General features: G+C 36.1%; 1 protein-coding gene and 1 long non-coding RNA gene across 4 annotated transcripts; one reads left to right on the forward strand and one right to left on the reverse strand.

Moving 5' to 3' along the window:
* Positions 1-2111: 2111 nt before the first annotated feature.
* On the forward strand, positions 2112-33007 carry CLDN34 (claudin 34). Of its 2 annotated transcripts, XM_016424794.2 has the most exons (5): positions 2112-2769; positions 5570-5605; positions 15194-15361; positions 30352-30417; positions 31829-33007. In XM_016424794.2, the coding sequence occupies exon 5, from the start codon at positions 31873-31875 to the stop codon at positions 32548-32550; it is 678 nt and encodes a 225-aa protein (XP_016280280.1). In that variant the 5' UTR covers positions 2112-2769; positions 5570-5605; positions 15194-15361; positions 30352-30417; positions 31829-31872; the 3' UTR covers positions 32551-33007. The 2 variants fall into 2 exon arrangements, with proteins under 2 accessions (XP_016280280.1, XP_016280279.1); XM_016424793.2 differs by lacking the exon at positions 30352-30417 and having other exon boundaries at positions 2115-2769.
* LOC103096704 (uncharacterized) lies at positions 4489-48193 on the reverse strand. Of its 2 annotated transcripts, none has more exons than XR_471146.3 (3): positions 47931-48193; positions 5960-6180; positions 4489-5001 (listed from the first exon to the last, which is right to left on the reverse strand). It is a non-coding gene; the product is annotated as an uncharacterized LOC103096704 (long non-coding RNA). The 2 variants fall into 2 exon arrangements; XR_471147.3 differs by having other exon boundaries at positions 47897-48193.
* Positions 48194-72089: the final 23896 nt, after the last annotated feature.

Below are 72089 nucleotides of genomic sequence, written 5' to 3' on the forward strand. Positions count from 1 at the left end.
TCTTTAATAAAATGCTTGTTCCCTTCCTCTCTCTTTCATCTCTTTTCCCCTTTTATTCGCCAGATTCCCCAATCCCCATCCATTGCAATTTGAAGAATTATTCTTCCTCCATTTACTCTCCTGAACCGATATTTGGGTCACACTGCTCTCTGGAGACCATATGACTTGAGTCCAGACCCCTATTCTTACAAGTCCTCGGATCAGCAAGATTTAGAAAATACCGACTACGTGCCAGGCACTAGGCTAAAGAGCTGGGACTACAGAAAGGCAAAAACTCTCTTTGCCATCCATGAGCTCAGAATCGAATGGGGGAAACAATGAATAAATAACTATGTACAGATAAGACATATACAGGATAAATTTGGAGATCATCTCAGAAGGATATTCTTCCCAGAGTCTGATTCTATCCATTTTATTTTTAGGAAGAGGTCTTCTGCCAAATTGACTTTATCTTCTTCTGACCCTGTGTCCCTTTAGCATCAATAAGAGAGCTGAGATGACTAGAATTTGGGGCTTGTAGAGCCAACTATCAACACCTGGACACTTGCCCCTGCTCACATATAAAATTTCTACCTAACCCTTAGCACACATGTCCCCCCACCCTGCCCCATGTCTCCATGGCCAAAGGAATAGGTGGTTTTCTTATATATAATATTAATATTACTAAATGCAAATACTAATATATACATATATACATACATACATACACACACACACACACACATATATATATATATATATATATATATATATATATATAGAGAGAGAGAGAGAGAGAGAGAGAGAGAGAGAGAGAGAGAGAGAATCATTTACAAAATGCCTTTCCATACACATACTTTTTAAAAAACTCTTACATTTCATCTTGGAGGCAATACTGTGTATTGGTTCCAAGGCAGAAGAGTGGTCAGGGCTAGGCAATGGGGGTCAAGTGACTTGCCCAGGGTCACACAGCTGGGAAGGGTCTGAGGCCAGATTTGAACCCAGGACTTCCCATCTCTAGGCGACTCTCAATCCACTGAGCTTCCCAGCTGCCCCCCATACATATATTAAAGGACATTTCTGTCCACCCATAATTCTGTTCACCCATACCCTCTGTCCTGGGAGCTTTTGCTGATTCCCTCTAACTTGAGATAATCTCTTCCTCATTGGTCTACTTGTCTTAGAGGACCTTCTACTTAGATTGCAAGCTCCATGAGGGCAAGATGAGACTGGTTTCCTTTATCTTCTTTGCAATGCACACCATCTTGAATGCTATATGCATTCAATAACTATGTGTTCAAAGAATAAATGAACGTGGAAAATCTTATATTGATGTTTGTAAGAAAGGTAGTTCCCATCATCCATGGGTTCATAACATACAGAAGGGGTAGCTAGATGGCAAAGTGGATGGCACACCAGACCTGAAGTCAGGAAGACCAGAGTTCAAATACAAGCCTCATATACTTACAAGCTGCATGATCCTCACTGTAAGCCAATTAAACCTGTTTCCCAAGTTTCCTCATCTGTGAAATAAGTTGGGGAAGGAAATCACAAACCACTCTGGTATCTTTGCTAAGAAAACCATGAGTGAGTCCACAAAAAATCTGACAGAACTGAACAACAACAAAATAAATCATCAAAAATTAGGATTTAAGCTATCATTTATTGATAGGGTCTCTCTCCTTACTCGTGTAGCAAAATTACCTCCAGTAGAGACAATCACAAGTGTTAGCAGTAGAGACAATCACAAGTGTTAGAAACTTACACTAAGCTTAGAAGAATTTCCTGGAGCAGAACAGGTAGGTGAGGACAATTTGTTCCAACAACCATGAAAATGGCAGAAGCAGGCACTATGAAGTGCTTAGGGTTTGGTCAGTCATCAAAGACACACTGCATCCCAGACCATCTAAGTTGTCTTGACTTTTATCTTGCCACTGGACTTCAGTGACTCTGGAAGAGAGAGTGAGGCTGATGACTGTGTAACTGCCTCACTTAAATCCAATTTATGAGCGAGTCAAAAGATATCACCTTGTGATGTCATTATGGTCCTCTTCAAGTCCACCAACCATTTGAGAGCTCTTGAAATATCTTTGTCTCATTAAACAAAAACTCAGTTTGTTTACTATTCTATCAATTTATTGTACACTGCCACTCCCATATCCTAGCTACCTTTTTGGCTACAGCAGCATTCAGTTCAGCAAATATGAGATGAGAGGAGACAGGCCTAGAAGATGACTTTTTGATTTGTGAAAGATATAAATTATTGTGTAAATTGTTCCTCTGTTCCTCTGTGTATCTATATCAAGAGGGGAGACACACAGAGGAAGAGAGAGAGGAGAAGGAGGAGGAGGAGGAAGAGGAGAGAGAGAGAGAGAGAGAGAGAGAGAGAGAGAGAGAGAGAGAGAGGGTGGGAGAGGAAAATAGAGAGAAAAAAATTGACGAAAGACCATCATAGAGAAGGAATTTGTTTAGAGAAGAACACACTGACAAAACTATTTGATGATAGAACATGTTGTGGGAGTTTAGGGCATAGCAACAAAGAATACAGAATGTGAGGACAGTGGAGTAGAATGTAAACACATTAAAATGGAAACCTAGAAAGGAAAGACTTGGGATTGAAATAGTCCCTTGGTCTTGAATCATAATTTGCAACTATTTACATTGGGGATCCAATGATGGAGAACGGGTGAAGATTTGAAAGAGAAGATTCTACTTTGGTCAAGCAAGGTCTCATGTACTAGCCTCATGCGCCCCTTCTACATCTATTATCTTGGAACACACCCTTCAATGGTTAGTGAAGAATCATTCCTAACATTTGATTTGAATCTTTTGCCTTTGTAGTCTTTGTTTCAAAAAATGATTTTTGGTTTTTTGACTGTGCTTTGTTTAGATATTTTAATACAGATTCCCCATTTTTCTCAAAGACTTAGGATTGTATGATACTTTGAGAACAGATTTTTAAGCTCCTGGAGGGCAGGAACTATCTTTGGCCAATTTTTGTATCCCTAAGCGCTTAGCATGATGCTTGGCACATAATGGACCATAATATTGGGTCATAATGTTTATTAATTGATTGGTTCTGCAAAGCCCCTCTTCTATGATGCTTGCAGGGTAGAATGTGATTTTTTCAGACAATTACAGATATGTTACAATGGAGGTATTGCATTTTCACAAATTTGTCCCATCTGAAACTTTTTAATCTCACCTCTTTTTGTTTGGTTGCAATTTTCCTTGGGATACCATTGTTAGGGTTGTCCTAAAGAAATCTTGTCTTCTAAAACTATGTGGTATGGTGCATTGCTCTGTTTTCCCTTGGGATCCTATCACAGAGGTTGGGTGATGGATTGAGACAACCTTTCCCATGATGCCTTCTTTGTGTAAGATTCCTTTATCATTTTTACATATCATGATTCTCCTAACATAAACTCCTTTCATTGTTTTTTTTTTCTCTTAAATTTTGTTTCCTGGTCTGGTGACAAAAAGAAAGGTTGAGTCCAGAACCTAGAAATCAGAGTGCACTGTCCAGATTCTATCTCCCTCCCCTCTTAAAGAGAATTTGGTGATTTTCTGTTACCATGAAAATCTTCATCTCAGTTGTCCTGACATACAACTATTATACATTAACAATGTATAACTTCTTGGCTACAAGTGTAAGGCAGAAAGCATTATAAGATGCTTCATTGCCTATATTTCACCTAAAATTCATGGATTTGTGATGCTATTAAAAGTATATTTCTCACCTACATCATTAATCACATTAACAAACAGAATCAAGAGCCTGGTGAGTACATCATTGTACCATTTATTTCATTCACTACAGCAGTTTCGGGAATTTCTTAGGTGACATGGGGTGGGATAACTTTCTAGAATCTGAGATAAATGACCAGGGCATTTCTCAACTGGATCAAATTGCTTTTTATACTTATGAGGTCCTGACCAGTGAGAGTGAATCATTTTATGTCCATGTAAGAGAGCAACTGTCTGAAACACTCCAGTCTTTCTCAGACCATTAGCAGGACATAGGAAATACTTATTCCACGAATATATCAGTTCACATCCAGCAACAAAAAGTAAATAAATACTCTGCTTGCAGATTCAAGAATGCTTCTATAAGAAAAAGAGCCACCTTCAAAAAGCATATTGTTCACATTTCCTTTGAATAAGACCCTAAACTGACACGGGAGTTGATCAATGTCTGTTGTTGGGTGATCTTAACTATTTATATGAGAAAGTGCAAGAATTTGTTCATATTCAACAAGTCATTGACTGGAGGCTTCAGGCTTCCATGGTATGTTGCTGCATTGTCCAGTAGAATATAAGCTGCTTGAAGGCAGGGACTATTTTTTTCCTGTCTTTGTGTCTCCAATGTCTATTGCATATAAAATACTTAATCAATGTTAGTTGAACTGAACTAAAATGAGATTAAATTGATTTATTCACAAATGCTAGCAAAGGGCAAGCCTGAGTTCATTTTTGACTGTGGTGCATCAATCTGGAAAAATCAAATAGTTAACTATGAAACAAGAATTTTATTCAGTTACTCCATAACCATCTACAAAAGGGGATTCTGTGGTACAGAAGGTATGATTGTCACAGTCGTAGATTTTAAAAGTGGAAGAAGGCACCGCCATGCAGTCAAACTCCTTTATGAGACTTAATAAAGTCAAGATTATTTGCCAGTGAAGGTACCAAGCTAGTACTTGGACATCAGAGTCTCCATTAAATAGTATGAGAAAGGCAGGCACACACATACACACATATACATTTTCAGATATGGCTAAGGTGTGGATTTGCTTAATTAATTAGCCTTATTTGTTACAACAGCGCTTTCCTTTTTTTTCAGTTTAGAGACAGGGAGGCATCTCTGTAACTAGCTCTGTCTCAGAGTAATGAGATCAGATCAAAGAATCCAGTTGATGACTTTTTGGTTTCTTACATAAACACTATTTTAATGTTGAGCCAAAGAATTAAAACTAGGAGAACATTCACTTTTCCACAAGGTGACAGAAGAAGATGATTCTCCTAGGAATAAAAAGCAGAAAAAAACCCACAGTTAATAGGAATTTCTTCAACATACATTTATTTTCCAAAACACTTCCATTCTTCAAAAAAAATCAGTAAGTATTGAACACTGAAATTTACTGATCAATCAATTACTGATCAGGTATTTATTAAGTTCTCACTATGTGCTAGGTACTGTGCTAGGCATTAGTGATACAAAATACTAATAAAATTACAATATACTGTAAGAATATAGCATTTTGGAGTTGGTCTGACTGATGAAAAGGAACAATTTATCTCTAAGCTTTATATCTTTTTTTTTTTAACCTTTGCTTTCTGTCTTAGAATTGATACTAAATTTTGATTCTGAGGCAGAAGATTGGTAAGGGCTATGCACCTGGGGTTAAGTGATTTATCCATCTAAGATCACATTTGAATCCAGAACCTCCCATGTCCAGGCCTGGCCCTCTGTCCACTGAGCCACCTAGCTGCCCCCTAAGCACTTTATATTTAAACATATAGAATTATATCCATAAGTGATTATCTTACAGTTATATAATCTTATTATATAATCAACCTTGCTTTCTAGGACTGGATTTCCATTCATTAGGGACTTAATATTTTGGTGAGTATGGTCCTTTTGTTCATTGTTAAAAATTCTTCTTCATAATAATTAAGAGCCTCTGGTTTGCTATGTATAATATTTGTCTGCAATATAGTGAGTTACGTAACAACAGTACACAAAGCTCTTCTGACTTAGTCATAACCCTGAGTTAGTCATAAACATTTTATAGAGGGGTAAAGTGATTTCTCCATGGTCCAAGAGCTATTACATTACATAGTAGGTCTGGGACTTGAAGTTAGCACTTGTAATTCCAAGTCCAGGATTCTTGTCCGTTACACTACGTAGTGTCTGAAGAAAGGAGCCAAAGCTTCACATTGAAGACCTGACTTTTGGGGACAGTGATTCGTTTCTTACCCTTTGGTTTGGTTTGACCATGAAGGCTATATATAGTTTAGGGCTATTTAATGCTGAAATGCAAAGTTAGGGAGATGACATATCTTGTTTTTGTGGTTTGACATTTGTCGAATTGCCTCTCTTGGAAGATGTGATAAATACATCGATGTAGGCACATTGCTTATGAGATGCATTCCTCATGTACGATAACAAAGCATATGAGTCTTGGAAGGATTCAGAATCTGAGTGTAGAAAATGCAGAAAACATGGAGTTGCAATTGAGATCAAAGTAGAAATAAAATTCCTAACAATTTTAAACCAAAAAGAGCTTAAAAAGACAAGATCAGAATCCAACTTAGGCACTTAAAATCATCAAATATTGTGAATAACACATGCCAGAATTTACAGTTTAGGATAAAAAAGAGAAAATTTCTTTGATATGTGGTTCAATTAAACAAATACTTATATTCCAATTGAATGCAAAGCGTTAGGAATACAAAGTAAACAATATATTCCTTGTCCTCTAGGAGTTCAAATCTCTTGGTGGCAGGGATTTAAATTAAATTGAATTAAATTGAAAAATGAATTAAAAATTCATTTTTAAATATTGAGTTTCAAATTCTTTCCTATACTTCCTGTCCCTACCACCTAAGCTGGGAAGCAATTTGATATAGGTTATATGTGTATAGTAATGCAAAACATATTTCCATATTAACCATTGTTATAAAAGAAAATACAAATAAAAACATTAAAAAAATGAGAATAAACTACAAATAATTACTTTTCACCCTTAAACCTTCACCACCCCTGTTTCCAGTTGCCACTCCCAGTTTCCTCATCTCCCCATATACTTCATATCCTTTGACCATTTGTCAATGGAGCATGACTTGATTTCTTGTACATTTGACTTAGTTCCTTATACATTTGGGAAGTTAGACCTTTGTCAGAGAGTTTTGTTATAAATTTTTTTCCCGGTTTGTTGCTTCCCTTCTAATTTTAGTTGCATTGGTTTTATTTGTACAAACCCTTTAAAATATAATATAATCAAAATTATTCATTTTACATTTTGTAATGTTCTCTTTCTCTTGGTTGGTCTTAATCCCCATCCATTTCAGCTACTCTCTCCCCAAGTCCAGATTTAGTTCTGTCTGCCTCTGGAACTATCCTTATCATACTTCCCTTCATCTTAGACATTTTCTTCTTATGGTCTTTCTATCTAGCATTTATGAAAACCTGATTCCCCCTCAGGAGACAATGTATCATTGGGCATCTTCAAGCTGCATTTGGAGTTTTCTTGACAAAGATCTTGCCATTTCTTTTTCCAACTCACTTTCCAACTACTAATTAATATGATTTTTAAAAAGACTAAAACAAAATTACCAGTATCAAAAATGAAAAGAGTGAATACATCATTCATGAAGATAAAATTAAAACAATTATTAGAAGCAATTTTGTCCAATTATGTGCCAATAAATCTCACAATCAAAGTGAAATGGAGGAATATTTCCAAAAATATGTTGCTCAGATTAACAGAAGAGGATATAGAATACTTAAATAATCTCATTTTAGAAAAAGAAATTGAACAAGCTATCAATGAGCTCCCTAAGAAAAAAATCCCCAGGACCAGATGGATTTATAAGCGAATTCAATCAAACATTTAAAAAACAATGTAAACTTTCAAAAAATAGGCAAAAGAGGAGTCCTGTCAAATTTTATGACATAAATATGGTGCACATAACTTATCTAGAAAGAGGAAAAGCAAAGAAATCTACAGGATTATTTCCGTAATGAATATTTTCAATTTAGTATCTTATTTTCCCCAATTATATGTTAAAACAATTTCTAAAATTCATTTTTAAATATTGAGTTTCAAATTCTTTCCTATACTTCCTGTCCCTACCACCTAAGCTGGGAAGCAATTTGATATAGGTTATATGTGTATAGTAATGGAAAACATATTTCCATATTAACCATTGTTATAAAAGAAAATACAAATAAAATCCAACACCACCAAAAAAAAGTTAAAAAATTGTGCATTGATCTGCATTTCTATCCTGCAACTTTGCTCAACTTATTATTTAAACTGTTTTTTTAAGTTGATTCTCTATGATTTTCTAAGTTTCATCTGCAGAGTGATGGATTTCTTTCCTCATAGCCTACTTTAATTCTTTACATTTCTTTTTTCTTTTCTTATTGCTAAAACTAGGGGTTTCTAGTATAATATTAAATAATAGTGATAATAACGGACATTCTTGCTTTACCTTATTCCGGATGATAGTTGCTGATGGTTTTAGACAGATACTATTTATCATTTTAAGGAAAGGCTGATTTATTCTTATGCTTTCTAGTGTTTTTTAATAGGAATGGAATTTGTATTTTATCAAGGTCTTTTCCTGTATCTCTTGAGATAATTATGTGATTTCTGCTAGTTTTGTTATTGATGTGATCAGTTATACTGAGAGTTTTCCTAACAGTTTGATAACTTTGATAACAGTTTGAAACTTGATAGTTTCTTTTTTTATTATTTTATTTAGTCAATTTAGAACATTATTCCTTGGTTACAACAATCATATTTCTTTCCCTCCCTACCCTTCCCCACCCCTTATCATAGCCAAGCACAATTACACTGGGCTTTACCTGTGTCCTTGATCAGAACCTATTTCCATATTGTTGAACTAGGATGTTCATTTAGAGTCTACATCCCCAGCTATATCCTCTCCACCCATGTAATCAAGCAGTTGTTTTTCTTCAGTGTTTCTGCTCCCACAATTTTTCCTCTGGATGTGGATAGTGTTTTTTCTTGTAGGTACCTCCAAGTTGTTCAGGATCACTGCTTTGCCACTAATGGAGAAGTCCATTACATTTGATTGTACCAGAGTCTCTGATTATAATGTTCTCCTGGTTCTGTTCCTTTCCTGTATCACTTCCTGGAGATCATTCCAGTTCACATGGAATTCCTCCAGTTTATTATTCCTTTGAGTAGAATAGTATTCCATCACCAACATATACCACAATTTGTTCAGCCATTCCCCAATTGAAGGGCATCCCCTCATTTTCCCATTTTTTGCCACTACAAAGAGCGCAGCTATGAATATTCTTGTACATGTCTTTTTCCTTATTATCTCTTTGGGAAGGATCAAAGGGCAGACAGTCTCTTATCACCCTTTGGGCATAGTTCCAAATTGCCTTCCAGAATGCTTGGATTAATTCACAACTCTACCAGCAGTGCATTAATGTCCCGACTTTGCCACATCCCCTCCAACATTCGTTATTTTCCTTTGCTCTCATGTTAGACAATCTGCTAGGTGTGAGGCAATACCTCAGAGTTGTTTTGATTTGTATCTCTCTTATTATAAGAGATTTAAAACAATTTTTCATGTGCTTATTAATAATTTTTATTTCTTTATCTGAAAATTGCCTACTCATGTCCCTTGCCCATTTATCAATTGAAGAATGGCTTGATTTTTTTGTACAATTGATTTAACTCTTTATAAATTTGAGTAATTAGACCTTTGTCAGAGGTTTTTGTTATGAACATTTCCCCCCAGTTTGTTGCTTCCCTTCTAATTTTGGATGCATTGGTTTTGTTTGTACAAAACCTTTTTAATTTGATGTAATCAAAATTATTTATTTTACATTCAGGAATTTTTTTTCTAACTCTTGCTTAGTCTTAAAGTCATACCTTTCCCAAAGATCTGACATGTATACTATTCTGTGTTCACCGAATTTACTTATAGTTTCCTTCTTTATATTCAAGTCATTCACCCATTCTGAGTTCATCTTGGTGTAGAGTGTGAGATGTTGATCCAAACCTAATCTCTCTCATACTGTCTTTCAATTTTCCCAGCATTTTTTAATCAAATAGTGAATTTTGGTCCCAAAAGCTGGGATCTTTGGGCTTATCATAGACAGTCTTGCTGAGGTAACTTACTGTTACAAGTAACTTACTGAGGTAACTGAGGTCTATTTCACTGATCCTCCCTTCTGTCTCTTAACCAGTAATAACTGTTTTGATGACCACTGCTTTATAGTACAGTTTGAGATCTGGGACTGCAAGGCCACCTTCCTTCACATTTTTTTTTATTATTTCCTTGGATATCCTTGATCTTTTGTTCTTTCAAATGAACTTTGTTAAGGTTTTTTCTAATTCAGTAAAAAAGTTTTTTTGGTAGTTCAATGGGTATAGCACTAAATAAGTAAATTAATTTGGGTAGGATTGTCATTTTTATTATGTTAGCTTGTCCTACCCATGAGCAGTTGATGTTTATCCAATTGTTTAGATCTAGTTTTAATTGTGTGGAGAGTGTTTTGTAGTTGTGTTCATATAGTTCCTGTGTTTGTCTCAGCAGATAGATTCCTAAGTATTTCATATCGTCTACAGTGATTTTAAATGGAATTTCTCTTTCTAATTCTTGCTGCTGAGATGGGTTGGAAATATATAGAAATGCTGATGACTTGTGTGGATTTATTTTGTATCCTGCAACTTTGCTAAAGTTGTTGATTATTTCAATTAGCTTTTTGGTTGATTCTCTAGGATTCTTTAAGTAGACCATCATGTCATCCGCAAAGAGTGATAACTTGGTCTCCTACTTGCCTATTTTGATACCTTCAATTTCTTTTTCTTCTCTAATTGCTACTGCTAGTGTTTCTAGTACAATGTTAAATAATAGAGGTGATAATGGGCATCCTTGTTTCACTCCTGGTCTTATTGGGAATACTTCTAGTTTATCCCCATTGCAGATGGTGTTTGCTGATGGTTTTAGCTATATACTGTTTATTATTTTTAGGAAAGGCCCTCCTATTCCTATGCTCTCTAATCTTTTCAATAGGAATGAGTGTTGTATTTTGTCAAAGGCCTTTTCTGCTTCTATTGAGATAACCATGTGATTTTTTCAGTTTGCTTGTTAATATGGTCAATTATGTGGATGGTTTTCCTAATATTGAACCATCCTTGCATTCCTGGTATAAATCCCACCTGATCATAATGAATAAACCTCGTGATCACTTGCTGGAGTCTTTTTGTTAGTATTCTATTTAAGATCTTTGCATCTATGTTCTTTAGGGAGGTTGGCCTATAGTTTTCTTTCTCTGTTTTTGACCTGCCTGGCTTTGGAATCAGTACCATATTTGTGTTGTAAAAGGAATTTGTAGAACTCCTTCTTTGCTTATTCTGTCAAATAATTTGTATAATACTGGGATTAGTTGTTCTTTGAATGTTTGATAGAATTCATTTCTGAATTCATCTGGTCCTGGGAATTTTTTCTTATGAAGTGCTTTTAAAGATTTTTCTACAGTGAAATTTGTATATCTTTTTCTATTTGGCAAATTTTATTTTTTAAGAAGTTCTTCTCATAATGAGGGGGTGTCCATCAATTGGGAAATGGCTAAACAAATTGTGGCAACTGATGGTGATGGAATACTATTGTGTTGAAAGGAATAATGAACTGGAGGAATTCCATGTGAACTGGAAAGACCTCCAGGAATTGATGGCAGAGTAAAAGGAGCAGAACCAGGAGAACATTGTACACTGTGGTACAATCAAATGTAATGGACTTCTCTACTAGCAGCAGTGCAATGATCCAGGACAATTCTGAGGGACTTATGAGAAAGAATGCTATACACATCCCAGAGAAAGAACTGTGGGAGCATAAACACAGAAGAAAAACACAACTGCTTGATCACGTGGTTCAATGGGGAAGTGATTGGGGAATATAGACTTTAATTTATCACTCTAATGCAAATATTAATAACATGGAAATAGGTTTTGAACAGTGATACATATATAACCCAGTGAAATTGTTCATCAGCTCTGGAAGGGGAAATGGGGGGGGGGGGGGAGGGAAAGAATGTGAATAATATAACCATGGAAAAATATTCTAAATTAATTAATTAAATGTATTAAATTTAAAATAAATTTTAAAAAAAGAAAAATTCTTTTCTTCAGCAGATTTTTGTACCTCTTTTGCTATTTGACCTTTTTTATTGTTTAAGGAGATATTTTGTTTGGTATTTTTGTGCCTTTTTTACTAACTTGTTCACTCTTTTCATTTTTTTCCTTTGCATCACAAATTTTTTTACTTCCCTTTTTTTTTAATATAGCATTTTTCGCTTTATTCTTCTGCATCTGTTTTGATTTTCCCTGTAACCATAGTAACATTTTGTGATCAGGCTCATTTTGTTATTTGTTTATTTTTCCAATCTATTCCTGGAATTTTAACTTTATCATAAAGTTGGGCTCTACTCTTGTGGTGAAAGAGAGCATTGTCCCAAGCTTCAAGTTTTTTGTGCAGTTATTTTCAGAGCCAGTTCTGGAAGTCTGGAAGTTTTCATTTTTTTTCCAAGGTGCTATGGTCTAAGGGAAATTGTTTTTAGTACTCTTTTAGGCTGTGCTATGGTCTGTTAGTGACTGCAAGTAGTCTCCCCCCCCCCCCCCCCCTCCCGGAACTATAACCAGGGATTCCACTTACTTGTGATTGCAACCTCTTTTGTACTAGTGCTCCTTTTTGTACTGGGACTGCAACCCAGTACTGAGACCCCAGATCTATTTTGTGGGTAATGCAATAAAGATTCACACCCAATGGTAGTAGAAGAATACCTGTAATATTCTAACCAGTTGCATTATCCCCTTACTGTCTGTAGGCTGAGAGCTCCAAAAGATGTTGCTGCCAATTCAGTTGCTCCCAAGGCCTTGTGTTGTTCTGCATAGGGTTTCATCTCTGGTTTACTAAGGTGTGGTCTGCTGCTATCTTGCCAGGGCATTGCTTGTTCTAGATTGAACTCCAGTCTCACCCGCTGTCCACAGACCTTTTGTGCTGACCTTCTAAGTTGTCTTGGGCAAGAAAATGGTTTTGCCCTATATTTTTCTGGGTTCTGTTGCTTCAGAATTCATTTTGAAGCACTTTTAAAAAGTTTTTTTTGGAGGGGAATTTGGTAGAGCTTAACTGAGTCCCTGAATTTTCTGTACCTTTATAAAATATTTGGAAGTCTCCCTGCCAAGTATATGAATTATATGAACACAATTGCAATATACTTTTTCCACAAATTAAGTATTGAAAAAATAGTAATTGCTTATGAGTAGGCCAAGTCAATATAATGACAATTATACCTAAATTAATTTATGTATTCAATACCACACCAATCAAACTACCAAAAAGTTATTTTATAGATCTAATGATAAAATTTATCTAAAAGAATAAAAGGGCAAGAATATCAAGGGAATAAAAAAAATTGTGAAGAAAGGTGACCTAGTCATACCAGGTCTCAAACTGTATGACAAATTAGTAATCATCATAATAATCTGGTACCAACTAAGAAATAGAATGGTGGACCAGTGAACTAGATTAGATATACAATGCATAGTTGGTAATGACCATAGTAATCTCATCTTTGATAAACCTAAATATCTCAGCTTTTGAGAGATAAGAACTTAAAATTTGACAAAAACCACTTGGAAGGCTGGAAAACAGTATGACAGAAACTAGGGATAAATCAACATCTCATATCAAATAGAAAGATAAGGTCAAAATGGGTACATTATTTAATTATAAAGAGTGATAACCTAAGGAAATTAAGGAAACACAAATAGTTTACCTGTTAGATCTATGAATAAGGGAAGAAAGAATCACAGAAAGTAAAACAGGTAATATTGATTGCATTACATTTAAAGATTTTTGTATAAACCAAAGCAATGCATCTAAGACTAGCAGAAATCAAGAATCTAGAAAGGAAAATATAGAGCAAGTTTCTCTTTAAAAAGTCTAATTTCAGGAGACAACATATCAAAATCTATAGGATATAGCCAAAGCAGTACTCATGGGAGAATTTATATCTCTGAGTGCCTATATCAACAAAATAGAGAGGGAGGAGATCAAGGAATTGGGCTTGCAATTTAAAAAAATTAGAAACAGAACAAATTTTTTAAAATCCCCAGATAGGATGTAGACTCTAATGATCACCCTAATGCAAATATTAATAATATGGAAATAAGTCTTGAACAATGACACACGTAAAACCCAGTGGATCTGCTTGTTGGCTAAGGGAGGGGGTGGGAGGAGGTGAGGGAAAGAACATGAATCATGTAACCATGGGAAAATATTTTTAATTAATTAATTAAATTAAAAATTTCAAATAAAAAATAAAATAAAAACTAAAAATATCTCCAGATAAAAACTAAATTGGAAATTCTAAAAATTAATAAAATTGAAAGTAAAAGAACTATTGAAGTAATAAATAAGACTAGGAGCTAGTACTTTGAAAAAACAAATAAAATAGATAAAGTACTGGTTAATCTAATAAAAAAAGAAAATCAAATTAATGATATCAAAGATAAAAAGAGTAATATCACCTCTAATGAAGAAATTAAGGTAATTATTAAGAACCATTTTTGGCCAATTATATGACAATAAATATGACAAGGTAAATAAATATAACTAGGTAAAATGAGTGAATATTTGCAAAAATATAAATTGTCTAGATTAACAAAAGAATTCTATCAAGTGAATTCTATCAAACATTTAAACAAAAACAATAACAAGTGAATTCTATCACACATTTAAAGAACAACTAATACCAACACTATATAAATTATTTGACAAAAAAGGCCTTATTTCTCAAATATGTCAAATTTATAAGGATACAAGTTGTTACCCATTGATAAGTAGTCAAAAGATATGAACAGGCAGTTTTCGGAAGAAGAAATCTAAATTAAATAAGCCTGAAATTTCCACCTCAGATGACAGAAAAAGAAAATAACAAATGCTGGAGAGGATGTGAAAAAATTAGAACAGTAATGTACTGTTAGTAAAGCAATCCAACCATTCTTGAGAACAATTTGGAACTCTGCCCAAGACGCTGAAAAACTGTACCTACCCTTTAACCAAGCAATACCACTTACTAGATCTGTATCCCAAAGAGATCAAAAAATAAAGAAAAGGACCTTTATTACAAAAATATCTATGGCAATTCTTTTTGTGGTAGTAAAGAATTGGAAATTGAGGGTTTACCCACCAGTTGGGGAATAACTGAAAAAGCTATGCAGTATAAGATTGTGAATAAATGTTATTGTCCTATAAGAAATGATGAGCAGGATAGTTTTAGAAAAACTTGGGAAGACTTATATGAATTGAACCAAAATGAAGTAGAATCAGGAGTACAATGTACACAGTAACAGCAATACTATACAATGAGCTTAATAAATGTTTATTGAATTGATGTCAATATTTGACTCAAAGAAATGGTCATCATCTATCCTCTCAGGGAATCACAGTTCTACTAGAACATGTCTGGAAAACTGAGGTGGAATAGGAAGCTCAGCAGATCCTAATTATAGTGTATACTGTATCATTTTCATTGATGACGGATCAAACTGATATTTTAAAATGTTTTTACCATCACCTCTACAAAAGCACAGTCTTTGGAACTGAGGTAAGTTTATACAACATATACCTTTTGTAAACAAACAGAATACTGTCAAAAACAAAGATCTTTAGTTATTCACATTCTAGTGCAGTGCAAAGATCACTTGGTTTAGAATTAGAGGACTTGAGTTCAATTCCCAGTTTACCACAAAAGACCTTGTGACCTTGGATAGGTCATTTCATTTCTCTGGACTTCAGTCTCTGCCATCTATAAATTGATGGTGTGAACTAGAAGGTTGCAAAGGTGTCTTTGAACTCTAAACATGATCCTGCATTCCTAGTTTAGCAGTGAGGCAGGGACAAATGCATGGATTATGATGCTTTGCAAATGAAGAATTGCTTTTTATCTATTTTCATGCATGGAATTATAACAAAGAAAAATTGGGAGCCACTGTAAATATCCTTCACTTAACCACAAGGCAAAACTAGTTTTAAAATTAAAATCCTTTAAAGCAAATTCTCCTTTCCAGATTGGTTTCTATTAAAGTCAGAGGTACCTGGAAGAATGTGGGTCACTATATATAAGGAGGTAACAGTGGCTTAGCAAGGATGACTCACTCAGTTCTTTTGGTACATGTGGTCTCACCAAAGTGGCAGGCAGGAAGCAGAAAGGCTATAATTCTGGGTAGAGATTCTTTGGGGGGGCTGTTTTGATGGAAGTGTACTCCTTTGGGAAGCAGAGAAGATAGAAATTGTGACTGAGAATAGACTCAAGAAGATGGAGTCATGGAATAAGTAGACCGAGATCTAGAAGAGAAACCAAATGGCAATGGGCACTGCAGTGTGCATTATATTTACATGTGTAATGCCTGTCATTCCCAACTCCTCATACTTTGGTGCATACTGAAAAGAGGGACTTATGGTTTGGGAAAGCTCCCACTTAGGTAAAGGGATAGAGAAGAAGAGTCATCTGATTTGTAGGAGAAATGAACTAGTTTGTATGAAATTGAGGGGGATGTCCGTTTTGTATTGCTCTATGAATAATCCAACCTCTTAACATGATAGGTTCAACGATTTTAGAACTGTAAAGTATCTTGGAGATCAACTAAGCTAACCCCCTTACATTACAGATGAGGAAACTAAAACTCAGAGAGATTAGATGGCTTTCCCAAAGCCAGTCATAGAATATGACTCCCAAGTCTATAATCTTATCATTTTGCCACATTGCTTCATATTGATAGCATGTCATTTAAAAATCCACCTGGTACCCTCCTCTCTAGTCTATGGATTTATAATAGATTTAAGCTTTGGACTGACTGATCTTAAGGACAGTGAGAGGATCTCCCCAGAATTCAGCACAATGCTTTTTCCCATGAAGGGTCTCAAGATAAATTTGTTTAATTAAATTGAATACTTGGGAAAATGAGTGTTGAAGAGGTTCCTTCTAGTGCCAAAAAAAAAAAAAGTTGAAACAATATAGCAGTACAAGACACTAAAATTCCATATATTTATTGCTATAGTTTAGGATGGAAGATTTTTTTGTCCTTAAACTTCTAAATTTGAAAATCCTATTAAATAATGGATATTTAAGTTAGAATTATCTGAGTATTAAGTTGAATTAGATGAATTATCAATATAAATATATATATATATGCCATAATGAAAAATTTAAGTCCTTTCTACCTATTTAAGTTCTAAGATAGTCCTAACTTTCTAATTAGATTCAGTGTCAAGACACTGAAGCCTTGGATATGAAGAACAAGTAGCTTTTGGGCCAATCTCTAGAGATGGCTTGTAGTGGAGTTAGGAGAAAGGAGAAAGATAAGAATGGGACCTTAGAGAAGCCCAAAGGCCTAGAGGAGAGGGATCAAAGTTGGAGGAAAATTACTATGGAAATCAATAAACTTGTACTATATTAATGAAATGACATCCATTTACCAGGCAGTCAATAAACATATATTAATCACAGAGAGACTATGTGCTAACACTTCACTTAAATTTAAAATCATTACCATCAAGTTACTTTTGCTTGGTAGTTCCTGGCTTAAACTCTGACTACTCAACAATGGTATCCTCATAGAACCTAGGATAGACTGTGAAGAAAGTGATGAACAAACTAGTAGGCAAACTCCAAACTGGATATACCAAAAAATTGTGAAACTTCATTTAACCATCTTTCCCTATCCCTTATCACATTCAAGGCTCTGTGATAACTGCTAAGGGAGATAAAAAGATAAGTACTGTGCTTCTCTCAAACAGCAATTGAGAGAATCTATTGCTTCCTCATTTCTGCCTTTCAAAATTCTTCTCAGAAAGCCATCTTATCCTTTCCTGATTTTTCTCAGCTATTGTTCTCTCTCTCTCTCTCTCTCTCTCTCTCTCTCTCTCTCTCTCTCTCTCTCTCTCAAATATATATATATATATATGTATATATATATATATATATATATATATATATATATTAAACCCTTACCTTCCATTTTGAATCAACACCATATATTGGATCCAAGGTAGAAGAGTGGTAAGGGCTAGGCAATAGGAGTCAAGTGACTTGCCCAGGGAAACACAAGTAGGAAGTGTCTGAGGCCAGATTTGAACTTGGGACCTCCCATCTCTAGGCCTGGTTCTCAATCTGCTGAGTCACCCAAAACTGATCCCTCCTCATATATTTCTACAGAATTTGTTTGATTTTTTTATCTTTACTTTCTATCATAAATAATACTTGATTTTGTTTAGGTTGTACATGCCACTTTCCTTTCTTCTCAACATTCCAGTAAAATTTAAACCACTTAAGGAGAGGAACTATTTCATTTTTAAATTTGTTTACCTTACAATCCAGTAAGGGTCATTTTAAAGCAATCACAAAAAACTATAATCCAAAGCAAAATGTGATGAAAACACATGAAAGGTACAAATAATGTGCTATTAGTTTCAAGGGGAGATTAAATTTATTTTATGGAAACTAATTTTATCAAATAAATTTAAGTGCCTACATGTTACAATGTCCTGTACTAGACAATAGAAATCCAAAGAAAAAAATAGATCATTTTCTTTCCCCAAGGAGTCTTCATTCTAGTTATGGAGGGTAGGAAGTAGGAGACTGAGGAGAGAAAAACAATCTGAATACACATAAATATAATTCCTGGAAGAGAACAAAAGGAAAAAAGCAGAAAGAGCTATAGAAATATAACCAGACAGAAGAATCAGGAAAAAAGATGATATATGAACTGAAGGAAAATAAGGATTTATTTGAGGATACAGTTCTCTGAATTGGAGAGGTGGCTTATGAGAACGCAAAGAGGCAAGAGATGGATTGTTGAGATCTAGTTTGGCTATAAATGGAATATTTAAAGGGGAATAATGCTAATGCTAATGCTAAAATAATGCTAGATAGATAGGCTGGAGCTACATTGGTGAGGACCTCAAAGGTCAGGCAAACATTTGTACCTATCTTATTCTTGAAGCAATAAGGGGATTGGAAAAAAACACCTTGTATAAGATATTTTGAGCATATTCAGAATTATGAAACAAGAAGAACATTTTGACAGGAATCAGTCTTGGTGGAAAAAGTAAATGGACCTGCCTGATCTCTACCAAATTACCCTCCAAACAACTTTAATATGACATCTCAAAATGAATCCTTAAATGACAGAACCTTAGAAGAGGGGTCTATTGTAACACAGTGGGAACAGAACACAAAGCAGACACCAATGCAGACTCTACCTCAAGCCCGAGTGCAACTAAATAGATAAAATGGTTCAATTGGCTGGCTCTTGGTGCAGGACTCTGTTATATTGTCCATACTCAGATCCAGGTCACAGTCCTAGATAGCAGTCCCCAGGTGAGGAGCCATTGATCAAGGGTAGAAAAGAATGTTTGTCATTAACTGGAAGACTGAAGCACAGGCCAGAAGAATATTATACACACATCTCCTTAGATCAGAGCACCTGAGAATAACTGAAGACTTATAAATCTCTAGAGGTTGTTCTGAAGGCAGCCTCGCAAAGAATCTAAAACTTGGACTAGTGCCCCTTTTACTACAGGAACAGAGATTACCTTAACAGTTTTTTTAATTAAAAGATAAGAAAAAGGCTATAAAATGAGGAAAAAAATGACGTTCTACTGTAATAGACTTCTCCATTAGTGGCAATTCAGTGATCCTGAAAAACTTGGAAGAATCTACGAGAAAAGCCACTATCCACATTCAGAAGAAAAACTGTGGGAGTAGAAACACAGAAGAAAAACAACTGCTTGAATACATGGGTTGACGGGATATGGTTGGGGATATAGACTCTAAATGAACATCCTAATGCAAACACCAACAACATGGAAATAGTATCTGAAAAAGGACACAAGTAAATACCCAATGAAATTGCACATTGGCTGTGGGAAGGGTGGGTGAAGGTGAGGTAGGAAAATAATGTGATTATTGTAACCAAGGAATAATGTTCTAAATTGACTAAATAAATTAATTTTTAAAAATAGCCTAGGAAAAAAATAAATAAAATATTCTGATCATAAAAAAAAGAAGCTCAATGTAGGAAGTTATTTTGGTGACAGGAAAGACCAAAACACACACTCAGAAGAAGATAAAAAAGTCAATACTGCTGAATCAAGAACCTTGAAAAAAAATCTGAATTGGTCATAAGCCCCAAAAGAATTACTGGAAAGGCTCAAAAAAGATTAAAAAACCCAGAAAGATGGAAGAAAAATTGGGAAAGGAATTGAGGGTGATATAAGAAAATTATGAAGAAAGTCAACAACTTAATAAAGGAGATGCAAAAAAGGAAAATAATATACTAAAAAAATAAAATTGGCCAAATGGAAAAGGAGGTACAAAATCTCACTAAAGAAAATAATGCATAAAAAATTAGAATTGAACAAGTGAAAGGTAATTTTCCCATGAGATATCAAGAAACAATAAAACAAAATCAAAAGAATGAAAAACAGAACAAAATGTGAAATGCCTTGTTAGAAAAACAAATGACCTGGAAAATAGATTCAGGAAATATAATTTTAAAGTTATTAGATTAACTGAAAGTCATAATCAAAAAAGAGTCTTGACATCATCTTTCAAGAAATTATCAAGGAAAACTGTCCTGATATTCTAGAACCCAAAAGGTAAAATAGAAATCAAAAGAATCCATAGATCATCTCATCCTGAAAACATACCAAAGTAAAAACTCTCAGAAACATCATAGCCAATTTCCAGAACTCCCACGTCAAAGAGAAAATATTTCAAGTAGCCAAAAAGAAACACTTCAAATACTATGAGGCCATAGTCAGGATTATACAAGACTTAGTAGATTCTACATTAAAGGTTTGGAGGGCTTAGAATATGATATTCTGGTGGGGACAAAGGAGCTAGGACTACAACCAAGAATCACAAAACTCCTAGAAAAATTGAGTACAATCCTTCAAGGGGGGAAATGTGCATTCATTCAATGAAATAGAAGACTTTTAGGTATCAAAAGATCAGAGTTGAACAGAAATTCTTATACTTAGATATAAGATTCAAGGGAAGCACAAAAAGGTAAACAGGAAAGAAAAATCAAGAAATTCATTAATGTTAAACTGTTTACATCCCCACATGGGAATATAGTATTTGTAACTCTCAAAACTTTATCATTATTAGGTCAGTTAGAAGGAATATACATAGATGGAAGACATGGTTATGAATTGAATATGATGTGATGATATCTAAAAAAATTAGATTAAGGGGTGAGAAAGAGGACTACATTGGGAGGAGGGAGAAGAGAGAGGTAGAATTGGGTAACATCTCAAATAAAAGAGCCTTGAAATAGCTTTTACAGTGGAACAGAAGATGGAGGACATAGAGTGGAGAGTACTTGAATCTTACTGTCAATGAAATTGGCTCAAACAAGGAAGAATATACATAAGATAGGGCACATGATGTTAGACAGTGGTCAGAAGCAAAACACTTGAGGGTGGACAGGAGGAAAGAAGAGAGAGTAGGATAAATGGGGTAGAAATAGGATGGAGGGTAATACACAGTAATCATAATGGTGAAAAAATATTTTTTACAAGTCTTTCTATTAAAGGCCTTATTTCTCAAATACATAGAAATAGGTAAGAATTAAAGTCATTCCCTAAATGATAAATGGCCAAAGGATATGAACAAGCAATTCTCAAATAAAGTAATTAAAACTATCTACAGTTACATGAAAAAAATGTACTAAATCACTTTTAATTTGAGAAATGCAAATTAATACAATTCTGAGATACCACCCCACACATATCAGATTGGTTATTATTACAGAAAAGGTAAATAACAAAAGTTGGAGGGGACCTGGAAAGATTGAGTTCCTAATGCAATCTTGGGGGAGTTGTGAGCTGATTCAACCACTTTGGAGAGCAATTTGGCTCTATGCCCAAAGGGCTATAAAACCATTCATATCCTTTGACCCAGCAATACCATTAATAGGTCTGTAACCTGACAATATGAACAAAAATATTTATAGCAGCTTTCTGTGGTGGCAAGGAATTGGAAAATGAGAGGATACTTATCAATAAGGGAATGGCTAAGTAAGTTTTGGTATCTCAGTGTAATGGCATACTATTGTGCTATAACAAATGACAGGCAGGACAATTTCAGAAAAATCATAAAAGATTTACAGGAACTGCTGCAAAGTGAAGTAAACAGAACCAGGAGAATATTACACACAGAAATGGCAACAATTACATGAAGAATGACTGTGAATAACAGCTATTCTCAGCAATACAATGATCCAAGGCAATCCCAAAGGATCCATGATGAAAAAATGCCACCTACTTCCAGGGAAGGAACTGATAAAGTCTTAAATCCAGAACAAACCATCCTACTATTTTCTTCATTTTTATTCAAGTTTTCTTCCACAAAATGATTATTAATATGAGGAAATAGATTGTACCTATAAAACTGTACATATAAAATCTGTATCAAATTATTTACCATTATGGCAAGAGCAGGAAATTCATTTCTGAAAATGTTAAACGTGTTAAAAATTGTTATTTCATGTAATTGGGTAAAAAAAATATTATTAAAAAATTTTAAGAGCCAAAAACTTCAAACAAAAACAAGACAGAACCATAGTAGTACCTTGTGCAAGATGGTCCCACATGCTCAGCCACAAAAGGAAATATGGTTCCAATCCAGATCCTGAGGCTAGAGCTATGAGTAATCAGAATAAAACATTGTGTTGATTGACTTTTGAAGGAATTACTCACAATGAAGAAATACTTTGGACTGAGAGAAACTAAAGAGGTAACCCAAAAGAAGAGTAGCTTTATCAGAAATCCAAATAGAACCTCAGAGAAAACTGTCTTGTCTATACTATGGGAGTAATTCATCAAATTGGCTGTACTTTCTAATGGCCTCGTGCTAAAAACCAAATGGACCAAAGAAGATTTCAAAAGGAATCTCCTTAGAAGTGGTCAGATAGGGTTTCATTTTAGTTTTAGTTTTTTGGGGGAGGGGTATTTTTTGTCAGTGCTTAACAAGATGGATTAGAGAGGGAAGTAACTAGAAGCAGAGAAATGGAATGGGAGGTGATTATAATAGTCCACATAAGAGATAATGAGAATCTGAACTAGGAAAGTAGCCGTCTGAATCACGGATGGATTCAAGAGAGTCTTTGGAGATGGAACTGGAAGGATTTGGCAACTGATTCGATATAGAAGAAAAGGGGAGACTCAAAGGTGACTACGAAATTATTCACTTGGAAGTGAATGTTAGTAATTATTATACATATGTATGTTAGTAGTTATAATACTGAGATTTGGAAGTTTAGAAGAGAGGTGAGGATTTAGGAGGGAAAGGCTGTCCTGTTTTTGGACATGTTGACAGGATATCCAAGTGGAAAGGAGGAAATAAAGAAAGGTCTTGGAGGGGAGAAGAAACAAAGATCACCCTAGGGTTATGAATGTGGGAAAATTTTAGTTTGGCATTGTCAATAAAAGAAGAGGTGATATAAAGCTAGAGTTTAGGAATGAAATCTGAGCTGAATTTATGGATTTGGGAGACATTTGTATTAAGGAGAGTCACTGCACTGATGAGAGCAAATAAGATCACCAAGACAGTGCAGAAACTGAAGGAGAATAGTACCCAGGATATAGCCTGGGATTCAGGGGAAAAAATTGAAGAGATGTGGCTAGAGAGGTAGGAAAACAAGGAGACAGTAAAAACACGGAAGCCAAGGAAGAAGAAAATGTGCAGTAGTCAGAGTAGTTCACAATGTCAAAAGCAAACCAAAAGTTAAGAAAAAGATGAAGGAAGAGTCAATGTATTTTCCAAATAAGAGATCATTGGTAACATTTCAGATTTTATTTCTGAAGGAAGATATAATTAGAAGCCAGATGATAAGAGATTGAGAAATTGTGAGAAAGCTTTTGGCAGCAAGTGTAGATGTCAATATATAGAATGGGAGTCAAGAGAGTTAAGGAATTAAGAGAGGGAATTGAGTCCCACTAGACTCTATCCAGGTCAGGCCTCATCTGGTATATCTCCTAGTATATTGTAGTCATTTGAGGGAAACATTTTAGGAAGAATATTCTTCAGGTTTTTAAGCTCACTTTCACCTCACATGTCCAATCAATTGTCATATTTTGTGATTTTCCCTTCCATAACATCCTCTCGTATCTAATCTGTTTTCTCTTTTCACAAAGTGACCATTTTGGTATGGATCTTCATTACTTCTTCCTTAAATATATGCAATAACCTCTTCATTGGTCTCTCTTCACCCCAATCTATCCTCTACAAAGCTGCCAACATGATTTTTCTTTAAGAGCAGAAATGGTGTTACTTCTCTACTCAATAAACTTCACTGGTATACTAGTCTGTCTAGGATAAAGTATTAGCTCTTCCATTTGCTTTTAACCTTTAATAATCTGGTACCAAATATCTTTCTAGCCTTATGGTAGAAACCCTCTAACCTCTATTCTCTGATACAGTCAGCCAGCCTTCCCTTTGTTCCTCATTCATGTTATTTCATCTCCCATTTCTCTGCCTAAATATTAGCCACCCCCTATTCCTGGAATATATAGCCTCTTTACTTCTGTTACCTCTGTCTTTTCAAGATATAGCTCTCATATCAAGTTCATTCAAATTACTTTGTGTAACTCTGTCTCACATAAATCTGATTTATGCAAGAGTCAAAAGACATCATCCAGTGATGTCATTTTGGTTCTCTTTTAGTAAGAAGGACAATAACCAATCAACCAATCAGCTCCCATATCACTTTATTTTTTTAATTTAATTTTATTGATTAATTAAGAAAAATTTCCCATGGTTACATGATTCCTGTTCTTTCCCTCCCCTCCTCTTACCCCCCTCCCATAGCCAACTCACAATTCCACTGGGTTTTACATGTGTCATTGATCAAGACCTATTTCCATATTATTGCAACCTTGAATTAAAATATTTTGTACTTATTTATTCTGTATATATTATTTTCCCATTAAATATAAGTTCCTTGTATGTAGAGCTTGTTTCATTCTTTGCATTTGTTCCCCATGCCTAGCCTAGTGCTGCTTGATAAATGCCAACTACCTCCCAAGGCAATAAATGGTTGTTAATGAATCAGTTGATTGAGAGTGAGCAAGAAGTGAAAGCATCTGGAGATCATTAGATTAAGGGAAGTTGAAATATTTGACCTGGAAAATAAGGACTTAGTGAAGGTGTCATATCTATACCAATGAGTATTTAAAAGGCTATTAGAAGGAAGATGGATTAGAGTACTTGTTCTTGATCCCTAAGAAAAGGAGTAGGACCAATGCTTTGTTACTGCAGAATTGCAAATTTTGGCATAATACTAGCTCTGCCACCCTAGGCAAGTCACTTAACCCTGTTTGTCTCAGTTTTCTCATCTATAAAATGAACTGGAGAAGGAAATGGCAAATCAATCCAGTATTTTTGCCAAGGAAATCCCAAATGGGGTCATCAAGATTCAGAAATTCACAAAGACTGAACAACAACAAAATTCTTACATTTTCCAACAATTAAAGCTATCCCATAGTGAAATGGATAACCTTGAGAGGTATTTGGAACCCCTAATCCCTAGAAGTCTTGAAGTACTGTCTGACAACTGTTATTCCACAATCTGCCAGTAGATGAGATAAGATTGAGAGGTTGTGAAGGACCTGGAATCATAGGCCAAGGAGTTTAGAGTTTTATAATGAACTTTGAAACAAAGATGGTATGCTGATCAGATCTGCAGACGGCATGGGAGGGTGCTAATATGTTGACTAATAGGATCATATCCAAAAAGTGTTCAACAGACCAGAATAATTAGCTGAATCTAATGAGGTTAAGTTGAGCACTGAAAAATATAAAAATATAAAGTCCTGAAATTAGATTCAGGATATAACATGAATATAGAATGAGGACTTATGACTAGAAAATGCTTCATTTGATCTGGAAGTTTTAGCATACAACTCCTTCAATATGAGCAAACAGTTTGACATGGAAGCCAAAAATAGTTAATAGATTCTTAATTTAAAAGTCAACAAATATGTGGTGAGAGTCTACTGAGTGCAAAGAGAGGCAAATGGAGATAGAGGACTGACCAAGTCAGGAAAACAATGGATCAAGTCATGTTTCTGTCACAGACTAATTCAAGGATCATGGGCAAGTTACTGTTACCCTCTTAGTGCACCTCAGGAATCTATTTTTTTAATTGTATTTAATTAGATGATTTAGAATATTTTTCCATGGTTACAAGATTCATGTTCTTTCCCTCCTCTCCCCCTAGCCCCCTCCCATAACTGGTACACAATTCCACTGGGTTTAACATGTGTCATTGATCAAGACCTATTTCCATATTATTAATATTTGCACTAGGGTGATCATTTAGAGTCTACATCCCCAATCATATCCCCATCAAACAATGTGATCAAGCAGTTGTTTTTCTTCTGCATTTCTACTCCCACAGTTCTTCCTCTGGATGTGGATAGTGTTCTTTCTCATAAGTCCCTCCGAATTGTCTTGGATTATTGCATTGCTAGTAGTAGAGAAGTCCATTACATTCAATTGTACCACAGTGTATCAGTCTCTGTATACATTGGTCTCTTGGTTCTGGTCCTTTTACTCTGCATCAATTCCTAGAGGTTGTTCTAGTTCACATGGAATTCCTCCAGTTTATTATTCCTTTGAGCACAATAGTATTCCATCACCAGCATATACCATTTGTTCAGCCATTCCCCAATCGAAGGGCATCTCCTCATTTTCCATTTTTTGGCCACCACAAAGAGCACAGCTACGAATATTCTTGTACAGGTCTTTTTTCCTTATTATCTCTTTGAGGTAAAAACCCAGTGGTGCTATGGCTGGATCAAAGGGCAGTCTTTTAGTGCCCTTTGGCCATATGGTTCAGGAACCTTTTTATAGCTTAAATGATTGGTTTTCAAATAATCCCAGAATCATGTATTTCTACACAAGTAGCATCACCACTCCCTCAAAGCATAAGTTTTACCAAAAAAATGTACAAGGCACTGTGCTGGGGACACATAGACAAAAATGAAACATTCTTCCTTGCCTTAATGAGCTTGAAAGCTATTTGTGATGAGGGGGCTATAATATGTACACAGATAAACTAACAAAGTTGTTTGAGGAAAGGAAGAAAATCACAACTAGAAGGGAAAATATCAAAGAAGTCTTTATGAAAGACTGAGCTGAGAAGGGAGATCTAGACCTTTAGGCCCCTTCATGTTGTTGACCTCAGAATCAGTGCTTATAGTCATAAGAAGGTTGGAGTTGATATCCTATCTTATCTCTCCTCCTCTCCTTCATTGGTTAAGAAATGAAGATTACTTAGCAGGAAATTTAGAATCTGAACTGTCAATCTACAGCAATCTCTTCTCCCTGAACTCCCAGAGGTCCTGTTATTGATTGTAAAATCTGGGGAAAATAATACAAAATCAATCTGGATCTGATAATCCAAGACCCTGGAAGCCCTTTCATATTTAGATAAGTGAACTTTTGTGAGGGAATTAATAAAAGTATAGAGTCTAGAACAAAAGAGGTGGTCATTCTACTTCTGAGGACAATTATGTTTTAGAAGGGGCAATGTCAAATATCGTTTCTGAAGGAGTAAGACTAGAATGGTGAGGAGTCTTGAAATTATGTCATGGTGGGATTTGGAAGAACTGAAAATATTTAGCCTAGATAAGAGATGAATTATGGAGGACATGATCACTGTCTTCAGTTCTCTTCAGGGACCTTACTTCCAAGAAGGAATGAGAGCACAGATACTTTTGCAGTGATGTGTATATGAGTATGTCATATTTCTTACTGGCACAGCTAAGTATTATAGTTGGCATCTCTGGTCAAAGTGTAGACTGGTCTCCTAGAAAAGAAAGCTAAAGCAATCTGTAGGCTATTAAAAAGAATGAACTGCTTCTTTAAAAAAAAATAGGACTTCACTGTGAAAACAAACAAGAAAAATAATTTGAAAGGGCATGGTGGAAGACCAGATCAAATGAAACAATAATATGTAATTTTTTTTTTGCTACCACTATTATTATCTGAATCAAGAGCTTAGTGGGTGAAAAAGGATATGACATAATAAAAAGAAAAGATCTGAAGGATGATTGAACAGCTTGTAGTTAATGGGCTTGTCCTCACTGTAGCTCTCCAAGCAAAGGTAGGATGATCATTTATCAAGGATGTTAAAGAGGGGATTCTTGGTCAGATATGTGTTGAACTAAAATTATTTTTAGGTCCCTTCCAACTTAAAGAGACAGTAATTATGTCAATTGTTAGAATGGCTTTCATGTGGAAAAGGGATTAGACTTATTCCTAGCTTAAAAGGATAGAAATAAGACTAATAAATGGATATTTCAAGGAGGCATAGTTCAGCTCAGTTTAAATATAAACTTCCAAGTGCTTAGAAATGTCCTAGAATGGAAGAGTTTATGCCATGAAGCATTGATTTCCCTGTCCTTTGAGGTATCTAGCAGAAAGACTAGACTAATAAATACTTTCCAGGAAAATTACAGGAAAGATTCATCCATTTGATCAGAAGTTTGGATGTTGTAGATTGCCTTTAGTGTCCCTTCCAAAACTTAAAACTGTAGAATTCTAGAATTCTTCTCAAAGAATAACTCCATTGAAATTCAACTTGACTCAGAATTTGGTCAAATATATATCACTAATGCATGATCTCTAATTATAGAAGCTTCTAATATTGGATATTAATATTTCAAAATTCTAACACTTTTGGTGTTCACTTAATTGAACAAACATTTACTAAGTGTTAACTTTACGTGAGATGATATTTCAAGCTAATTTGGCCACAAATAACTTTGGGGCCAGAGAATAATAATTTACTGTTATATAGTCTTTTGCATACATTAATGATATCCTCCTACTCCTGCAAAGGATTTCATCTCATATTTTACTGGAAAAAAAAACCCCAAACTGGTGATCCATTGCAAGGTTCCCAGACCCCTGAATTCCACACTTCAAGTCACCCTGCTCTCATCCCCCACTCCTGTCTTCCTTTGCTCTAGTTTTAGGGGCAGAGATAGCACTTTTTTCAGTGCACTTCATTTTGTTCCTTCATCTCCCCAACAACTTGCTCCTTCAATCATCTAATCTCGTTCAAATTTTCAAGCTTTTCTTTATTCACTGACTCCTTTACTGGAGCATAACAGTTCCTGAAACAGAGATTCCTAATCTGGAATTCACAAACTTTTTTAAAACTTCATAAGTGAACTTCAATATCAAATATATGATATTGAAGTGAAATATAATATTTCATTCCTGATGCTGTATTTTGCAGTCCCATGTATTTTGTTTTATGCATTTAAAGACATTAATCTGAGAAGTGGCACCTAGGCTTCACCAGACTGCCAGAAGGGCCCACAATACACACAAAAAAGGAGTGGAAGAACCCCAACTAAAGCTATCATCTTGCATATCTCCTCTCCCTTTCATGGGTTTCAACATCTAGAAAAGCTAGTCTATATTCATGTCCTCACTTCTCACTCATTTCCTACCTATTACATTTTACTTTTTTCCAATGATCTCCCTTTTCTTAGTTTCTATCCTTCTTGACATTTGACACCTTTTTGTCTCCCAAGACTAGAATGTGCCCCTTCTTTTATCTCCGCCTCTCAAAACACCCCTAGATCCTGTAAAGTTCTGCTCGGGTTTTACCTCCAGAGGCCTTTTCTGTTTCCCTCAGTTGTTAGTATTCCTCTGCCCTCATCACAATGTATTTATAAATGGTTTGCCATTTCCTTCTCCAGCTCATTTACAGATGAGAAATTGAGGCAAACAGGATAAAGAGACTTGCCCAGGACCACACAGCTAGTAACTGAGACTGAATTTGAACTCAGGACTTCCTGACTCCAGGCCCAGTTCTCTATTCACTGAGTCAGCTAACTCCCCATTCCAGCACCTAGCAGGTTGGTTAATTAATGCTTACAGATGAATTGACCATATAAGAACATAGGTCCAGTTAGTTTGGAGAGAAGAAAACCTTAAGAATTTTTACAGATCATTTTATAGATGAAGAAGATGAAGCCCAGAGAAGTTAATTCTATTGCTTAAAGCACAAAGGCTGTGGGAGTGAGAGATAAATAATTCAAACTCTCTTTCTCCATTAGTGGAGTCAGTTTCTAAAAACAATACTCTAAAAGAAAGAGTGGGGCAGGTTGGTGGCTCAGTGGATTGTGAGCCAGGCCTGGAGACAGGATGTGTCCTGGGTTTGAATATGGCCTCAGACACTTCCTAGCTGTGTGACCCTGGGCAAGTCATCTAACTCCCACTGCCTAATCCTTACTGTTCTTCTGCCATGACACTGATGTATAGTATAGATTCTAAGACAGAAGGTAAGAGTTATTTTTTTTAAGTACTTTGAAATAAATACTGCAAATATTCATGTCCAGGTTTTACAGGTAAGATGAAAAAATAGAGGCTCAGACAACTGAATGGACTTGCTCTGAATCCTATAGCTAATAAGAGATGAGTATTGGATGCAAGTTTTGAACCTAGGTTTCTTGATTGTACATTCAAAACTTTGTTTCTGAAAACATTCCATTTCTTTCTTTACCTAGGATTCCTGACTTTCATCTACTGCCATATTATATGGTACTGCTCTCCTGGTCCCAGATCAGATTGAAGTAGTAACGCTAATTTTTTCCTTTAAATTTTTTTAAAAATATTTTTATTTTCCCAATTACAATTTTAATTATAAAACAAATCTTAAACTTAGTTTTTTTTTACAATTCCAAGTTCCAAATTCCCTTCTACCTTCCCTTCTTTCCCCCTCATTGAGAAGGCAAGCAATTTGACAAAGGTTATACATGTGCTGCAATGATATCCATATTAGTTATGTTTTGAAGGAAAGTACAGATGGGACATCTAGGTAGTACAGTGGATAGAGCACCAGGCCTGAAGTTAGAAGGATTCTGGATTCATATCTGGCCTCAAACACTTCCTAACTCTGTGACCCTGGGTTTTGTCACTTAACCCTAATTGCCTAGCTGATCTAAGACAGAAGGTAAGAGAAGAAAGAAAAGAGAAGGAAGGAAGGAAGGAAGGAAGGAAGGAAGGAAGGAAGGAAGGAAGGAAGGAAGGAAGGAAGGAAGGAAGGAAGGAAGGAAGGAAGGAAGGAAGGAAGGAAGGGAAGGAAGGAAGGGAAGGAAGGAAGGGATGGAAGGGAAGGAAGGAAGGGATGGAAGGAAGGAAGGAAGGAAGGAAGGAAGGAAGGAAGGAAGGAAGGAAGGAAGGAAGGAAGGAAGGGAGGGAGTGAGGGAGGGAGGGAGGGAGGGAGGGAGGGAGGAAGGGAGGGAGGGAGGGAGGAAGGGAGGAAGGAAAAGAAAGAAAGAAGAGAGGAAGAAAGAAGTGAGGAAAAGCGAGAAAGAGAGAAAAAGTGAAAGGACAAAAAATCCCAGGAAAAATGAAGAAAGTAAAGAATGTTATGCTTCCATCTGCATTGGGATTCCATCAGTTCTTTCTCTGGAGCTGGATAGCATTTTTTTCATCTTGAGTCCTTCAGAATTGTTTTGGATCTTTGTATTTCTGAGAGTAGCTAAGTCATTCACAGCTGAACATTGTACAACATTGCTGTTACTGTGTACAATGTTCTCCTGATCTGAAGCAGATACACTGTTTTAAACAACAGTAACTACCACTTCTGTCTTCCTATCCATTTAAAAAATAAATAAAAACACTTACCTTCCATCTTAGATTCAATACTTAGTATTGGTTCCAAGGTAGAAAATAAGGATAATAAGGTATAGGCAATTGAGGTGAAGTGACTTGCTCAGAGTCACACAGCTAGGAAATGTCTGAGGTCACATTTGAACCCAGGACCTCTCATCTCCGGAGAGTGCTCTCTATCCCACTAAGCCACATAGCTGCCCTGCCTCTCCCACCACCACCACCACCACAACCATCAGCACCACCGTCATTCTGCACTTCATTTGAAAACGTTTAGCACCACCCAAACAATTCCCTGCCATGTGGGTTTTATTTCTAAGCTGCTACAGATGTGCACATTGTACAATGGTTACTTATGTTTGTTTTTAGGGCAGCTATATAAATACCTGACATTTGCTGACGCTCTCCGGGCCATGAGCTCCTATCTCTCTAGTGGTAACACTCAACTCACAGGCTTTTTGTTAACCGTGGTCGGCTGGATCCTCCTAGGCGTCTCGGTGGGACAAGTGGAATGGAGGTTGTGGCATTTGGGCAACACAACTTCCATCATCCCCACCGGCTCCGTTTGGGTGGGGCTCGTGAAAGTATGCTATTACAGCGGCGTCCGGCTTTCTCCTCAAAGGAGAACTTCCAAGGTCTGCCACGCTTACGGAAGGCGCAACTCTTTTCTACCCGAAGATATTCGGGCTATTCAGAACATCCTATTGCTTGCTTGCATTCTGGGAGCCCTGGGAAAAGCCTCTCTTGTCATTGGACTGAGGAACTTATACTTGGGAATTGTTCGTAAGTCAACAGCCTGTAATTCATTCACTATTGGAGGACTCTGTTATCTGTCTGCTGGGATCTGTGTCTTAATTTGTGTACTCTGGAATTCTTACGCAGTGTTTAAAAATGAGGGTATAAACTTCCCTGCTTCTTTCCACATTCCCCCAAGGCCCAAAACACAGGAAGTCGGGACGGCAATCTCTACAGCGATTATATCTATCATCTTGATGTTGCTCGGTGGGGTTTTTTTCTTCTTTTATAAATTTCCCGTGGAGTGCCCAGTATATCCTTTGATCACAAGACAAGAGATGGACATCAGCTCCTGAAGCATGAAATTCCTGTGTGTTTTGGCTCTGCAAACATTTATGATAGATGAACACCATGGAAATGAAAGGTTGGGACACAGACATGTAAAAATAATTGCCTGTACTCATTACTAAGTATTCAAAAGATTCTTGGCCAAGGTAAATGTGCTCTTTTGGTCTAAAGTAATGGACCACTCTCTTTTATTATTTTCCGTACTGAGTTGGATTGATTTATTAAAGGACTCTTTTGTAAAAAAAAGACAAAAACAAACCAACCAACAAAAGACTGGAGCAAAGTAGAAACAAATAGAAACCCAGGAGTCAAGAAGTTAAAAGATAAAAGTGACCAAACAAGCACAAGGTAGTATACACAAATAAATTGTCTGTATTCTAATATGGGGAGATGATACATATGTCCCTTCAGAACCTTATCAGGGATCATAAAGGATATCTAATAAATAAAAAAGATGCAAAGTAATATTGTTATGTTTTGTTAATTTTATTTTATTTTTGAAAACTTTTACCTTCTATCTTAGAATCAATATCAATTCCAGGGCAAAAGAGCAGTAAGGACTAGGCATTTGGGGTTAAATGACTTGTCCAAAGTCACACAGCTAGGAAGTTTTTGAGGCCAGATTTGAACCCAGGATTTCCCATCTCCAGGTCTGGCTTTCTATCCACTGAGAAAAATTCTTTTTTTTTTTTTAATTTAAAATTAAAAAAAAAATTTTTTTAATGAATAAAAGTGGAGGAAAAGCTGAATAGGCCAGAGAGGGGAAGGAAAGGACGAATTGAGAAAATTATCTCACATAATTATAGTATACAAATAGAAAACCATATAATCAAGAAGGAAAAGACAGAGAGATTGAATGCCACTTGATCCTAACTCTCATCTGAACTAATCAAAGGAGAGAAAAATATACAAGGAGAGATAATTCAAAGATCAACATACTTTCTGTTACAAAAGGAGAGAGAGACAGAGACAGAGACAGAGACAGAGACAGAGACAGAGACAGAGACAGAGACAGAGACAGAGACACAGAGAGAGAGTGGATATTCTATTTCAAAAAAATCATTTTTTTAAATTACTAAGATCTCTTAATATCACAGGCCAAAATGAGAATGAAAGAACATACTGCTGAAAAATAGTTGGGTACAAAAATATATTTCCCTGAACAAGGAAATAGGACAATAAGGGAAGAAAGAGTAGTGAACAAAGTGGGCAGATTAATTGAGGGATCAATATTACATAAAATGAACTCTAACTCTGACTTAGGGGGAGGGATATAAAAATAAAGTTTAAGAAAAAAGAAATATAGAAGAACCTATAATTGGGCTTTGGCAAGAAGGGAAGGGAAGAAATAGATTATACAAAATTAGAGCATTAGTGCTGAGCACAGATCTCTTCTATCAACATCAGTAAGAAAGTTATAAGAGAATAGGAGGGAGGGAAATTAAAAAATTAACAATCACATTTCTGAATGCACAAGCAAAACTAATGTAGTTAAGTAAGAAGAGAAGCAACAAAATGGGGGAAATGCTGGCAATGAATTTCTTTGAAAAATATTTCTTTTCTTAGATTACAAATTTATAAGAATTAGAGCTATTCCTCAGTTGATAGATAATCAGATAATATAAGCAGGAAGTTTTCAGAGGAAGAAATCCAAGTAGACAATAGCCACACAGAAATGCTCAAAATCACCTATAATTAGATAAATTCAAATTAAAATACCTCACACAAGTCAGATTGTCAAAGTTGACAGAAAAGGAAAATGGCAAATCCTAGGGGAGACTGTGGGAAAAGAGGTACCTTGTTGCCCCATTGGGGAAGATACAAACTATTCTGGCCATTCTGGAAAGCAATTTGTCATCCTGCTCCCAAAGTTAATAAATCAAGCATACCCTTTGCCCCAGAGATATCACTAATAGGTCCACTAGCTTATTTCTACAGAGATAAAAGAAAGAAGAAAAGGTCCCATAAGCCCAAAATGTTCATAGCAACTTTTTTGTGGTGGTTAAGAATTGGTAATCAAGGAGGCATCATCAATTAGAGAATGGTTGAATAAGTTATGGTCTATATAGGTGATGGAATATTATTATGCTGGAAGAAATGATGAAAGGATGACTTCCGAGAAATCTGGGTTGATTTTTATGAACTTATACAAAGTGAAGTGAGCAGAACCAGGAGTACAATTTATCTTGAAAACAGTATTATAAAGCCTAACAACTTCGAAAGATTTAAGAACTCTGATCAATGCAATTACCAGTCCCTATTCCTGAAGACCCCTGGTGAAACATGATATGCAGTGATGAACTTCAGAATGCAGATTAACACATTCTTTTTAACATGGCCAACGCAGAAATTTGTTTTGCTTGACTATTATTTTGCTTGATTATTGCCAGTGCAGGATGGTTTAAAATTTTTTCTTTCTCAGTGGGTGGTTAGGATTCAAGGAGGAAGAATTTTTAAAATGACCTATATGGAGGCATAAACTATCTCCAAAGGCAGCTCATTCAATTTTTGACTTATATCAGGATGAAATCTGTTTGCTATAGCCATCTATTGTTTTTTGTTCTGCCCCATGTGTACATGAAAAATAAGTCTAATGCCTCTTTCTGTATAAAGGTATTTCTTTTAGATACTTAAAAGTAGCTTTCATGACCCCACTAAATATTTAGGCAAAACATCCCCAGTTCCTTCAATGGATCCTTATGTGGTGGTTATTTTCTGTATGTTCTTCATTTTTTTTAGCATCCTTTCTAAATACCTGAACACAATAGTCTAGATGTAAATTTGGACAGAGCAGAGTATTGTAGGACTATCTTTTTTCTCATTCCAGTCACTGGGTAATTAATTTTGGTACCCTTGAACTCTAATTCCCAGCATCTCATGTTCCTTCACCTTATTTGCTGATGTAGGGAGGATATAAATTTAGTGTAGCCCTGCCTCTCACTCTCTCTTTCATTGATAGCATGCCATGGAGTGGAAGTAAGGTGAGAGGCAGGAGAACTTGTTCACGTGGTTTTAATTTTGTTAGATAATTGGGTTTTTTATTTCTATTTGCTTTTTATTCCTTCTACTTCAAGTGATTATACATAAACTCTATAAAATATAATTCTTGGAGTGCTAGATATTAATTTAAATCTTCCACACTATTCTTAATATAATCACCTGAGATTACATTATTTTTCTTGGCTGCTAGATTGCACTGTGATTCATTCATATTGAGCTTGCAGTCCCCCAAAACCTCTATTTTTCCGCATAAGAACTGCTATCTAGGATATGTCCTCTCATCTTGTGTTTGTAAAATAATTCTTTTAATTCATGCAAGATTTTACATGGTTCCCTATTTTATCTCATTATATTCAACCCAAAGTTATGTTGGTTGATGTAACCTTGCATTGGAATATGACTTCCTTCTAGGATCTTTGAAAGTTTCTTGATGTTCTTGGTACTACAATAAAGCAGGGATAAGCCATATGGAGTGGCAAGGAACTGGAGAAAGAAAAACTTACTATCTCTCAATGACTTTTGACTATCAGGAAGCAGCAGACCAAGGCAATTCTTGGGGGGGAGGAATGAAAGGAGCTCTGCCAGAGGCACCCTAATATTTAAGAAAATAGTGACTCTTTGGACTTACATGCATCCTTCAGAATAAAGTTTACTTATTCCAAGATATCTATTTTGTTTTATTTTAATTTTTTCTTTACTTAACAAACTTTTTTTCTACCTCTCATTCTACCTCCCCTATACTTAGAGAAAGAAAAGAAGAAATTGTACCAGCACGGCAAGAACAAATTCCACATTGATGCTCAAAAATGTATATCTTATATTTTTAAGACCCTTACCTTCTGAATTAGAATCAATATTGGTCAAAAAAAAGTATTGCAGAAAGAGCAGCAAGGGAGAGGCAATTGGGATTAAATGACTTGCCCAGGGTCACACAGCTAGGAAGTGTCTGAGGCCAGAATTGAACCCAGAACTTCCCATCTCGAGACCTGGATTTCACAATGCCTTCTCTTGTATCAAAGACTATTTCAATGTGAAGTACCTGAACACACTTTGGAGGATTTCTTCACTTCCTTAGGTTATAGCTATCTCTCAGAAAACCAGGGGAAATTATTGCATGATACTTCTCAGAATCTATGTTTCCACTCTATCCAATGAACCACCTAGTTGCCCCTAAAAATGTATATCTTCTGTATTTTGAGTTCATTATCTCTCTATCATGTGGTGGGTACATGCTTCATCATTAGTCCACCAGACTCATGGTTTTTATCAGATAAATCAGATAAATATTCATGTATATACCAGATTTCTTAAGTCTTTCAAAGTTGTTTGCCTTTAAAATGTTGTTGTCATTGTATGAATTATTCTCCTGACTCTGTTCACTTCACTTTGTACTTGTATTCTATTTAATAAAATCTTTCTTTTGTGAATTTGATGCAATTTAATTAAGTACTTGGTAGGTACTAAGGCCCTGTGCTAGGAAACAGTAAATCTATCTTAATATTCTGAGATGTATTATGCAATCATTTCTCCTGGTGTTCTGAATGATAGCTATAAGCTAAATAAGTGAGGAAATCCTTGAAAGAGTGTGCAGGTACTTCACATTGAGAGTCTTTGATACAAGAGAAGACATTATGAAATAATAGGAAAAATACAAGATTTGGCATCAATTCCTCTTATTTACTATACCAGTGATGGTGGAACTTCTAGCAACTGTGTGCCATGCCCTGCCCCACCTAGAGACTGTGTACCATGCTGTGCCCAACCTAGAGACTGTGTGCCATGCTGTGCCCCCACCCCGACTGAGTGCTGCACAGGCCCCCACCTTTACCCCATACAGGGGAGGGAGAACACTCCCATTAGGCTGCTGACAGAAGGGCAGGTAATGTGAAAAAATGTCAGGTATGGTGGAAAGAGGAAAGGGAGCAGCTCTGCCCAAGTCCCTCTGCCTTTCTAGTAGCAAAATCTGATAGGGGACAATGGCATACATGCCCACAGAGAGCTTTCTGCATGCCCTCTTTGGCACCCTTGTCATAGGTTCACCATAACTGCACCCAGCCATGCTATTTCTCAGATTGCCTGAAGCAGATATCTTTGGCCAGATTTCCTGAATAGTATGGCTCTGGATAATAAATTTGCATCATTAATGATGGCAAGAATGATAATGATAGCTGACATTTATTTGACATTTTAATGTTCATGAAGCACTACATATTCATGATCTTACTTTATCTTTAAAATTTTGTCTATTAACAAATAGGGAAACAATTTTTTTCTTATCTATTGGTGAAAAGGCTGGGATGTTCTACATCTTCTAAATGCAAATCTTCATTAGCCTCAGTAACTTGAACCAAGCTCAATTTGGAATTCTGGTACTGGATCTCCATGCTCCCTTCTCTTACAATTGTTTATCTCTTGTTCTGAATTCTCACAACTACCCTCCCTTAGCCCTCCCTCCAAAGCTCAAACATTGGCTAAGTTGAGATAACAGATACATCCTTTTTTCCAGTAACATTATATAATGGTAATAATAATAATAGCCAACATTTCTATAGTACTTAGTGCCAGGCACTGTGCTAAACAACTTTATAATTATTATCTCATTTGATCCTCACATTAACTCTGCAAAGTAGATGCTATAATTATCCCCATTTTAAATACAAGGAAACTGAGGCAGAAAGATGTGAAATGACTTGTCCAGAGACACACAACTCAGACACTTGTCTTAGGGAAGATTTGAACTCAAGTCTTCCTGACTCCATATCCAGTACTCTATTGACTGCATTTCTAAACACTATATACTTTTGCCTTCCTATTATTTGTTTTTTTCATACTACAAATAAAACTGCATTGAAATATGGAAGTGTCCCTATATTCATAACTTACAACCCCCACTACTAATCAAGTAGGGTAAGTGACCAGCCAAGATGGAGTAGGAAAAAACAATGTTCTTCAACTCACTCTCAGAACTACTCTATAAAGACCTAGAAAAATGCACCAGACCAAGACTTGATCAGGAAATCCAAGGAAAATATAATCATCTTTTCCATCCAGGTCAGCATGGAGAGACAGAGGTCTGTAAACATTGAGACAATTGTATGGAGCTGTCCAACTTGGCAAATTAACTAAGGCCTGGAGCTTTGCCCTAAAACAAGAAGAGATCCGGTGTGGAGGGGCTTAATGCTATGCCCAAAGCAGTCTCACACTGGCAGCTTGTGTGACGTGCCCCAGAGGGTCATAGATGCAGTACAGACTAAGGAGGGGATCTGCAGCTAAGGGTAGTGGATAACAACAAAGAGTAGTAAAGGACTTTAGGTTATATATACATACTAGACAAAGAACAGAAATAGAAGCAAGTAAGATATAGAGTTCTGATTCCTGAAGGAGAGCAGGTCTCAGAACTTCCCCTAACCCATTCTGAAGCTTGAAGTGGAAAAATCAGGGCAGGGAGATCAAACCAAGAAAGAATGTACTGCAAACCTATAGGACCTTCTACTGCTGATGGTGACTGGGCCAGGAGCAGTCTATTAGAGTTCCTAACAGGAAGACAAGCCCAGAGTTGTGTTGCTCAAACCCAAACCCTAGCTTTCATATTTTAGATCAAGAGAGCAGATAATCAACCCCCCACCCTTTATTAGATCACATTGGGAACACTGAAAATCCCAAAAGATTACAAAAGAGGGTCAAACAAGTCCCAGCCATTCACTCTAGAAGTTTGCATAGCCTGGCCTTTATGCAAAGTCCTAAAGTCTGAATTTGGGGTCAAAAAAGGGATAAACAAGCAAACAAAAGATTACCACTATGAACTTTAATGGTGGTAGAAACACCCAGGGCCCAGAACTTGAACCCAGGACCTCCCATATTTCAGATTCTCTTATAGCTGCCCAAATAATAGATTTCTAGAAATTTACAATATAACAAATTAAAGTCAATAACTCCATGAGAAATAAAACAAATTTAGAATGAAGTTTAAAAAATGGAAGAAAATACAGAGTAGCTCATATCAAATCCAATTCACATGGAAACCAAAACTTGTAGTGATAATTTTAAAGTAATTACACTACTTGAAAGCCATGATCAAAAAAAGAAGCTAGACATATTTCAAGAAATCATGAAAGAAAACTTGAAGTCTCTTAAAATCAGAGGGCAAAGTAAAAAATAGAATCTGTTGATAAGAAACCCCAAGATAATTCTCAGGAATATAACAATAAAAATATAGAACTTCCAGGTCAAAAAAATTTTAGTGAGCACCTAGAAAGAAAAAAATAATTCAAGTACCAAGGAGTCACAATCAGGATCACACAGAATTAGGTAGTCTTCACTATAAAATAGCAGAAAGAATGGAATACTATATTCCAAATGGTAAAAAATAAAATTCTTACAATCAAGAATAACTTACCCAGCAAAAATCAAATGTAATCTTTCAAGGAGAAAAATAGATTTTTCATGAAATAAAAGACTTCTAAGCACTCTTGATGAAGAGAAAAGAGTTGAGTAGAAACATTGAAATTCAAGGAGAGAAGTCAGGGAAATATAGGAAGATAAGTATGAGTGTGCAATTATCAGGGGATTGATCAAGAAGTAAGTGTTTATATCCTAAGAGGGTGAAATAATAAAAAAAAAATCCTCTCAGAAATACCAGGGGTCATTGAGGAAGATAATTAGGACAAAGATCTTATCAATTGTTTTATTATGTTGTGATAATCTTTATAAATAAAGGAAAGGGGGAAATGGAATACATAAAGGGGAAGAGAGAAGATGAAGGGGAAAACATTTCAGATAATCAAATATACACAGGTTGACTATCTGAATGAGAAGTGTTGGGGGAACAAATTCTCACTTTCATCTGGACTGACTGAGGAAGGAAGAATAACAGCAAGTTGAATATAGAAATACATTTTGATCAATAGGGAAACATAAAGGAAAGGGAAATTTGTTGGGTGGGGGAATAAAGAAGGAACAAATAAAGAAGGAAAGAAAGACAGAAGAGAAAAAAGAGGGAAGGAGGGAGGAAAAGAACAAGGGATAAAGAAAGAAAACCCTATGATTGGGCTCTGGGTAAGAGAAAAAGAGGAGGACAAAAGAACAGAATTAGATTACATTAAAACTAGAGCACTGATGCAATCATGTATCTGACTTGTGATCATTTTCTTTTTAAAGAGAAGATAGGAAGGAAATAAAGAGAAAAAATAGAAGATAAGGAGATGGAGATATATACAATTCATGAAGATAATTATAAATGGAATTAACTCACCCATAAAATTGAAGAGGATAGAAGACTGATTTAGAAAAAAGAATCCAAAAAATATTCTTCGTACAAAAAACCAGAAGAATCCAAGAATGTTACCTGGAAGAAATACACTTAAAACATAAAGATAACAGAGTTAAAATAAGGGGACGGTACAAAATCTATCACATTTTAGCTGAAATAAAAAAGGCAGGGGTAAGTAGCCATCATAATCTCAGACAAAGCAACAGCAAAAATAAAATTGATTAAAAGAGATAAATAAGGAGACTACATTCTACTAAAAGGCATGATTGATAATGAATTAATATCAATACTAAATACATTCACTGAATAATGAAGCATTAAATACTTAAGTTAAATGAGTTCCAGGGGGAAATAAGCAATAAAACTCTAATAGCAAGGTACCTCAATGCACTTCCTTTCGTATCTAATCAACTCCAACCAAAAAATGATAAAATGATAAAGCAGTGATCATCAAAACCATAGGGTACTAGCTAAGAGACAGAAAGGAAGATCAGTGGAATAGACTTGGGGTAAGTGATCTCAGCAAGATAGTCTATGATAAACCCAAAGATACCGGCTTTGGGGACAAAAATCCACTATTTGACAAAAACTGCTGGGAAAATTGGAAAACAGTATGGGAGAGATTAGGTCTAGATCAACCCCTCACATGCTAAGCCAAGATAAACTCAGAATGGGTGAATGACTTGAACATAAAGAAGGAAACAATAAGTAAATTAGGTGAACACAGAATAGTATACTTGTCAGATCTTTGGGAAAGGAAAGATTTTAGACCAAGCAAGAATTGGAAAAAATTACAAAATGCAAAATAGATAATTTTGATTATATTAAATTAAAAAGGTTTTGTACAAACAAAACCAATGCATCCAAAATTAGAAGGGAAGCAACAAATTGGGAAACAATCTTTATAACAAAAACATCTGAAAAAGGTCTAATCACACAAATTTATAAAGAACTAAATCATTTGTAAAAAAAAAAAATCAAGCCATTCTCCAGTTGATAAATGGGCAATGGACATGAATAGGCAATTTCCAGATAAACAAATAAAAACTATTAATAAGCACATGAAAAAATGTTCTAAATCTCTTATAATCAGAGTAATGCAAATCAAAACAACTCTGAGGTACCACCTCACACCCAGCAGATTGGCTTACATGATAGCAAAGGAAAGTAATGAATGTTGGAGGGGCTGTGGCAAAATAGGGGCATTAAATGCATAGCTGGTGGAGTTGTGAACTGATCCAACCATTCTGGAAGGCAAATTGGAAGGCACTAAAAGACTGTCTGCCCATTGATCTAGCCATAGGACTGCTGGACTTGTACCCCAAAGAGATAAGGAAAAAGCTTTGTACATAACTGCACAGTTTGTGGTGGCAAAAAATTAGAAAATGAGGGGATGCCCTCCAATTGGGAAATGTCTGAAAAAATTGTGGTATCTATTAGTGATGGAATATTATTGTGCTCAAAGGAATAATAAACTGGAGGAATTCCATGTGAACTGGAACAACCTCCAGGAATTGATGCAGAGTGAAAAGAGCAGAACCAGGAGAACATTGTACACAGAAACTGATGCACTGTGGTAAATTCAAATGTAATGGACTTCTCTCTTAGTAGCAATGCAATGATCCAGAACTATTGGAGGGACATGTGAGAAAGAACCCTATCCACATCCAGAGGAAGAACTGTGGGAAAAGAAACACAGAAGAAAAACAACCACTTGATCACATGGGTCATTGGGGCTATGACTGGGAAAGTGGACTGTAAAAGATCACCCTAGTGCAAATATTAATAATAAGGAAATGGGACTTGATCGATGGCACATGTTAAACCCAGAAGAATTGTGTGTCATATATGGGAAGAAGGTGGGAGGAGGGGAGGGAAAGAACATGAGTCTTGTAACCATGGAAAATTATTCTAAATCATCTGATTAAATAAAATTTTAAAAAAGATAAAATGAAAGAATAGAAATTTAGAAAAGTTAGATATTATAGATCTCTGATGACTAGCGAATGGGTATAAAAATGAGTATATGTATTCTCACATGTTCATGCCACCTTTACAAAAATTGATTTGGGCATAAAAATTTCAAACAAATACAGAAAAGCAGAAATGTTAAATATATTTTATGAGTTACAGTGAAACAAAATTATATTTAACAAAGGACTATAAAAGAAACAATTAAAAATAATTAGACTGATTTAGTTCTAAAAAACAGGTGCATCAAAGAACAAATCAAAGAGATAATTTCACTAAAGAAAATGACAATAATGAAATTACATATCAAAATTTTTCTGTGGTGCTGAGAAAATAGCTCTTAAGGAAAAAAATCTATATCTTTTTAAAAAAAGAAAATATCAATAAATTGAGCATACATAAAAAACAAATTAAAATGTTTTAAATAATTAATCTTTAATTACCAAAATGGAGATCTTGAAAATAAAAATTTGAACACACAAAAACAAAACAAAATCAGAAACATGAAATCAATTAAACTAGAAGCATTTTATAAACCTTTCTTTCTTAGAATCCATACTAAGTATCATTCCAAGAAAGAAGAGTAGTAAGTGCTAAGCAATTGGTGTTAAATGACTTGCACAAGGATCACATAACTAAGAAGTGTGTGAGGCCAGATTTGAACCCAGGTCCTCCAGCCTCCTGTCCTGGTGATCTATCAACTGTGCCACCTAGCTGCCCCTAACCAGAAAATTTTTAAATAACATTTTTGTTTTTCCCCAATTGCATGTAAAAAAAAAATTAAGCATTAAAATTTTTTTCAGTTCAATTTCTTTTCCTTACTCCCTTCTCTACCCCATCATTGAGTTGATAAGCAATATGATATAGATGATATACATTTTATGTATGCAGTCATGGAAAACATTTTTCTATATTAATCATTTTGTGGAAGAGAATTTAAACAAGAAAATTTTTTTTCACAAGATACAAATCCATTCTTGTTTTTTTTTTAAAGCAGAAAAAGGAAATTAACATATCCTTGTTGAATTTAAGTGTATCTATCTAAAACAAAGAGCCAGCATTACAGATTGTGGGGACAAAGTAGAAAGCTTTCCAATAAGATCAGACATAAAGTAAGATTGGATATAGTACAAGAACTGTTAGTTACAACACTAAAACAGTATAAACAATTTGTGGGAATAATTGTAAGAAAAGAGGAAATAAATGTATCACTTCTGCATATAAAAGGATCAATTGAAACTAACTTTAGCAATGTAGCAGGATATAAAATAAGTCCTCAGAAAATATCAGCATTTCTGTATATTACTAATGAAACCCAGAAGAAAGAGAGAGAAATTCTACTTAAAATAACTACAAAGGGGGAAGTTGGGTAGCTCAGTGGATTGAGAGCCAGGACTAGAGACGGGAAGTCCTAGGTTCAAATCTGACCTCAGACACATCCCATCTGTGTGACCCTGGGTAAGTCACTTGACCCCCATTGCCTAGCCCTTACCACTCTTCTGCCTTGGAGCCAATACACAGTATTGATTCCAAGATGGAAGGTAAGGGTCTTAATAAAAATAAATAAATAAAAATAACTACAAAGTGTACAAAGTTCTTGAGAGTCTATTTGCCAAGACACATACAGGAACTATATGAATGCAACTACAAAAGGCTTTCTACAAAGACAAACCTAAATAATTGGAGTACTATTCATTGTTCATAGGTAGTAGAGCTAACAATAAAAATGACTGCTTTTTGACATAAATTACTTATTCATTGCTCTACTGATTAAACTATGAAAGGATTACTTTATAAAGCTAGAAAAAAATAATGAAGTTCATCTTAACAAACAAAAAATCAAGTATCTCAAGGGGAATAATAAAAAAAAGTGAGAAGGAAAGAGAACTAGTAATAATAACTTAAATCTCAAAATACTGCAAAAGTGATCAATGAAATAATTATGTAATGGTTCTACAGATTAGAGAGACAGTACACCAAAATAAATGAGCACAGTGTATAAGATATCCAAAGAGAACTCAGAACCCCTGGTATAGAGGTTTGCTAACCCCTTTTTAAGGCTGTTCATCTACCTATGGAGAATACCTTTCACCCAATTCTCACCTGGGGTTCCAAGAAGTCGCAGCATGCACAGCAGCCACAAACCAGTAAAACTATCTTGGAAGATGAGTTAAAAACCAAGTTAAGGGTAACCAACAGACCTCAAACCCACAGGTGAGTTAGAGGGGACATGCACCCCAAGCATGTGAAAACTTCTCCCAGTGGGATGGGCAGATGAGAACAATCTGTTCCAATGACCACAAAGATAGCTGAAGCAGGCACTGCTGAGTGTTTAGAGGTTGGTTGGTCAGATATCAAAAATGCCAGGGTCATCCACTGCATCCTAGGCCATAGCCAGTCATCCAGATTTTTGTCTTGCTACTGGATTCATTGAATCTGAAGGAGAGAGTGAGGCTGACCACTTTGGGTAACTGCCTCACTTAAATCCAATTCACCAAGACATCATGGAATGACATGTTTGGTCCTCTTCCAATATGAAAGAGAAACAAACAATACCAAAGTAAATGAGCACAGAGGCAGAATGTTTGATAAATCTAAAGACTCTGGCTTCTGAGGGCAAGCATTCATTCAATCAAAATTACTCTGAAAATTAAAAATCAGTCTGGAGGAAACTAAATATTGACCAACACTTCAAATCACATAACAAAATAAGTTCCAAATGGGTACATGACTTAAACATAAAGGGTGACATCTTAAACAAATTAGAGGAAAAAGGAAGAAATTGCCTTTCAGATCTATTGTAGAGAAAGGGCCGATGATCAAAGGATAGTGAAGATTACAGAAGATAAAATGGACAATTTTGATTATATAAAATTTAATTTTTTTTGCAAAAACAAAATCAATGCAGCTAAAATTAAGAGGCAATCAGGAAATTAAAAAAAATTTTTTTGCAGTAAGCATTTTTTTACAGTCTCATTTCTCAGGTAAAAAGCAAAGTGATTCAAATATATAAGAATAAAAATAATTCCCCAATTAATAAATGTCAAAAGATATGAATAAGCAGTTTTCACAGGAAGAAAGCCAAACTATCAATACCCACATTTAAAAAAAATTCTCCCCGGTCACTAAAAATTAGAGAAATGCAAATTAAAACAACTCTAAGACTCTACTACTTCACTCTATATCAGATTGGCAAAGTTCATAAAAGAAGGTAAATGATGAATGATGAAGAGAAATTATGTAGGAAATACATTGTCTTGCAGTTGAACTGTGAATTGGTCCAACTATTCTGGAAAACAATTTGGAACTAGGGCCCTAAAGTTGTTAAACCTTTGATAAAAAAAAAATACTGCTAATAGATCTATACCCAAAAAGAAACAAAGAAATAGGAAAAAAAGATACATCGGTACAAAACCACTTTAGTAATCCCTTTTTGTAAAGCCAAAGAAATTTTAGTTGAGATACCCACCAATTTGGAAATGGCTGGACAACTTATGGTATGTTTAATGTAATGTAGTGTTATTGTGTTGTTGAAAACAGATGACTTTAAAGTAAGCTGTATGAACTGAAATAAATAGGAGGGTAATTTATACTAAAACAACAACACTGTAAAGATAAACAACTTTGAGAGAATTTAGAATTCTTGCTGACTTGAGTCAATAATCATTCCAGAGGATTTATGATGAGACATGCTACCCACTCCTAACAGGTGATGGAACCAAGATGCAAATTCTGATAATTATTTTGACATATCTAATAATCAAAGCTTTTTTTTTCTTGACTACACATATATTTCAAGAATTTTTTTTCCTCTTTTCAATAGGGGAGTAGGTGTGAGGAAGAGAAAAATAGATGAGTAGTCATTAATTTTTTTTTAATCAGTTAAGGTAAATCTATGATTTTTTAAAAAGCATTTTATTGAGCCTTTACCAGGCAAATGGAGGAATATAAGAAATTTTCTCTGTACAAAAGGCACCATGTCACAATAAAAAAATTCTTTACCAGGATACAAGAGTATAATAAATTTTGTCTTTATTTCATAAGTATATGGTGTAATTTGTTGCCATTTAGTTTATTTCAAACATGTCCTGCTCTTTGTGACCCCATTTGGGGTTTTCTTAGGAATGATTCTGGAGTGGTTTGCCGTTATCTTCTCCAGATCATTTTACAGATGAAGAAATAGGCAAACAGGGTTAAGTGATTTGCCCAGAGCCACATAGCTAGTGTCAGAGACTAGATTTGAACTCAGGAAGATTTGTCTTTCTGACTGCAGGCCCAGAACTCTGTTCACTATGTCACCAAGCTGTCTGGTAGTGTAGTTTAGCAGACATAGTAGACATTTGAGCCTACCATGATTTATGTAAATGGTAAGAAAAACAAGACATCAATAAAAATGTCTTTTAAAAAAATAAAAGAGGAGGAAATATCTGAATGATAAAGTTGGAGTAAATAACCCCTAAAATCTATTTCAACTCAAATTCTATGATTCTAAGATCCACGGGGGAACTTCAGAGTGGGTCTTACAGCTAAGGGAAGCCCATTGCACTCTAGGAGTCACTCAGCTTAATACCATAGTAAATATCCCATCAGAATATCAACAACTGACCTATGGAGCATAGCAATATCTACCTAGTACTAGTCGTATTATTCATGGGACTCTTGATTTTCTGGCATTACAAAGAGAAAGGTCAGGAATCTTGCTATTTTCTTCAAACACAACAGAAAATTGACAAAATTTTTAGAAACAGAAAGCTCCCAATTCAGTATCATTTTCTTTTTGGTCTTCAAGTTAGTGTCCTGTGTTGAGAACCACAGTTCCCTTACCTTCCTTCTCTTTTTTTCACCTTGCTTTCTACCTGCTCGTTTTTTCTCTGCTTTAACTCTGCATCTTTTTTTGTTTGTCATTTTATAGAATCTTATAAAATTACAGAATTTAAAACTCAAATGGATTTCAAAGACCACTTCTTCCACAATCATTCCCAATGACAAATATATACTACTATATGTATGGGTTTGGCCAAAGCAGTAATTTAATTACAAGAACAAATGATGATTAATGTGATGCCAAGAATTATTTAAAGGTAGAGGGATAAAGCATATGATTAAGAGCTTACTGTTCTCTAAAAAGATCTCAGATGGGAGCCTTACGATTTTTTAGATGTTCAGCATCACCAATCTGGGTACCGCCATCTTGTGAAAATCCAACGGAATACACTGGGAACAACCAGGATTCTTGAGTCTCCATCTTCTTCCTCAACTCATGGACAATATGCCCACAAACTTAAGTTTTTCTACATCTTTGGACCAGTATCACATAGAAGGCTACCAAGCTGAATGAAGTCCAAGACAAGAGTTTCAGTCTTGGAATTCTGAACTGTTCAAACAGTATTTGAATGCTCCAATACTGCATCTGGTCTTGGGTCATGTGACTAGAACTCAAGAGCACCGTGAAAAGAATTCTCAGAGTAGCCAATGTGGGATGGTGGCTATGGAAACACATTGAGTCAATATAAGAATCTCTAAATTTATTTCTCTCAGCTGAAAACTCCTAGATGTTTGTTCCCTTTATGTTCCTGATACATTCATAAGAATTTTGCTAGAAGGAACATGATGATTTAACTGCTTATCCCCTAGATTTTGCCAATTTGGCATGTCAAAGAGCCACTGTGACTCACTGAATGTCATGTTATAGTTAACCCATCCATCTTTCCTGTGACTAAAGTGGACTTCATTGGATGGTACCAAGGAAGAGGTGAGGTGAGCACAAAGCACATTTATCATAGAATGTGAGGACTTTAGCATTTGAGCCCTGGCTTTAGAGTTAAAAGACATGGGATTTTCAAACTCTGACTGTACCACTTCCCTGTGTGACCCCAAGAAGGTCCCTTTACTTCTCTGTGCCTCACTTTGCTCATCTGTAGTCATTGAGAGGATTTTATAAAAGTGCCTTCCAGATCTAAGTCTATGATCCCATGATGCACTCCAATTTCCTATCTTGCTATGTTTACACCAAGTTCATTTGAACATTGGATCACTTTAAATATGAATTAAAATTCAAACATTTCTAGGTGGGCACATCTACTTTTTCCATTGTGACACAACAGTCCTGGTGTACCATAACTATTTGATAATAGTAAGGGATGGGAAGGGCAAATTATTACCAAGACTAGAAAATATAAATGGGTTGCTTATGACAAAGATGGAGAGATGAAAGGTTCTAATCAAGATCAGCTTCCTTGAAAAAATATATCAGCAACAATAAAGAAGGTGCAGCAATAAAACCAAATGTAAATATAGGAATTGATGCCTTCTGCTAAAACATCAAGTTACTTTTGACCTTTACAAGATATATGTTTTAAAAATTTTAATAAAAGTGAGATTTGGGGGGATTGTAGGACTGGGTTTTGAAGGCAAATGTTTTTTTTATTCCCTTTGAGTTATACCCACTTAGTTCAATTCACTATCACACATTTAGAGACAGAAGGTACTTTAGAGGTCATCTTCCTTTTACAAATGAGGAAACTAAGGTCCAGGAGGTTGAGTGACTTGTCTAAGATTATATATGTAGTTTGTGACAGAGCCAGGATTTGGAGTCAGGTTCTTTGACTGCAAATCCTATACTAATTTGGAGGAAGGCAGAGTCAGTTTCATAGATGACATTTGCTTTGAAATTCACATGGAATTCTGATAATCTAGTTGTGGATAAGTATTATAATTTAAATGTCTTATTTAATATTGCTTGAGGACCATGAATGTATTGGGCACTCTTCAGAATCCAGAATTGTGCACACATTACAATCAGTTTGACCATACTGTGTATTTTTAATTTTAAAAACCCTATTTTTTTCTTAATAATTAAGACAGAAAAGCAAGAGTCAGACAAATGGGGGTTAAGTAACTTGCCCAGGGTCATAGCTAGGAAGTGTCTAAGGTCAGATTTGAATCCAGGTCCTCCTGACTCCAGGCTTGTGTTCTATCCACTGTGCCACATACCTGCCCCTCATACTATGTATTTTTGATATGGTCTGGACTTTCCTCCACTCTCTTTCCTTCCTTATTCCCAGTTGCCTAAAACTCATTTCTTTCCTTTGTTCTTTAGGGCCAGTCCTAGGTAAAATCCCAAAGTAAGTTTCAATTACCAGCTCAAAGTCTTTCTTTGGCACCCCCTTGTCCCCTCCTTACATTCTGGCATTGTGCTGCTCTCAATCTGACAGGGCCATTCATTGTCCATAACCAGCAAGGGTCCCCAACTCCCACGAAATGTTCCTTCATCCCTTCAGTGAAATGCACCATGAGACAGTGGCCAGGATACAGCATTGGGTACCAGAAGAGCTCCATTCCAATCCTCCTTCAGTCATTTATTACCTCGGTGACCTTCAATGTCTTCATCCCTTCATTTCCATCAGATGCAAAATGAGGGAGTTGGACTAGATAACCTCTATGGCCCCTCCCAACTCTAAATCCATGATTGTACAAGTGTTAGTGGACTACTAAAATTAGGTTTCACCCAGACTTGTCCTGCTAATATTATTTTTCCCAGGTAACAGGATAATTTTGAAAAGGAGAGGGGAGAAAACTTGGGAGAAAGGTTCATGACCAGATTGCTTATTTCATTGGTGTGGGAAATTCCTGCTATAGAAATTCCCTGCACCAATACAGATCAGCAACTCCTTTATGAGTTTAGAGCAAAAGTTTTTAACATGGGATCTGTGAACTTATAAAAAAAAATATATTTTTAAATGGAAGCTAGGTGACTCAGTGGGCTGAGTATCATGTCTAGAGAAAGGAGGTCCTGGATTCAAATGTGATCTCAGACACTTCCAAGCTATGTGTGGCCCTGGGTAAGTCACTTGGCATTGCACTCTTCTACCTTGGAACCAATACACAATATTGATCCGAAGGCAGAAAGAAAATTAACATTTTTAAAAATTGTATTTTAGTATAGCTGGTTTCTTTCATTATTCTACATGTTATGTTATACATTAAAACATTATTCCAATGTTTTGTATGATTGGATATGTAAAGTCTGTATCAGATTGCTTACCTTCTCAGAGTGGGGGGGGGGATTGAGGGAAAAGAGGAAGGGAGAGAACTTGAGACTCAAAATTCTTTTTTAAATGTTGGAAACTGTTTTTACATGTAATTGGGGGGAAATGAATCTAACTCAATTTTTTCAAAACAATATTTCTGAAAAGAGGTCCATAGACTTCACTAGATGTCCAAAGGAGTCCATAACATATAAAAAGGTTAAGAATCCCTATCAGAAAGAGGTGCTTTGGACACTGAGAAGTTAGTGATTTGTCCAAGGTATGTGTCAGAAGCAAGAACTGAATGGAGCCTGATCAGAAGGCAATCTTCTATTCACACCATTGGGTTATCTTACTTTAATTAAACATCTGCATTAGTCTACAAAAGAATAGCTTACCTGGGGTGAATTTTAGACTCATGGTAGGCAGAATTTTGAAAGCAAACGGATGGACTTTTGGGTACCATTTATCTCACCAGAGCCAAAGAAATAGCCCTATTCTTTCACTTGCAAAATTTCCTCCCCTAATCCATCTACTTGAAAGTACACCAGATTCAGGATGAAGGAAGTTGAGTTCTATGCAAAACTCTTCCACTAGGTCCCTATGTGACCACTGGACAAGTCACTTAGTATTCCTCCTATACCTTAGTTTCCTTATTGAGAAGATTAAAAAGCTTGATAAAAGGAAATGGAATTCCCTCCATGCCCCACAGTTTGCTGTATTTCTGTTGTTATTCTGAGTCACTCACCCCAAGGAAGAAGAAGACAGTTATCTTTTTATTTGCCATAGGTGTCCAAATGGTCAGGCATCCCCAGAGGAGCGTAAGGATGGGCTTTCTTGATTCGAAAGTTTCCCCCTAAATAACAGCCCTGTGGATTTATAGAGTCAGGGGTGAACTAGTGCCTAGTGCTCCTTTAGATAGTGAAGGGAAGGACAAAATAAAAGAGAGAAATAAACTTCCCAGAGATGATAATGAAGAATTTAGGCACAGGATCGATAGAAAGGGAACCAAGCTAAGATGTCTTGTCTTTCTACCCCTGCCATTTTTGAGCTCTATAGTGGAATGGGAAAGGAACTGACAGGAATAGAAAAATTGGGTTCAAGAACTCATTCTGACCTCTTGGAGCCTCTTTTTGTTCACATGACAAATGATACTTATGTGACATGCCCTGCAGAAATGTAATGAGGAAGGCATACATAAGGTGCCAAATAAATCTGAGTTATGCTTATTAGGTCTTTATATATGCTTTTGTTTCACTTAACTTCTGCCTCTTAATTTCCTAGTGAAGCATTTTTATTTTGTTTTTTAAATATATTGATGTTAGGGAGTGGGAAGAACATTTTAAGATTCCCTCAGAGATCTAAGGAAATCTAAGACTGCAAAAGAGAGAAGTACAAAACCTGTGGAGCTTCCCAGCTCCTTAAATGGGGACTATTTCTACCTAAATGGGCTAAATTATATCTAAGGTCTTTTCCAGTTCTGAAAGGTTTTTATTGGCTTTGAAAACCACAAATGAACATTTTCCACATTGTATTCTATTTTTATTTTTGTTAAACATTTCCCAATTACATGTTAATCTGGTTCCTCCTCACTCTGGAGTTTTGAGGCTTCTCAGGACAATTACCCGGACCATAGAAAGGAAAAGTGACTTGACCAGGGTCACAAAGCTAGTGTATGTCAGACATAGGACCTGAACTCAATTCATAGAGATTCTGAAACCAACTGTGTGTGTGTATGTGTGTGTGTGTGTGTGTGTGTGTGTGTGTGTGTGTGTGTGTGTATTAAGCCAAGTTGTTTCTCAGGGGATGTTTTCATTATTCAACTTTGAAAACGTTATCCATGCCACTTGCATACCCCTGTTTTAGTCTGAATTATCAGGAATTTATCTATAATCTTTAATTATGTTGCTTCATTTAAAAAACTTGAATTGACTTGAATAAAGAGATGTGGTGTGAAAGAGTATATAGAATCCACCTTAAAAATATTTTTAAATTAAAACTCTTACCTTCCATCTTAGAATCAGTACTGTGTATTGGTTCCAAGGCAGAAGAGCAGTAAGGGTCAGAGAATGGGAATTAAATGACTTGCCCAGGGTCATATAGCTCGGAGATGCCGAGACCAGATTTGAACCTAGGACCTCCTGTCTCTAAGTCTAGAATCCACTTCTTGACATTTGGCAATGTCTCAGGTAACTCCTGAATCTATAAACTGCAGAATTAATTGCAAATCTATACTAATAGAGGGAGTTTCCTCCTAGGGATTCCCTTAACCAATGAAATTACAAATCTACTTGAACCAGGTTCTGGGATCATAGAATGTTGGACATCAAAGTGATTTTAGAGATCGCCTACCCTAGAGGTATGAAATTTCTTTGTCCTGAGAAGCCTCAAAACTCCAGAGTGAGGAGGAACCAGATTAACATGTAATTGGGAAATGATTAACAAAAATAAAAATAGAATACAATGTGGAAAATGTTCATTTGTGGTTTTCAAAGCCAATATTCAATTTAATGAAAATAACTAAATTAATTCACTTATCCAGTGTCATACCTATCACACTAGCAAAACAATATTTTATCGAGCTAGAAAAAAAGAGTAAAATTTGTCTAAGTCAATATGTGGTTTCTATTTGACACCACTGACCTCATCTACTTGCCCCTTTTAGTCTTTAAAGGTAAAAGCTCAAGAAAATTAAGGGACAATTAAAAATAAATGGTCCCTTAAAACAAAGTTTTTTATATCTTTACTGCTCTATGTGGAATACTCAAATATAGCTTTGTCCACATGTAAGACAAGGCATCAATATGGAAAACCTTTTAAAAAATTCGTTCTATTGTTGTTGTTTTTTTTCTTCAGTGCTCCTGGATAGTCTTCATGACTCATCAACCTTCAGCCTATAATGACATTTAAGATCAGAAAATTTTTACTCCTGGTGACTGCCCTACTATTTGCTTTTTTAGGTTGGTTCTTATGTATTGACATAGCAAGTTCTGTGTTTTGGAGAGTGTGGCATTTTAGCAATTGGCGGATACCCACTATGTGGATTGGACTTTGGAAGGTTTGCTATCTTCAACGTTATTCTGAATTCAAGTATACAACAACAGTCTGTGTTAAAATGGATTCCAATTGGCATATCCCCACAGAATTCCAATACTGCCAGGACATGATCATATTGCCCATCTTCCTGCAAGGGATTGGTCTGATTTTGAGTCTGGGGGCATTCTTGATTATCTCCAGGAATGAACCATTCCCACGTTTCGTTGACGCATGTCATGTGATTGCTGGATGTTGCTTCATCATCAGTAGTGTCAGTATTGGCATCTCAGTGACCTGGAGTACCTACATGGATTTGTCAGACCAGACCACCATGCAATTTCCAAAAGACTTTCCAGTTTACACAAACCAATTAGTTAGGAAAGAAACTGGGCTTGCTTTCCCATTGGGAATTTCAAGTGCAACTTGTTCTTTGACAAGTGGGACGTTTTTCTTATGTGAAAGGTATTGTTCAAAATTTGATCAAGTGCATCCTCAGAACATAACTTCAGAAGTCTAAGGAAGCTGACTGGATCAATGCCATGAATAGTTATGGAGACCTGGTTCCTTTGTGAAATGGCCCAAAGGAATTTCTCTAAAAGATCTCCTATTTCTGGACTTAGCAGTTTTCACTCTTTGCCATGTGGTGCTGAAGTGACTGAACTCTGCAAAAATTGGATTCTGTAAATAGAAATGTATGTAATCTGCATGTTTATATATTGCTGTATGTATTGCTGCATGTACACATATTCCATGTGTTCATTTTATTAAAATTTTTATATGAAAACGAGTTATTTAATTGTCCAAGATGATGGTAAGTATATGGTTTCCATTTCTGCTCCCACCTCCAAGGGCTAGTTCTCTCATTGAGGGTATCCCATGGCTCCTGAGAATAATGGCATAGTGGATAGTATAAACCAGGAGTCGGAAATCTGCAGACACTTACTAGCAATGTGATTCTAGACAAACCATTTAATCTTTTGATGCCTTATTTTCCTCATTTGTAAAATGGGGAGGTTGAGCCCAAAGCCTTCAAGATTGCATCTACCTCTAAATCTATGCTCTTAGAATTTTTCTCTAAAATCAGAGATTTGGACTAAGTAGCATCTGAGATAACTTTTAGCTGCAAATGTATGCTTCTCTAATCATACGTGAAAATGAGGGGGTTAGGGCCAGGTGGTGTCTGAGGTCCTTTCCATTTCTGAAGCTATAATCCTAGGAACCAGTTATCTTTTGAACATTCACTTTATTAATACATACATTTCTTTCCTCATTTTCTCATGAATACACCTATCCACTGTGCCAATAGATACTACCAAAATGTCTAAAAGCAGCTCTGGGCTCTGTAAAATAAAAGTTAATCACTGAGCCTGCTAGAATCAATAATTACATAATCTTGAAGTTGGAAAAGACCTCAGAAGTTAGCCAATCCAACCATTACTTCACAAGAATCCCCTCTACATTATACCCCACAGTGGTATGTGTCCTTGGCTTGAAAAGCTCTAGTGTGATTTTTTAAAAACCCTTACCACGGTCTTGGGAGCAATATTGCTTCCAAGGCAGAAGATCAGGAAGGGCTAGGCAATTGGGATTAAATTACTTGCCCAGGCTCATAGAGCTAGGAAGGGTCTGAGGCCAGATTTGAACCCAGGAGTCTCCTAGTTGTTCCTGTAGTATGATTTTATCTCAGTTTAGTACTCCTGAAACTGCCCACTCTTCTTTTGGACAGTTCTAAATGCTAAGAAGTTTTGACAAAATTCAAGTGTACATCTATCTCTTTGGTACTTTCTTTGCTTTTCTCCCCTCTCAGGCTAAGCAGAAAAATGCCAATCGCTCTTCTATATGACAATACTTAAAGACAGTTGGCACATTCTTCTACGTCTTAATTGGATCTAACTCCTTCAACTGGCCTTTTCAGGACAATCAACATCCTGATTAGTTATGTTTTTCTTCTGCCCCCCCCCCCAAATCCTCCAGCTTAACATTGTTCTTCCTAACATGCAAAATCCAGAATTGAATCCAATATCAGATGGGTTCTGGTTAAGGGCAGAGTACAGCAGGATCTACATCCCTTTATTCCTGGACACACTGATACTTTTCAAGTCATCCAAGATAAGCGCTTTCCTGTCTACTGTATGATATTACTGACCCATCCTGAGTTTGTACATCACTAAAACCCCAAGATCTTTGTATAGCTAAATTGGCCACACGTCCCTTGTCTCATATTTTTTAAAATAATTTTTGAACCTAAGTGTAACAATTTCATATGTATCTCGATTAAAGTTCACCCTTTGATCAACTGAAATTTGGATTCTCTCATTGTTTTGTGCTCTCTCCATGACATCTGAGACTTACTAAGTCATTGGTAAAAAAAAAAATGTAATGCCACAAATCTAAACAGAGATCCCTAGAGCACTCATTGAATACCTTCTTCCAAGGTGAAATCAACTCATTAGTGACTATTCTTTTTTTAAAAAATCTTTGCCTTTGGTCTTAGAAGCAATATTGTGTATTGGTTCCAAGGCAGAAGAGTGGTAAGGGCTAGGCAACAGGAATTAAGAGACTTGCCCAGGGTCATACAGCTAGGAAGTGTCTGGAGCCAAATTTGAACCCAGGACCTCCCATCTCTGGAATTTTTCTCTCATTCCATTGAGCTAACTAGCTGCCCCCCATTAATGACTATTATTGATCTATCTAATGAAGTAGTTTTGAATTCATTATCATTTTACTATTGTTTATCTCATGAGTCTCCATCTTTTTCAAAAATCAAGTAAATAATATCTGATTTTCTCTCAAACCTATAACAAAGAAAATCATAAATATTGAAGTTGAGCATTATGACCTTTGATATATATTTTCAAATTTGTCTTAGTCAACCTAGCAAAATTCTATTATATTCAAGAACCAGGCAATGATGTTGTTCTCTTGTTCTTAATACTGATTCATGTTTATATATTCCCTAGCAATACATCAGGAAATTTAGAAATTTAAGAAGACTATGTTTGTAGCATTCCCATGACCTACCAATGAGTAACCCGATAAATAAAGGAAATAACATTAGTTTCCAATTTGACTGATTCTTGATTAAACTATCCTGGCTCTTTGCAATCACTATTTCCTTTTCTGGACTTTTATAAGGATCCTTTTTGTAGTACATTCTAGAATTTTGCCATGAACTGCAATAAAGTACATTGGTCTGTAGTTAATTAGGACATAATCTTTTTAAAAATTGGAATGGCATTTGCTCTTCTCTAGCCCTCTGGAATCTCTTATTTTTCACAACCTCTCAAAGATCATTGACAGAGACTCTGCCAAAGCATAGACCAGTTCTTTAGAATTATTTCTCTTTGTGACTTCAAGTTTTCTTTCTTGAGAGCTTCCCATCTCTTCTGGGTTGATTTTCCCGATAGAATATTGTCTATTAGAGCCTACCTTTCCATTCTCTGATCCCTTTGAGAACTGATATCCCCAAATCTATGTCAGACTATCCTGTCTTTTTTCTTCTCATTTACTAAGCTGAAGATGAGGTAGTCACTCCCCAACAAGTTTCTTACAATTTCCACATGAGTCACCAATTCCTTCTTATTGAGTAGAATCAAATTCAATATAGAATTTCTGCTTGTTAATTCCTCCAATTTTTGAAGGCTGAAATGATCACTAAGATAAATCAAGACATTTTTCAGCAGCTCAAATTTTGACCTAGAGAGAAGACATACAGAGGTTCAAATAAAGTCTAACTGCTAATGAATAGAACTAAGAAGTAGAAAAATTAGGGTTCCTTTACCCCCAGTGAACTCTCTATGAATTAAAAAATATATTCAGTAAAATATTAAATAAGTAACTCATTATTTATTAGGATTCCATAAAGCTAAGAATTCTAACTCTACCTGCTGAGGAGTGCCTAGCATTCATTGCTTTCTTTAGAGATCACTCCAATAGGTGGGGCAAAGTGAGATATCTGTTATAGCCAATGTAGAAAATGGTCAATAAATCTGTCTGGTACCAGCTCTATCAAGGTGGAAAAACCAAAAAGTAATTATGACTACTCTTGGTCTAAGTAGAATAAAAAAACCGTGGATCCGAATTTGGCATTTAGTTTAGTTGTTTTACTTTAACTTTCCAAACTATTGAATCCAAGTACTAAAAGCCTGAATTATTTATACACTCCCCCAAAAGGGTGAATAATGTAAATAAATAAGAATATTTATTCTTAACCCTAAATAATTTAAAGTGTATGGTTATGGTGGGTCATAAATAATCTGGTGGGTTAATGCTTAAAAACAAATGTATTAATGATTATAAAAATCAGTGTTGAAATTATGACTCAAGAATGACTCAAAATAGCTGTCTTATGAAAACTCAATTATTTTACTGTAGTAAGCAAGTGTAAAAAAGTTCAAGTCTGAATTAATTCTATTGAAATGAACAAAAATATGGTGACTGTGGATAGTATTATTATGTCTGTATAAAAGTTATCTTTGAAAATTACTGTTAACTGAAAGAATATTGTAATACTAGAGTAACAGCCAGATTGGACTATGACTATCTGTGAAAACTTGGCTACTCTCAGCAATCCTGAAAGATGTGTGATGCAGAATACTATCCACCTCCAGAGAAAGAGCTGCTGGAGTTCAATGGATGAGAGTCAAAGCAGACTATCTTGCACATCATTACATTTATGGTTTTATTTGGGGGTTTTGGTTATGTGTGAGTGTGCTCATACAACAATGACCACTGTGGAAATGTGTTTTGCATGACAATAAAAATAAAATTTTTAAAAAAGAAAATGATTGTTACTGAGTTTCCAGAAAAAAAGGGTTAATAAGGACAACACTTTAAAAAAAGCAAAGGACTCTTTCAGGCAACGAGCAGCTGACAAGGATGTTAGTCTCTCCTCTGCCCCCCTTCCAAACTCACTAATCTTCCCCCCAACAAGGTGTGAAACCAGGACATCATGCCGAAGAAGTGGTATACAGACATTTCAGACAGGAGAGCTGGTGGCCCAGCTCTAGCAGGATACAGAGAAGAGGAGCCTGCCAAAAAATACAACGAGACTTCAGCAACACCTCGTAGAAAATGTGTACATAAAAGGAGCAAGGGAAATTGGGGCTCTTTAGAGTATTTCACTTTATAGTACAGCAGAAATTGTTCAATATTCTTCATTTCCCCATTTCTCTGACAACCTGGGGATTTGTCAATACTGTCTTATCTCAATGTGAGTGTGTTGGTGTATATGTACAGATATGTGAATATGAGTCTGTGTGTGTGTGTGTGTGTGTGTGTGTGTGTGTGTGTGTGTGTGTGTGTGTAAATCTGGATGGGTGCAACTGTGTACTAAGATTAAAGAAGCTTCTTAGTGAATAGAGTATTGCTTAGCCAATAAATATTTGAAAACACAAGTCTCATGCCCCTCGGTGATTGTCATCACTCCTTCCTCTCTTCTTATGTTGACAAATTTGGGTCATTTTTAATTCAAGATGAAACTGTTGGTTTAAAGGGTCTTTTCATTTGAAGTGTCTTCATTTAAGTAAGGGAAATAGAATCACATCAGGATTGTAGCAGAATCACATTGTGAAAGCATTTGTTTTATTGACTGGCATAGCTGCACCTTTTCCTATTTCCTATCCCCAAATATTTGCTCACAAAGCCCTCCCCCTTCCAAAATGGACCATTTGTAACTTGATCACAGAGCTAGCTCCTGGTACACCCTCTATCAGTGAGATACCCTGTCGCCTCTGCTCTGGAGTGAAAGAAGGCTAACCTTTCCCATCTTCTTCTCAATACATAAACCAACTTATCCTACTTCCCTGACTCAGTTTCCTGACCTTGGGGCAAAGGTGGTGCCAGGGACTATAATCTCAGCTTCTCAGACATGGTGGGTTTCACAGTACCCTGACAGTTTCCAGATGGAGATGAGGGGGACTGTGTTCATATCCAAAAAAAGCTACCCTTGTTGCATATTTTTCTCTTTCTAGGGCAAAGTCAACCTTCGTTGTTGTTGAATGATTCAATGACTTGTGAGTGCTTCATTTTGTCCCACACCTAACCTGAGCTGAGGATGCTGGCACCAGAGCTGAGTCTACAGATGCAGCTACTATAGACCCTTGACATGTTCAGAAATGCTCTAGTTGTGCAGTGGGAAAGAATAACATATGATGCTTTAAATAGTACTTTGAATTCCTCTTTTAAATAGTGCTTTGAAATCCTTTTTTAAATGGTGCTTTTAGGTCTTATACTTTTTACTAGTTAGTAGATATTGCTAAATAGAATGTAGATTCCAACCCTGTGCCCTTTCTCCCAGTTGATAAGGGCTTGCCTTATATTACAAGCCTGAAGGGAGTGGGGAGCCCCAAGGCTTTCTTGAAGGTGTATAGATGATGTTATAACTTTCTCAGTTGATAAAAGCTTGAAAGACTGAGAAAGAACACCCAGAAATCTTGAAGGGCCAGACAAGATGTCACATATAGTCACTGGGATCTTTGCAATTAATCCTGGAATACCCCTAGACCACCCAAGGAAGGAATAATCTGAGGAAAGATGGAGAATTTCCAAGGATGAGAGGGCAATCCCTCAGACCTTCAATAAATCTGGCACCTGAATTCCTGCTGGCCAGAGGGGTGGAGGCTGCAATTCCATCCCTGCTGCCATCATTCCATCTCTCCAAGGGTCATTCCACCTCATTCTTTCAATCTTCACACACACAGGAAAAGACCCCTTGTTCCCTTCATTTATTAATCAAATTCTGTTAATGGAAGACATTCCTTGGGATTCCTAAGGACAAAGAAAATGCAGAAAGCAGTAAACCAGATGGCATCTCTGACCCAGATCCCAAACATAGGAATACACAGTCATTCTTCCCAATGTGAAATGAGTTAATAGAATAGATGAAAAATAAATTCTCACAATGTGTATGCATATATGCATATGCATAGACACACACATATATTTGTGTACGTATATATACATATATTTTTAACTCATTAGTTATTGGGTAACTTATGAGTGACTCATTTTGTTCTAATCTTGAACCTAAACTACCAGAGGACTGTCCTGAGTCAAGCCCAGCCCAGAACACTCCTCATTTATAAGATGCTGAAAGATGGCAGTATTATTGGCCAATCTCAAGGACATCACATATATTAAATAACGTCTGTAGTGCTCATGGAAAACTATCTTCTAGGAATTCCCAGTATAAATCCAAATTAATCTAAAAGCATCTTGCAAATCTAGTTTCTTATGCTCTCTGAACCCTGCCTAAGAGAGAGAGGCAAATATAATATAATAAAAGAAACCACTAGATTTGGAGGTAGGACACCTAGGTTTGCATCCAGGCTCTGTATGCCCTCTCTTAGGCAAATCACTTGATCTCTGCTGCTATCTGTAGAATAAAGCTATTTACCCATATGATCTCTAAGTACCTGCCTCTAAAACTTGAAGGTGGAATTATGGTATGACAAGGTTCCCTGTTTTCTATTGGTACACCAACCACATCCACTCCTGTATTTCAGGCCCTTGTCACCATTTACCTAATGTAATAAAGAGATAATCTTTGTAGAACTATTTCTGGTTGTGGTAAATGGATACTCTGGCTTCACTGTGACTAGAGAGGTACTAGGGGACACCTGAGAGTGCCTTGTTATAATGGAGATAGAAGTATTTCTATCAAAGAGATAGAGATATAGAGAGATGCTGAAGAGAGGTTACTCTGGGGTTGTGTATTGATCACTATTGATGATTAATAGATCAAGATTATTTCCTACCCTCTTCCTCCCTTCACTTCCCAGTTTCCACCCACACATTCTACCTCCATTTCCCCTCCCCCAGTCTTAGTCAAGTACCTTCTAAGTAACTAAGGGGAACTATGAGATTTCAGAGAAATATTCTTTACTCTTCTTTTATCGTGTAAAGGGGTTTATAATGGTAACAACAGGATGGGGATTGAAGTGAGAGGGATGAGGTTTGTCCCTAATCTATAAGGAAGGGTTATGAAGGTTTTAGGAAATGTCAGTCTTGTCACAACTGTGACTCAGGGACAGTCAGAGAGATGGAGGACAACTATTAAGTATTCTTTCTTCTTCCAATTACACAAAATCACCAACAAAAGTAAATTTCTTCTCAGATAAATTCCAGAAGCCCCCCCCAAAGGTCCTTCAATCTAGGACAGACAAAGCCAGCCACCCTTGGTCAGTAGCCCCCAGAGAAGCAATTTCTCAGTTCATCTTCCCTGGCCAGCTCCAACTGCCTTTCCTGGGAACATTCTATTTTGGAATGTTCACCTTGATTGACAGATCAGGTCCTTTACTTTGGTTTGCATGCTTGGCTTGGCTTATAAATCTTCTCTTTCTTCATGCCTCTCCCACAATCCCCCCTTTTCTTCTATAAAAAAATACACCTTGCATTTTTAATGATACTTTTATTATAATTCTATCTATCTATTCTTAACTCTGTGCTATCTTAAATGTTCTCTTACCCCCCAAAATAACAAAATCCTAACTTAACTATTCTGCCTACCTAGTGCCCTAAGAATGGGTTATAGGAAAATGGTTTAGGTAAGGGATTTACATGAACATAGTTTTACATCACAAATCCTGTAACAATTTTTCAAATCATTCCAACAATTCAGTAACATTCATAATATACAAGTGTCCTATTTCCTAATATCTATAACTTTGCTAAGTAAAATTTCCTATTACTAACAAATGCTAACCTACAATGTGTACATAGGTTGTACTTAGTACAGATTTACATATGTACATCATTCTAAATTTCTGTGCAAACTCATGCAGAAATTTCTTAGTCTGTTTGAATTTTCCACAGAAAATTTTATTAGTGTTTACTTTTGTTATGCAACTATGCACATTGTATACTTACCCATTCCATGAGATACCCTCCTAAAGTGTAATCCTATGAAGGATGTGCATGCATATATGTGATGTAACATGTATGACGCATTCTTACATATCCTCACAATCAAAAGTTCCATAATTCCAAAGTCCTTCCATATCCTTTTATGTTGCTTGTAGAAACTCTTTCATCCTCTCTGGTCAACATGCCACTCTCCATCTTCCAGTCTTGATTGAAGATGTGTTCTTCAAATCAGGATCCACTGGAAGAATTAGGAACCGGGAACACACGAACATGTATGCAAGTTAGGTTTTTACATGTGCATGCAGGTAAGAGTGAAATTCACAAATGAATGGAAGTAAGATGGAATCTTCGTGAATGTTTGTGAGAATTTATCAATCTTCAAGTTTGAAAGTAAGGATTACATGTGTTCTCTTTGTGCATGAGGGTAAGATTTGCATATGTTTATCTTTGTGAATGCAAGTAAGCTGTACATGTGTTTTTCGTGGGTGGGTGAGTGTGAGCATTATGCATAGGTTCTCAAGATTTTTGTTAAGAATAGTGATATGAAGTTGTTTCTAATCTTTTTCTATGTGACTCTTTACAAGGAGATTCATTACATGGTTACTGCAATCATTTCTTGGATAGTTACTGTACTTAGTTCTTGGAGATAGAATTATTATTATTAATTATAATCAGTTATTATGGTTGGCTGGCAGAGACTTAGTATAAAAATTATATAGAGGCTTTTTCTGATGGCAGCTAGTCTTTAAAGGCACATTTTTAATTTCTGTGTTATTGTTTGCATTTCTTACTGGAACTGTACTATTTACTTCAGGGGTGCTTTCCTGTTATCATCAGGCTTTCATTTACAAGGATTGCTTTTGATTTCTTCTTGGACATGTCGCAGTTCATGACTAGGACTTTTTTCTCATATGTCATTTATATGTATCTTCACTAATGACATGATCATATTGTTGTGTCTAGTGAGATATCTGAAACTATGAACATCTTCATAATATACCCTCCCTCTCTTCCTTCCCCCGGTAGAGACTGTTTTAGGACAAAGGTTGAGAGATACGGATAACCTTTTTCAGTTCTCATCTATAACTTGTTGTTAAAGTCTTGTTATAATAGATTCAACCAATGTGAATCCATGCTTCTCTAGCATTCTAGATGTTTGTGTTTGTCCTAGTTATGAAGTTGAAGTTTTATGCTACAAGTTTAGGAGTGTTCTTATTGTTGAATTACTTGTTCTTCTTTAGCTGGAATAACTTATTTTCTATGCTACCTTCATTCACATAAGGTTTTGTGTAGTATGTTACCCTATGGAACTTCAACAAATCTTGGTTTCACTGTTACAGCATGAATGGTATTTGTCATGTTTTTGAAGTTAGAGAATAGAAGTAAAATCGTGTATCTATCTCTCCTCATCCAGTTCTTTAATATGTTTCTTGATATTCTCCTTCCCATTCAAAATCTGTATCTGTACAAGCCATGTAATTCAACTTATCTATAAAATCATCTTCATTATCAACCCCTAAGCTTGCATGAATTTCTTCTAATGGTATGCAACCTGTTCTGTGCCCAAAGAATAATTCCTCATCATAGTCTTGGTAATATTTTGTTTGCACTGGTTCCAGGTACTCAATCTTCTCACTTGTGCCCCACACATCCCCTTCTTCGTCTACCTCTTCATAAAGCTTATAAAATTGATAAGGCATTTGTTCTAAATCATCTTCATCCATTATTATCATGCCTTCTTGTATTCCTTCTGATTCAGTATCTGAATCTGACTCACTGAATCCAATTACTATGTTCTTAGGATTTTGCTCAATGCCATGTAAACTTTTGTCAGATGTTGGTAACTCTGGCTTTGCATTTTGATCTAAGCCTATGTCACCAACTTCTGTGTTTCTGTGATAGAGGCTGACACTAGAGAAAAAGTGCCAGACTGAAGAATATGTGAAATTGATCACCTCGATGGGGGAGGGACCCCAGGAGTGAATTTCCTGAGGAGAGAAGACTGGCTGGGAGAGCAGTGAGGGTCTCTCAGCCTTAAGACGTCAAAGAGAGAAGGTGGATAAAGACTTTCTCCTAAGGGTTACCCATTTTTCCTGCTGGCGACTGGAAATCTTTCCCCCCAACACTTCTTAATTGAAGGGACTTTCTGAAGAGAAACCTGAGCAGACTTTACCTCAACTCCTGTTGCCCAGGGGTGAGTCAACCTGACTTTCTCAGGGGATCTCAGGCTGCCAAGGCCTGAGTTCCCCCCCAAACTCGAGGAGGGAGGAAAAGGGTTTAGATAGAGACGGGGACCCCCTTTTCCCACTTTTCTTTTTCCATTCTTTCCTGCCCATTATTCCTTTTGTATTACTTGATTGAGTTAATATTAAAAGTTATCTGTTTCCTCAAGCTGAGTGTGAATGAACGGATCAAGGGGAAACCTTTGGGTCTCGAATAGTGGATGGGGGACAAGAGGAATGAGAGTTAATTGGGGAGAGCAGTTTTAGCTAAGGAGGGAAAGCAGAAGGAGGGGGGGGAAATCTTCAAACCCCCTCTCCTCTCTCTGAGCCAACTCATTACAGCTGCTGTCTCCCCTGAACCTCACTTTGAGGAATGGGGGTTCTCCTCTCTCTTTCCCTCCCTCTCCATACCTCAGGGCCCAGAGCCTCCCCTCTTAGGGTACATCTTTTAAAAAAAATTTTTTAACAGTTTCTCAGATCAGTTTCTGGTTGTTTTCCACTACTAAGCTTTAGATTTTCATTTTGAATTGGCAAACTTGATGGTATGAGGTTAACTTGTTTTTGCAGATTTCCTACACTGTTAATAATCATAGATCCTACTCTACCACTAATCTGAGATTTATGTTTATCTTCATTCTCTTTTGACTGTGTAGAGATAGGAATCTTTCCCTTTATTCTATTATTTTCTTCTGGGAATAAGTTGGCATGTCCCCCTGTACCATCAGTACAGTAGGATGTGTGCCTTCATACTGTCCCACAACACAACAGATATCTGTTTCTGGCTTTGTAGCTAAGGTGTTTGTAATCACTGAATCAGTGTCCATGTCTTTGCTGCTCTCTGCCAGGTGCATATGCAATGCAGTTAATTCTTTTTGATTTGATTCATTTCCTGTGAAGTCTACACTTGAGATTGTATTCCCTAATACAGTGGAACATGAACCTAAATCACAGCTGTTGCTTCAGCCAGATAGCCCTTTGCCCCTTAGAATGTTGGCTTCCAGCCTGTCTTTTGAATCCATGGTAGTAGTTTTCCCGTTGGTAAGAATTCCATTCCATCCCCATATTCAAATTTAACTGTCATTCCACCTCCATTACATTGAATATGATAATTACTCCCAAATGTAATTTCAGTTCCATTTCCAGTTAAATTTTCCTTATCTATATCACTCAGTGCTGGATGGAAGGTATTAGCTTCTGGATTCAAAGTAGATGTATATTCTAAGTGTATCTTTGCCATAAAGCTATTTACAGAATTAACTAAGATTGGTGGGAGGTCATCTGTGAATGGTTTTAAAGGCTTTATATTTTTTTCTTTAGCAACAGTAACCTTTAGGGAATTGAAATGATGTGTCTCTGTATCAGTCACCAACTTTTGCTTGAGTTCTTGTGACTTTTTCATTCTTTTCCTTTTGCATAATTCAATCCCATATCCCAATCTACATTGGAAAAAGTTCTCTAGGAATGATTTTATTTCCTTAAGACTATTTTCCTGTGTGGTTACTATGCAGTTCTTATCAAAGCCTCTTATCTCATTTGCAATTTCTGAAATAATTCCTTTTATTTCTATTTCTGTCTCTTTAATCTGTCTCTGCCTTTTTCTTACTTTAATGCATGTACTATCATTCACAGATTCACTTTCTAGCACTCAATTTTCACTATTTCCCAACTTTTTTCTACTCTTTTCAACTGCAGCCTTATTCTCACTATTTCTTCTATCTCCAAGTGTCACACTATATATCTTATGGGCCTGGCTTCATAACTCGTTCCTAACCATATCAGAGTACTTGGGTTTTACTCCAGAGTTAATTGAATTTTGCATTTCATGCAAGTCCAGAGCTTGCTGTGAGGACTTTAATTTGCAATGTGAACAACAAGTGGATTTCTTGTACCTAGTTTGTGTATTTTGTGTGTTCTTATTATTAATCTCATATTTCTTCTTTAAAAAGCAATTTCTAATCAAGTGACCTTTCCTGTGACAAAAGAAACATTCCCTAGTTTCTCTTTGCACTGTTTTTTCCTTGTAACTATGTTTCTTGTAAGTAGATGTTGTGTAAATCTTCACCGTGTTCAGTCTTTTGATTTCATCAATCTCCTTTTGTTATAAATTTTTCTCAATCAGCTCTAACTTTTCTTTCAGGTCCTGTACTTGTTTACTTTGTTCTGAATTATTCTCATGTAAGTAACTTGCTGACTCGCGCAATTCAATCAGAGAGACTAAATCATACTTGAGGAAATAGTGTTTGAAAAAAGTTTTTAAATTAGGAGTGCAACCCCTTAGAAATTACCTACAGACATGGCTAGCAGATTCTTCACTATCGTCTTCTAGACCTAAGATTGAATCTGCCATCTCTGACATCTATGGTCTATGTATGTGGCAGGATGTTCCCCTTTATTCTCCATGATCTTGTCAAACCTAGCCCATGCAGTAGGTTTTGAACAGCATAGTTTTATGGCCCAAGGCAAATCCTCCCTGCATTTTTTCTTAGGTAGGACATGCAAGTAGGATTAGCAAAGTCCATATCTATCCTTTGTTCTACAGTTGGCCAGCTAGTTAAATTGCTATCAGATCTTGTCTTTTCCAAGATTTGTCTCTGTTCATGGGAGCTACACAGTTCTGAAAATAGGAACTCAACATCTTCGAAATCAGGATCAAAGCTCCTGAATGCTTGTTTCAACTCGTTCTGAGATTTGAAAGGATTCTCTACAAATTTCGGGAAATGGCACTTTATGGATTCAAGTCCTGTGTTGAGAATTGTCTATGGGCTTTTGAGTGTATCACACCAGCATTACTGGACAATTTGGTGACCTCTTTTAGTGGACAGATTTTCTCAGGTCACAGTCAGGCTTGTTCTCATTGTCACCTTCATTTTCCTTAGGTACATTCTCTGTTTGCTCATCATCCTTGCCCATAACAAGATCTAGCCCTTTTTCCTTAACCAATTGCTCAAATACATTCTTAATCATGCTTTCCAAGTTGTTATCAATGGCCAATATTTTGTCTGCCTTAAGGGGAACCACAAATCTAAAGATCTTCTCAAGTTGGGTAAGAGTTTGAAGGACAGCCATAAAGATAACATACACTTGACCCAGGTCCTGCCAGAGTATAGGGTCTGTTTGGAAAGGCAAATGCAAAACATACATTGTTATGTTGCCAATATAATCAATAGTTTCCACAATCATATGGGTCATTCTGCTGTACAATATGTGGTAAACCCCAAAACAGGCAATGACAGTCACAATCACAACTCTACAAATAACTTGTCTGAACATTGTTTCTTTCTTTCTTTACTACACTGCCTTTCAATAGGATTGTGGGGTTCAGTCAAACTTCAAGGTGCCAATTGTAATAAAGTGATAATCTGTGTGACTATTTCTTGTTGTGGTAAATGGATACTCTGGCTTCACTGTGACTAGAGAGATACTAGGGGACACCTGAGAGTGCCTTGTTATAATGGAAGTAGACTTTTGAAACAGTATTTCCTTACAATTGATCTTTCACTATTTCCTCCTTCCCAATCCTACTATACCTCCTTTGTGAAGTTTTTCTGATTCCCACAAAGTCCTTGGTGGTTCCTCCCTCATTAAATTATCTTGTATGTAGTTCTCAATGTACAGATGTGTCCTCCAGTGGAATGTAAGCTCCATGATGGCAGGTAGACACTGTTTGGTTTCTGGTTTTATATTCCTAGTATAAAGTCTTGCACATAGTAGAACCCTAATAATATTAGGGGGATTGACTTGAACCACTTGGAGATTTAGTTGCTAGACTTGATAGTCAACAAAGTGTTAGATTTAGAGTCAAGAAGACTTGAGTCCAAATCTACCCTCTCACACTTACTAGCCATGTCACCCTGGGGAAGTCACTTAACATCTATATGCCTCATTATCTTCTTCTGTAAAGTGGGAATAATTGATAAGGGGAATAATAATAGCACCTAATTTCCAGGATTGTTGTGAAGATAAATAAAAGATGATATTTAAAGTTCTTTCAAAACCTTAAAATGCCATATAAGTCTACTTCCCAAGGTTGTTATGAGGATAAAAGTAGATATATTTGTAAAGAACTTTATAAACTTTAAAGTGCTATATAAATGCTAGCTATTGCTAAATTCTGTGATCTCACAAATAGACCACAAACTCAATATGAATCAGCAATTAATATTGTATCCAAGAAACCATAGGCTACATTAAGAGAGTCAGTGTCCAGTAATAAGATGATAACTCCATTGTGGTCTGCTCTCATCAGACTATATATCTGGAGCATGGCATTCAGTTTTTCTTGTTCAGTTATTTCTGTCATGTCCAACTCTTCATGACCCCATTTGGGATTTTCTTGGCAAAGATAACAGAGTGGTTTGTCCTTTCTTTCTTCAGCTCTTTTTAAGATAGACCAGAGAGATATTTTAGGAAAAGATGTTGACAAGTTGGATAATGTTCAGAAGAGGACAACTAGGTTGGTGAAGGGAATTGAGTTCATGCCATTTAAGATTAACTGAAAGAATTGAATATGGAAAAGAAAGTATTTAAAGGGGACCAAAAACTTTTACATTTGAAGAGACTGATGAAACTAAAACTGCAAAAGCCAACATACCATCAATCAATCAATCAATAAGCATTTATCAAGCTTTTTCTGTGTCAGGCACTGTACTCTATGTTGGACATACAAATACAAAGCTACTCTCAATGAGCTTATATATTTTTTTAAATTTTATTTAATTAGTCAATTAGAACATTATTCCTTGGTTACAAGAATCATATTCTTTCCCTCCCCTTCTCCCACCCCTTCCTGAAACCAACTCGCAATTCCACTGGGTTTTACATGTGTCTTTGGTCAAAAACTTTTTTCATGTTGTTGATGTTTACACTAGGATGATCATTTGGAGTCTACATCCCCAGTCATATCTGCATCAACCCATGTAATCAAGCAATTGTTTTTCTTCTGTGTTTCCACTCCCACAGTTTTTCCTCTGAATGTGGATAGTGTTCTTTCTCATAAATCTCTCCACATTATCACGGCATTATCACTAATGGAGAAGTCCATTACATTCAATTATACCACAGTGTATCAGTCTCTGTGTACAATGTTCTCCTGGTTCTGCTCCTCTCACTCTTCATCAATTCTTGGAGGTTGTTCCAGTCTCCATGGAATTCCTCCACTTTATTATCCTTTGAGCACAGTAGTATTTCCATCACCAACATATGCCACAATTTGTTCAGCCATTCCCCAATTGAAGGGCATCCCCATATTTTCCAATTTTTTGCCACCACAAAGAGTGTAGCTATGAATATGCTTGTACAACTCTTTTTCCTTATTATCTCTTTGGGGTATTCTTTTTTTTTTAATCCTTACTTTCTGTCTTAGAATCAGTACTAAGACCCACAGAAAGAACCATGGGAACAGACACACAAGAAGAAAAACATAGGATAGATCATGTAGTTCAATAGGGATATGATTAGGATTTTGATGTTAAAAGATCACTCTACTGAAAATATGAATAATATGGAAATAGGTTTTGTACAATGATACATGGATAATCCAGTGGAATTGCTTGTCAGCTCCAGGAGGAAAGAAAGGGGGTAGAAATCATGAATTATGTAATGATGGGAAAACATTCTAAAGGGAAAAAAGTATCAATACTAAGTATTTATTGATAAATGATAGATAATTGTGACTAAGTGTCCCAGGGTCACACAGCTAGCAAGTGTCTGAGGTCATATTTGAGCCCAAGTCCTCCAAACTCTGGTTTGAGAGGAATCTCAGAGTGGTTTCAGCTTTCGCTGCTACTAAACTGCCATCTTAGCTTTGCTCCCCTCCTCCAGACTCTGGACCTGGTATTCTATCCACCATGACACCTTGTTGCCTCAATGAGCTTACATTTTAATGTGGAAAGTAATAAGCACATAAACAAATACTTGCAGAATAATCAGAAATAAATGCAAAGTAGATAAATACAAGATAAGGACAGAGGGCACTAGCAGTTGAGAGGAATCAGAAAAGACCTCATGTAGAAGGTAGTGTCTGAGCTAAGTCTTGAAGGAGGAGAGATATATCCCAAGATCATGGAAGGATTATATGAGCTACTAAGCTGCCATTTTAGCTCCACCCCCTCCTCACCTGCCATGCCAGGACCATGAAATGTGAGCATTGGAAGGAACTTCAACTGACATGTAGTTCAATCTAGACCCATGAAAGAAAGAAGGGAAGACATTTTAAGCATGGGGGTCAAAGAGTGCAAAGAGAGATGGAGATGAAGTGTCATATGTGAAGAACAGATTGATTGGGTCACAGAGTCAAAGAAAAAGGAATAATGTACAATGAGGTGAAAAGATAGATTGGGGCCAGGTTGTAAATAACTTTAAAAGCTAAATATAGCTTATATTTTATTCTAAAGGCAATAGGGAGTCACTGGAGTTTCTTGAAAATGGGAGTGATGTGGTCAGATCTGTACATAAGAGAAATCATTTTGACTGCTGTCTAGAAGATGCACTGGAGAGGAGAGAGATTTGGCATAGAGGCCAATTAGGATTCAAAAATCTAAATGATAGGTTATAAATTTAATTGGTAGTTGTGTAAATTAAGAGAAAGAATTTGACACAAGAGATACAATGTTGTGAAGATAAAATGGAAATCTATAGACTGATTGGATATGTGAGGTGTTAGGAACCAGCCTGACAGCATTGGGTATCCTTTTAATTTAGGTGTGATCATCACAGGTATTATTCACTATTACAAGGTGAGATTTATACCAGGAAGGCAAGGTTGCTTTAACAGTAGGAGAACTATCCACATAATTGACCATATCAATAATCAAACCAACAAAAATCATATGATTATCTCAATAGATGAGGAAAAAGCCTTTGACAAAATCCAACACCCATTTGTTTTAGAAACACTAGAAAATATAGGAATAGAAATGCCTTTCCTCAAAATAATAAACAGTATTTATTTTAAACCATCAGCAAATATCATCTGCAATTGGGATAAGTTAGAAGCCTTTACAATAAGATCAGGATGCCCATTATCACCACTATTATTTAATATTGTATTAGAAATGCTAGCAGTAAAATTGTGGTATATGTTGGTGATGGATTACTATTGTGCTAAAAGGAATAATAAAGTGGAGGAATTCCATGGAGACTGGAACAACCTCCAGGAA

This window comes from Monodelphis domestica, chromosome 8 (assembly GCF_027887165.1).
Source record: "Monodelphis domestica isolate mMonDom1 chromosome 8, mMonDom1.pri, whole genome shotgun sequence".
In the NCBI taxonomy this organism is placed as follows: Eukaryota; Metazoa; Chordata; class Mammalia; order Didelphimorphia; family Didelphidae; genus Monodelphis; species Monodelphis domestica.

Excerpts from the sequence above, each read along its gene's own strand:
- CLDN34 (XM_016424794.2), top strand. The coding sequence starts at position 31,873 with ATGAGCTCCTATCTCTCTAGTGGTAACACTCAACTCACAGGCTTTTTG.